General features: G+C 37.9%; 2 protein-coding genes and 1 pseudogene across 3 annotated transcripts; all 3 read right to left on the reverse strand.

The window, feature by feature from the left end:
• Window positions 1–16,892: 16,892 nt before the first annotated feature.
• LOC143599115 (14-3-3-like protein A pseudogene) lies at window positions 16,893–17,180 on the reverse strand (annotated as a pseudogene).
• A 2,004-nt stretch (window positions 17,181–19,184) lies between these two features.
• Window positions 19,185–20,433, reverse strand: LOC143599126 (DNA N(6)-methyladenine demethylase ALKBH1C-like). Its single transcript, XM_077077162.1, has 3 exons — window positions 20,242–20,433; window positions 19,883–20,128; window positions 19,185–19,436 (listed from the first exon to the last, which is right to left on the reverse strand). Exons 1-3 carry the CDS (start codon window positions 20,431–20,433, stop codon window positions 19,185–19,187), a joined length of 690 nt encoding a protein of 229 aa, XP_076933277.1.
• Window positions 20,434–22,244: 1,811 nt separating this feature from the next.
• LOC143599832 (uncharacterized) lies at window positions 22,245–39,888 on the reverse strand. Of its 2 annotated transcripts, XM_077077694.1 has the most exons (43): window positions 39,674–39,888; window positions 39,369–39,554; window positions 38,545–38,634; window positions 37,508–37,581; window positions 37,040–37,195; window positions 36,851–36,971; window positions 36,322–36,377; window positions 35,975–36,029; window positions 35,807–35,863; window positions 35,627–35,728; window positions 35,462–35,542; window positions 35,307–35,359; window positions 34,802–34,871; window positions 34,465–34,528; window positions 34,231–34,379; window positions 34,026–34,153; window positions 33,789–33,944; window positions 33,523–33,610; window positions 33,364–33,429; window positions 33,200–33,259; window positions 33,023–33,109; window positions 32,698–32,884; window positions 32,495–32,538; window positions 32,288–32,407; window positions 32,068–32,190; window positions 31,411–31,463; window positions 31,286–31,334; window positions 30,847–30,905; window positions 30,465–30,604; window positions 30,217–30,377; window positions 29,989–30,117; window positions 29,616–29,701; window positions 29,245–29,360; window positions 29,056–29,168; window positions 28,843–28,966; window positions 28,639–28,760; window positions 28,303–28,486; window positions 27,873–28,077; window positions 26,822–27,146; window positions 26,493–26,632; window positions 25,274–25,398; window positions 24,985–25,189; window positions 22,245–22,574 (listed from the first exon to the last, which is right to left on the reverse strand). In XM_077077694.1, the coding sequence occupies exons 1-43, from the start codon at window positions 39,779–39,781 to the stop codon at window positions 22,487–22,489; spliced, it is 4,905 nt and encodes a 1,634-aa protein (XP_076933809.1). In that variant the 5' UTR covers window positions 39,782–39,888; the 3' UTR covers window positions 22,245–22,486. The 2 variants fall into 2 exon arrangements, with proteins under 2 accessions (XP_076933809.1, XP_076933811.1); XM_077077696.1 differs by lacking the exons at window positions 37,040–37,195; window positions 37,508–37,581; window positions 38,545–38,634; window positions 39,369–39,554; window positions 39,674–39,888 and having other exon boundaries at window positions 22,248–22,574; window positions 36,859–37,024.
• Between the last annotated feature and the right edge of the window lie 32,201 nt (window positions 39,889–72,089).

Genomic DNA, 72,089 nt, shown 5'->3' on the forward strand with positions numbered 1-72,089 from the left:
GGCCGGGGCCCCCGGTTTTTTTGCGCGGTAGTGTAAATTGACCATTTTTTCGCCCGAAAATTTGTATACGTAGTATAAATTTACCCGTTTTGGTCGAAAATTTGAGCTCCCCCCCCCCCCGAATTTATGATTTTTACAATACATTTTGAGTCCGCCCCCCCCCCCCCCCCCGACGAACTTGTCCAAGCTTCGCCACTGATAATGAGCTACTCGCGATGTTCTCAACGTGAAATTGTGGTGAGGCACGACTCACTTCATCAACTAATATAAAAAACAAATTGTTAGAATATGAACTAATAAAACTAAATTAAAAAATATATGTATTGAAGTAGATGGATCGACTTTTTGTGAACATAAATTTGAAGTGTTTGTGGTGTCATCGTCATGTAGTTGTGGCGAGGCGCGCGACACGAGTCTACTCTCGAGGCGTTTGGTGCCTTCACTCGTTTTAGTTACATTGTAGACTTTAAGATCTTTACATCAACGATACCATTCATGGAAACCTTAACACAACCTAATCCAACAAAGTACACGAGCAATAATTGGAACAACCTACAATTTTTTTTAATTTCATACCCAAATATATAAATAATGAAATTAAGAAACAAAAGATTACTGTGGTTTAACAATTAACAAAAAGAATTGAAGATTTGACTTACCGTGTCTGTTGACTTCACGAGCAGTACGATTTCAGTTAACGGTTCATCGTGGGTGGTCCGATTAGGGGCTGATTTAAGTGTTAGGGTTTGCAATTAGCGGCTGGTCCATTGTGGATTGATATCGCTGGAGATGGAAAGGTGATATCCAGTTATTGAGTTAGGGTTTGCAATTAGGGGCTGGTTTGTGGAGGGTGAAATCCATGGAGATGGAATAAAGTGGTGTACTGAGAGTTGAGTAGTTGAGTTAGAGTTTTCAATTAATCTGGCGGTGAATAGATGGAGATGGAGGGAATGTAAAATATTTTGGATTTTTGAGAATAAAGTCACGTTTGCGGTGATTGTGTTTACAATAAAATTGAATAGAGTTGAGTTAGAACCGCATCTTATGCTAATTATTTTAAAAAGTAATAATAAAATTACAAAAGACCGCACCTTAATGTAAACATCTGATTTAAAATTTAAAACTTTCCAAAAGGTGCGGTTATATTCATCAACCGCACCTCTTGGTTTTTTCCCTCGCATCTTCTGCCCACATTTGTACTAGTGTATTTTTTATTTTTAAGTTTTTTATTGTAATGTTATTTTCTTTTGAGACAATGTTTGTGCTTTGCATACTTAGCATATGAAATAAATAATTTAGATATTGACACGTGTAATAATTTAGTGTCTTTTGAGCTATGAGACAATATTGCCGCGCCCCGACATGTTCTGATATGGAAAATCCGATTGCTTTCTTTTGGAGAATCTATGGCAACGTTATTAACTTACAATTACCAAAGGTCATGAAAATTGCACCATCTCGTCAATTGATCTGAGCATTCGATGTTGCTAAAAATAGTCTCCCCAATGTCACCCGGGGTACTTCTTAGTTGGTGCATAATCAAGAATAAGAAAGTCTTCATTATAGTAAAAATCACCAACTTTTACCACAATACCAACCAACTTCCATCGGTCGTCTTCGTGTAAAATTAGTGAGCACCAAGGTGGTGTCAACTTCTTTTGAAGGCCCAACATCAAACTGGCCTTATACACTCCTGGTAGAACACTCACACTCTCACCATAATCAAGTGCCTTGGCGGTCTTAAACTTGCCAATCTGAATTGAAAAAAGTGGTGCCCCTGTTACAAATTCTTCAATCGTGTCGTTCACCCCATTATCATCCACTGTGATGGCACTAATGTGTGCATTTCTAGAATTTGATGAGCTGCTATTTTACTGATTTGGGTTCTTCACGGTGCCACTCAGCGGTTTTTTCGGATCTCTCTTCAAACTTGACACCTCTTCGGCGAGCTGGCTCACCTGTTTATCCCTGGAAGCACTGGCCTTCTCTTGGAGCTCTAATCTTTGATTAACACTTTTCATCTGAGCTTCTTGATCTACCTTCATTTGTTTTACGAAATCCATGACATCTTTAATTGATTCTTATTTCTTTACCTCAGAATTCCCTTGATTATATCCATACTGCCTCTGATTTGATAGATAACTTGTCCTCTGTGAACTGACCTGGAAATTCGGGTTGGATTGAGAACTTGCATTCACATAGCTGAAATTGGGGTGGTTTCTAAGGCCAGGGTGGTAGGTGTTCCATTTCAGGTTATTGTTATAATTCTTCTCACCCTGGATATAAGATACCTCCTATTCATCCCTTTCATCATATATTGCACCACAACTCAACACATCATGCCCTAACTCCCCACACTGTTTGCAAACCGGGTATGTCTTTCCTGACTAATTCTTCTCTTTCGTACTCGTGACCATTAAATGTTCCAAATTCTTTTCAACTATGGCCATTATGTCCTTAGATACAGTACTCTCCACTGTTTTCACAATTGATCTTTCTACCATCCAACGGGAACCTTATCATTTTTAACTTTCTTCATCAACACGTGTTGATGTAACACCTGGAATTGTCTAAAAGTTTAACTTGACAGATTTACAACCAGGTTAAACAACCTTTTAGGGTAAAATAAATCAACAACTTTCAGGTTTTTATCAACCTTGTGTTGTGTAGGTTGTCTTTTCAAAGTAATTTTAACCGAATGGATGTTGTCCTTGGTTAAAGGTTTTTCAAATTTTCTTACCCTAGATTCACCCTTTCACTCCAAGAGAAATAAGTTCTCCTTTCCACAAAAGTTTGTCTTGAACTAGTTCTATCATGTAAACCATTAGGTTGAAAACTCACAACCTTCACTATAGACTTAACCAACTTTTCTTCCTGTTTTTGTAAAAATCTAGTTTAGAGCACTCAGAGAAACTCTGAAGCATATTTGTCCCAGATTATTTAACAAAAATGAATTTGGTTGAATAAAGTTGGTTGAGATGTAATTTGGGGCTTAGGCTTATTTTTCTTTATATCCCAATAGAAAGCCTCGTATCGTTGGACAAAGGTTTCCCACAATTAAAAAAAAAATTCCACACATTCAGGTTTCACAAAATCCAAAGGGAATACATCATCAGCAATAAGCTGATCAACTCCCTTCAGTTTGTAAACCTTCCCGTTTCTCTTACTATTAACTAGATTCACAAATGCTCTCAACATTTCATCTAAGATAACTTGCTTCTCATGTGACTTTGGGTCAACAGAAGATGATATGTTACCGGATTTATATTTTACAATTGTTTGTGATTCACAAACAATATGACTTTCAAGAGGAATGTTTCCATCTTTGTGAATCACATTGGGTTTCCACACATCTTTAATGATAACACCGTCATCAGTTTGAGTAAATACCATATTACTCTTGCATTGCATTTTTTAAGCTATATTTTTCTCATTTTTCTCAACATGTTTTGTTTTGTTAACTTTCTCCTCATTCACATATTTTACTTTACTAACTTGTAACGGAGGATCTACTGTTAGTGGAGATATAATATCCACCTCCTTTATACTTTCGGTAGTAGGTAGTTTAGTATAATCATGTCGGAAAGGACGAGGAATTTCAACAAAACTTAAAATGTTTTTAGTACCTTGAGAATGATTACCATTAACTTCAATTATTTGGTCTAGTAAAGAGTAAAAATGAAGAGTTTTTGAATTTACTTAATTTCTTTTTTAACTCCAAAACCTCAATCTCAAGCTCATGAATCTTGGATCTACCTATAAGTATTTCCTCAAACTGAGTATTTAACAAATCATGCTTGATAGAGATACCATTTTTTAATTCATTGTTGCTAAGAAGTAAAACATCAATTTTATCTTTATATTTTTGTTCAATTTCAAGCAAAACGCGATAATTATCTCTTATCATAGCAAGATCAACAACTAAGATTTCATTGTGAGCACGAATCTTCAAAAGTTTAGTTAAAGATTCTTCACAATGAACACACATAGTCACATGAGAATCGTCAGAAGCATCACTATCGTATGAACTAGTACAAAAGCATTCGGAGGAAGTTGAAGATTTAGAATTACCTCTTAGATTTTGGCCATGCAAGCAAAAATATCCTTTTGATCATCACTTGAAATTCAGAATCTGAATCAGATACTTCAACCATCACGTTATTATTCTTCGAATCTCCAATATCATCTTGATCAGCTTCAATAAAAACAACAATGCTGACTTGTTGTTTATTAGAGGATGATTCACCCAATAGTCTTCTTGACCACTCCACACCCTCTTGAAGAACCATATCCTTTGTTTCATTCTACTTCAATTGTTCCAAGGATTTCTTAGTCACCTCTTTTAACTAATTGGTATTATACTTCTTGGTTGAGTTTCTATCTTGAGTCTTATTGTTTGGTTAATACTCTCGCCTTGGTTTATCATACTCCCTTACAAAATGACCAAACTCATCACAATTATAGCATTTGACCTTAAGTTTGTCAAAACCAATTCTTTTGCTCATTGTCGGGATATCTGATATAATGCTAAATATACATGTTTTCCCATGTATAGTTTATTTATTATTTTATTAGTTTTCGTTCGTTTTTTGTTTAGAATGTGTATAGTTACTAACTTAATAATGTTTTATAGGTCTCGGGTATTAAACACAGTTGAAAAGAGCAAGAAACGAGGTTAAAATGAGCTAACACTGAGAACTGGGACGAACCAGAAGTGAACTGAGCTGAACAGCATGAAGTTCAAGACAACCAAGCCAGGCCGCACCACGAGACCTAGCTAGCCATAATCTCCGCGTGACGCCCTAGATGGGGTGGCTGGTTGTGTTTGTCGCAAGCCACGTAACGCGATCTGGCCTTATTTGCTCTGCGCGCGACGCGGAGAGGCTTAAATTCCAAAAAGATATGACCGCCTGAAGGGTTTTGAGCCTCTAATAACTATATAAACAGCATTAACCTTAACCCTAAGGGAGATACAAATTAGCAGCCATCAAAGACGAGTTTTAGTGCAACGATTGCATATTCTGAAGGCTTTGAAGGCTAGGAATCATACGGTGAAGAAGCTTATTGAGGAAGGCCAAAGATTCACGGGTTTTGTCATTCTAATTACTTTGTTCTTCATTATAATTGAATGCTCACCATGAATTATTTCTTTGTTTTATTTGATTTAATAATGTTAGGCTAAACGTTCTAGACCGCCTAGGCTTTATGATGAACTATGGTCTACGTTTGATCTGGGTTTGGATTTTTCTTTGTTTATGGATTTATGATCAAGTAAACGGTTTGTTATTATTCATTCGATGCATATGTGTGATTACGATTGTTTGAGAATTACTCTATAGGAGAATAAACCTCTAGCCCCTAAATATATCTAAAAATATCTTAACCAGCAATAAATGCATAATACACCATATGTTTATTACCGAATCATATTATGATATTTTATCAATAAACCATTAATTAAGCCCGAAGACATTAAAACTGATGAAAGCGAAGCTTTGGTAGTAAACACCGTTCTTCAGCATTATTGTGTGGTGAAAGAGAGTCGGTGTGCTCTAAACTCGGTTCTTAAAATAATCCATGAATTTTCCCCAAAAGTTCTAGTCCTTGTTGAGCAAGATTCAAGCCATAATAGGCCTTTTTCTTGGGAGTCTGGGAGGTGTATGGAAGCGTTGCATTATTACTCAGCGATATTTGATGCCCTTTATCATGCAATGTAGAAGAAATCAAGAATTATGGGTTTGGTAAATATGCATTTAACAAGTTAGGGAGGTGATGTGCAATTGTCCCTTCGTATTTACCCATTCTAAAAAAATTAATTAATTGCAAAATGCAAAATGTTCCCACAAACATATAAAAATGACAGACTGATAGGAAAACATGCATGTTTTTTACTGTACAATAATAACATTGTAGGGTTGTCCAGCATCATATGCCCGGTTACAATGAAGTTTTTTTCACAGTGACTTCAAACAACCCAATATTCTGAACTTTAGAACCACCATAGTATCAAAACCTTTATGTCCAACCAGGCATCTAAATCCGTTTGGTGCATCTATGCAAATAGTTTATTGGATATATGGCAATAGCTGTTTCTAAATCCGGTTGGTGCATCTAAGCAAACATATTTTAAGACAGGTACCGAAAGACCTAGTCTTCTGTTCATGTTTTTATAAGTTCTTGGGTTTCGGGTCAGGACTCTGCCTGATTGGGTTTCAATATTTGTCTCGCCCCTAGGTATATACGATACTTTATAAGATTTTAAGGGAATATACAAAATCCTTCCTGAATTAATATTACAAAATTACCGATGGGGATATCTGTTTCTTCTTGCCATATTTTTCCCTAATCATGGCACAACGTTCTTTATAAAATGCAAGCGTTTCAGATTCCATTTGGCTTGTATCCTTATAAAGGATTTCCATTTCATTCATTTAGGGATGGCAATGGGTCGGGTTAGGTACGGGTTTAGGGATTCCCAAACCCATACCCGATTATTATAGCCCCTACCAAACTCGTCCCAAACCCGTCGGGTTTTTATCGGGCGGTTTCGGGTTTTCCCATCAGGTTTCGGGTTTGCTATCAGGGTTTGACGAAAAAAACCCGTCGGGTATACCCGGCCAAATCTCTCCGGGTTTCTATCGGGTTTTGGAAAAAAAAAAAAACTAATTTATTACAAAAATGATTGTCACAAAAATAACATGTCACAAACAATGACCACCTCGTCATCATCATCATAGTCATACTCAACAGTTTGACAATATGCTTTGTTTCTTTTGAACAAGTTGCTATGTATATGAAAAAATACAAATTAATTAATACAAAAAAGTTTAAGTTAGCAACCAATTTCAATATAGTATATAACGTACATATTTATATACAAATATAAATATGTATATTTAAAATACATATATAAAAAATTATGTCGGGTATATAATCGGGTAAACGGGTAAATGTTATCGGGTATTTTGAAAATCCCAAACCTGTCCCAAACCCGTGAAAAATTTTAAAACTAATCCCAACCCCCAATGGGTCGGGTATTACCCGTCCCAATTATGTTGGGTTTCAGGTTTACCCATCGGGTTCGGGTTTCACTGTCATCCCTTGATTCATTGCAGTCTGATGCATCTACAACGCAAGCTTTTTCTCTCTTAGCGCAAGCATTTGCGCCATTTCGACATTAAAACTCTCTACCATATCCACTTTTTTATGAACATGATTCACAATCGGAGTTGTAGTAACCACTTCCACACCTTTACCTTGTGATGATCTTTTAGCCTTAGCCTTGTTCGTGCCCAGGGGACGAGGCAATTCCTCAACCTCACATTCTTCAACTCACAGAGGAATACTGATATTATCTACACCGTCCGGCAGGCAATTCCTCGATCTCACAATCTTCAACTTATGGAGGAATACAAATAATATCTACATTGGCATTGGTGTTAACATCAAAAGAAGCGGTGTACTCAACTACAGTGGTTAGGATCCCCTTCGATTCTTGCATTTCAGATTGCTTTTTTCCAATTGGGATCGTCTTTGACTAAGTTCCACACATGGCATGTTCATGTATGAAATTTGTGTTAAGTTGTTCATGATATAGTTTATGAGCGTGTGTTTTCAAGTGGTCCTCAGACCAACCGCTTTTTTTCTGTGCTCTTCTTAGTTGTGTCATGAAGTTGTTGAACGTTTCAGTTATTGTAATTCTCATCAAGTGATCATATAACATTGTTTGATGCAGATTTGATTATATCATCTCATGATACAAATTTGTGAATTTTTCAATATGCATATATATAGTGAAACCAAAATTAACCGAAACATGAGCAGCATTATAAGCGGTAAGCGTGTTCTTGATAGCTTCCTGCTTCTCGGATTCGGCAGCCAAATACCTGTAATAGTCCGCCTTCATCTTGAAATAAAAGACCTTTGAATCAGGGGTGGATGAGGAACCAACGAGTTTGGAATCCACAATAGAGGCGTGTCCGTGGTTACCTTGTGAAGAAACACTAATGGACCCCGGGCAGATTACGGATAATCTGGGGGTTAAATAGATGTTTCCCACGAGGGGTTATACCCGGCAAAGATGGTTCTTCTGATAACCTGCAAAACAGAAACCGTGAGCTCGTCACTAAGAAGGGGGGTACCTCCTTGTGACCACCCTCCGGCGTGAGAATCAGACTAGATTGCTCTTGAATATAAGTGTATATTAAGAGATTGCTAGAGCAGATATCAGGTATAAGATGTAAGATACAAGATAAGATGAGATGATCATACCATTTGGGGTATTTATAGCCGAAGGTAGGTTTCCAAGAAGGTATAGCCGGCTGAATAGTATTCCTGTTCTACCAACTGTGGCCTACGCACGTGCCATGCTGGTAGTTGGTGGGTAGGCAGCGGCTGACAGTGACCAGGCCTGCTGTGTACTATTCCTTTTCCACCAACTGCCGGCTATGCACGTGGTATGACAGGAGTTGGTGAGTAGGCAGCGGCTAATAGTGACATACAGTACAAGAGCATGCTGCTCGCCATACTGTTGTCAATGAGCTGTCGTATCTCTGGTCAGATCTTTTGCCCATACCTCGTCAGGTACAGTACAAAAGATCCTCCAGTATCGTACGGACTGGCTTATTTGGGTGTGAGTATTCCCCCTCCCGCCTTTGTGCGGGATTGTTCCCGGCTTTGCTCATTCCTTCAGGTGACTACTGAATTATTGAGAGCTAAGTGCCTTGTGCGTGTAGCCTTGCTGCGCGGGTGGCCTTCCCTGATGGCTTGTATCCGCAGCTGCGGGAACAGGCGGAGTACTTCACCATTGGGAGGCATTTCCTGCGGGAACAGCTTGCGTACTGCGCGTAAGGACGTCACGTCTCTGAGCATGGTGGGTCCTGCGGATCCAGTTGGTTTCTGCGCAGACGTCTCTCTTCAAGGTGAGTCCTGCGGGTCCAACTGGGCTCTGCTGGGACCTACCTCTTCAAGTCCCCCCAGTCCAATGTTCTTCTCATGAATGTTTAATAAAGTGAGGTGAACTTTTGGACTTAAGCAAAGGGTTTTGAAAAGGGTTTAGTTTTAAGGTTTTCCATGGGGATTCTTCCCGCGGAAGTCCTAATGTCACTTGCAGAAATTCCCGACTTTCCTGCTTGATCTTTGGGTATGATGCGGGTAGGTCTGTAACCTCCTCGCAAGTCAGGAGCGTTGAGTCCCACTTGTGTGGATTCTCCATGAGGTTTTGGTAGTTTTGAACATAGTGATCAATTATGTTAAAACCACCAATTCCATCTTGAAGCTTCAAACAATGTAGTTCTCGACGTTTCCGCTATGCGGGGATGTTATTCCCGTTTCCGCAAGCATTGCCCAGAAGATCCTTCTTGGTTTCAATTCCCTGCGGAGCGCTAGGTATGTGAAGGGTTTTGCCTTAACACTGTACCCGCACTCGTCTTACGGTTACTTTACTTCCAAGGTATTCCTGGCGTCAATTCCCTGCGGGTGCTAAGTATGTGAAGGGTTTTGCCTTGACACTGTACCCGCACCCGTCTTATAGTTACTTGGTCGCCAAGGTATTCCTGGCGTCAATTCCCTGCGGGTGCTAAGTATGTGAAGGGTTTTGCCTTGACACTGTACCCGCACCCGTCTTATAGTTACTTGGTCGCCGAGGTATTCTTGGCTTCAATTCCCTGCAGGTGCTAAGTATGTGAAGGGTTTTGCCTTAACACTGTACTCGCACCTGTCTTACAGTTACTTGGTTGCCAAGGTAAGGGGTATTTTCCCGCTTACTTTTGAATCTTTTTGAAATTTTGAAATTCGAAGAGTTGGTGAAAGGATAAGAACAGTCCAAACTGTTGAAACGTCGTCCGACGGTTTCTTCTGACTGTGTCAGGACGTGCAGGAAGTTATGGTGACGTGACAGTACATGGTCATTCCAGACGCTTTTTCAGGCGCGTGGGCGCGATTTTTCGGGCGCGTGGCCGCGAAATTAATGGCACGCGTCCTTTCAACAGCTGTTGCCAGCTTGCTTTTTGCCACGTGTCATAGTTTCATTGCACCTGCGATTTCTCTCTCTTCCGCATTAAATTCATCGCATTGATTGCGATTAGTATATAAAGGGGGAGAGGGTCCTTTGTAATCCACACTTTCACTTTTCTCTTCATCTTCAAAACGATTTCCGGCGAATACTCACCTTTTCAGTCGAGCATTCTCTTGAAATCGTTCTCTTCTTTCATACCTGCAAGATGTCTTCTGCTCACGATCTTGAGGCTACAGCCCAGGAGGCTGGGGTGTACGCCGAGAACCCGTCATCCACGTCCGACAAGGATGACAAGAGTACTGCTGGCGAGTGCCAGTGTGCTCTGCCTGTCGATCTATATCAGTACATCGTCAGGAAGTTCATGCTCGAGTCTTTCGAGCCTGAGTTTCCTGAACCTCATCAGACGGTGTATGATGCCCCCAGAGGCAAGATCGGGGTATATGCCGCATTCTTTGTCTATGGGAATCTTAGGTTCCCCTTGACGAAGTTTGTGTACCGTGTTCTGGAGAGGCACGGTGTACACCTGACCGAGGTACACCCGATGGCGATCGCAAAGATTCGCCACTTCGAGTGGGTGTGTCGGATTCTGGACGTTGAGCCCTTCGTCGACCGCCTGATGACCTTCTACTCTTGGAGGTGCATCCAGGGGTGGTATACTCTGATAACCCGGATCAAGGGTTTGAAGATTTGCACAACCGAGCGCAGTCTTCGTTCATGGAAGCGGGAGTTCTTTTATATCTCCGCTCGCGCCATTCCCCTTGCCATGAAGTTTAAGAATGGGCAAGCACTCCCCAGCCTTCACGCCTCCAACTACCAGGATGCGGAATGGTTCTCAAAGATTTCCCGAGTCCAATCTCCGGTTTACCGCTTTGTGGAGTCCGGGATGGTGATGCTCGGGATGAGCCGGGTGTGGAAGGATGCGGAGGTGCAAAAGATCCCGATCGTCCTTGAATACGGTTTGAACTCTGTCCCTTATGGTATGCTATGTCTTCTTTGTTTATATAGGTTTGTCTTCTAACTGTTTTTCTTTTATTTCAGAGGGGAACGACTTGCAGTCGCTCCTGCATCCGCGGGAGGCTGATAGTCCCGCTCGGATGGGTACTCGTGCTCTAGATGAGAACGAGTTGCCCATCCTTGAACAGACGGCGGATCGGTTCGTGGAGGTCTACCCGCCAGGCCACGAGATCCTGAGCGCCAGGCGGCCAGGTAAGGCGTTATTCAACCCTCGACCCCTCAATGCTGAAACCTCTGCTGGAATTCCTCTAATCTTGTGTTCTGATGAGGAATCCGCAGATGGTCCTCCGTTGGTGCGGAAGAAGAAGGCTGCCGGCGGGAAGGGGAAGGCGAAGGTGGCCTCCACTGCCGATCCGGTGCCTCGGTCTGATTCAGAGACCGAGAGCGAGGAGGTGGAGGGGAACCCTGGTGGTGATAAGACCACTGCTCCGGAGGCTGCGACGACTGTCACCTCCGGAGAGCCCAGGATGACGACGGTGAGCGGCGTAAAGAGGCCGGCTCCATCGGGTTCGTCCCCGCCTGTCCGCACTTTTAGGCTTAAGAAAACCCGTAAGTACAAACTTCCTTTATTTTTGACTTCATAGCTTTCCATCATTAGTACTTATCTTCCTTGTGCAGGCGTGGATGCTACCGCATTCCAGGGTGGAGCGGGGAGGAGTACCTCCGGACCCATGACGGTAGGCTTGGTCAGCCTACCTGAGGCGACGACCCAGGCGGCTGCGCCTGCTTCAGTTGGTTCAGTTGCTCACCCAGTTGAGCCAACTGTGATGACATCACCGCCGGCTGTCAGTGCCATATTTACTGAATCTTTCACTGAGCCGGCGGTTGCTTTTTCTGCGGACTCCGCAGCGGCGACCACGGTTGTGAGTTCACCTCCGGTGAGTTCACCTCCATTGGTTTCTACCGCGGCGGCCTCCATGCCTCCGACGTCGGCAGCTACAGCCGATCCTTCAGGTATGCTTGGGGCTTCTCGCCAACCTCTGCCTCCTTCCCATCTGCCTGACCTCTTGGATGGATTTCCCTTGGGTTCAGGTGATGGGTTTGGCGGCTATCGGCCTGTTGTCGACCCTACAGGTGCGTAGGGTTCTTTTGGCCTTTTTTTTTTTTTTATATATATCAACTTTTCCTAACTGCTTTTTTTTTTTTGCAGTGTCGGATTCCAATGAAGTGTATGTTCCACGATGGAACATCCGCCGAGGAACAACCCTTCGCACGCCTGTGGAGTGCGTGGAGTGGGCTCGTCACGCAGCTCCCAGTGGTGCGTTGGGGGAAGCAATGGCTAGCTACCAGGAGGGTAGGCTAACCAATGAGCTGCGGATTCTCCTGGCCCGGATGCAGCCGCGCGTCGAGCTGCTTTGTCGTGAAAACGACAAGTTAAAAGCAGCTCGCATTCAAGAAGTAGCTCAGGCGCGGGCTGTCCGGGAGGAGAACAAGAGGCTTACCGCAGTGGCTGCGGAAAAGGAGAAGGCCTTCAAGGCCCTCGAGGTTGAAGTTCAGGCCCGTCTCGAGGCCCGTTCCAAGGCTGCCCAAGCTGTTAACGAACAGCTTCGGCTGGCTAAGGAAACTGCACGGAACGCAACCGAGAGGGCCACCAAGACTGAAGCTGTTGCTGAGCCTTTACGCCTCGAGAATGAGGAACTTAAAGCCAAACTAGAGGCGCTCCAACAGGCTCATGATGCCTTGGCGATGGAAGACGCCAAGAAGCTCCAAGAGATCTTGGACCAGAGGGGGGTGCTTGATCATACTGAGCGGAAGCTAAAGGGCGTTGAAGAGGCTGCGGCTAAAGAAGTGTTGCTTGCCAACCTCAACAAAAGTGAAGCCGAACGCGCCCGTAACCAAGCTCAAGCTGCCCTCCAGAAGGCTCTGGTTGCCAAGGAATGGCTTCTTCGAGAAGCGTTGTCTCAGGTATGTTTAGCTTCATAATGTCTTCACGCTTTTCTTTGTAAATAGAAGAGGTTTTGATACTTGTATATTTTTTTTTGTAGGTTGTGCATCGAGTCTTCACGGACACATCATACGACGATGCCATGAGCGCAGCCCTCAACGCTTCTCATGAGGATGGGGAAAAGGCCGGCTTCCTGCTTGGTCTAGGGTTCGTTGAGAAAGGCATCCCGCCTTCCAACTTCCCTATGTTTGATGTGGATACTGAAGCTGTTTATGACCAAGCAGTGAATCAGTATGCCGCCTTCCCGCATCCGGTAGTGGAGAAGGTGAACGAAGTTGCTGCTGCTGATGATGGGCTAGCTATCCTTAAAGCTTTCCTTGAACCGCCACGCTCTACTGATGGTGCTGGTCCAAGTGGAAGTGGTCCTAAAGCTTGATCCTGAAGATCCCTTCCCACTGTTAGGATAGGTTTAGCTTGTATAGATTTATATTCTTGTAGGCGGGTAGTTACCCGGCCCTTGTAATGAATATTATGAAATATAAATCTTTGTGCGGGTAAGACCGCTACTTTCACTGGATGACTTGCTTTATAAACGTTATATGACTTGCTCATGCATACTTTAGTTTAAATTAGCAATTTTCCAAGTGTTTAGAATAAGTTAACCTTTGAACGTGGTAGATAATAGGTTGAAGTTTTGCTTCCTCCTTCGTGATTGTGCGGGTAGGACCGTCACTTGCACTTAGTAGGATGGCTAAACTTTACCTATATCTGACCTGCGTGGAGGTTTTCCTCATCTTTTTAGAAATTTTCTAAGTTAGAATAAGTTAACCTTTGAACGTGGTAGATAATAGGTTGAAGTTTTGCTTCCTCTTTCGTGATTGTGCGGGTAGGACCGTCACTTGCACTTAGTAGGATGGCTAAACTTTACCTACATCTAACCTGCGTGGAGGTTTTCCTCATCCTTTTGTTAGAAATTTTCTAAAGTATTTTGAATAAGTTAACCGTTCGACGCGCGGTTGTCAATAGGTTCGGTTTCCTCTCATGATTTGTGCGGTTAGGACCGGCACTTTCATTTAGTTGGATGACCAAAGTTTACCTATGACTGACCTGCGTGAAGGTTTGCCGTTTTTTGGGTTTATGCGGGTTTTGCCGCCTTCCCCACGCAACGACTTTCCACGTAATTATGCGGTGAAAACCGGCATCAGTGTTGAATAAATTAACCGTTCGACGCGCGGTTGTTAATAGGTTAGTGTTCAGTTTCCTCTATCATGATTCGTGCGGATAGACCGGCACTTTCATTTAGTGGGATGACTGAACTTTACCTTTAACTGACCTGCGTGAAGGTTTGCCGTTTTTTGGGTTTATGCGGGTTTTGCCGCCTTCCCCACGCAACGACTTTCCACGTAATTATGCGGTGAAAACCGGCATCAGTGTTGAATAAATTAACCGTTCGACGCGCGGTTGTTAATAGGTTAGTGTTCAGTTTCCTCTTATCATGATTCGTGCGGATAGACCGGCACTTTCATTTAGTGGGATGACTGAACTTTACCTTTAACTGACCTGCGTGAAGGTTTGCCGTTTTTTGGGTTTATGCGGGTTTTGCCGCCTTCCCCAAGCAACGACTTTCCACGTAATTATGCGGTGAAAACCGGCATCAGTGTTGAATAAATTAACCGTTCGACGGGCGGTTGTTAATAGGTTAGTGTTCAGTTTCCTCTTATCATGATTCGTGCGGATAGACCGGCACTTTCATTTAGTGGGATGACTGAACTTTACCTTTAACTGACCTGCGTGAAGGTTTGCCGTTTTTTGGGTTTATACGGGTTTTTCCGCCTTCCCCACGCAACGACTTTCCACGTAATTATGCGGTGAAAACCGGCATCAGTGTTGAATAAATTAACCGTTCGACGCGCGGTTGTTAATAGGTTAGTGTTCAGTTTCCTCTTATCATGATTCGTGCGGATAGACCGGCACTTTCATTTAGTGGGATGACTGAACTTTACCTTTAACTGACATGCGTGAAGGTTTGCCGTTTTTTGGGTTTATGCGGGTTTTGCCGCCTTCCCCACGCAACGACTTTCACACTTATGTATGCGGTGAAGACCGGCATATCCGTGTGGAAAGTTCATAAGTATAAATGTAAAATCATCAGCGTCGATGTTCTAAGGAGAATCATTTCCATTAGAAGTGGCTCTGGGCCTTTTCTTTACAAATTTGGAATTGATCTACATGCAAACTGTGTAATTGAGCTCCCTTCCATGTTGTTGGGATGGGGTGCCATCGAGCCGATATGCACCTGGTTCGGGATCTCGTTGTTTACGCAGTATGTAGTCTCCAACATTGAAGCTGCAATTTTATTCGTGTTTTCCCCAACTGGGGTTCTACACGCATCAGCCTGCTCAGCGTTCATTGCGCCACGAGGTGCGCGAGCGTCCCATCTCTGACAAATGCTTCGACCATGTCCTTTACGTCTGTGCATTCTTCAGTGTTGTGGCCTTTTGTCCTGTGAAAGTCACAGTATTTGCTCCGATCAGCATTGTGACGATGTCGGATTATTGGAGCCTTTGGCCATGGGAGCTCCTCAGTGGTGAATATCTCGGTGACGCTTTTGGTGAGTGGCGTCCATCTGGAGTTCTGGTTTGACTGTACGTTATCCCTTCCGCCTAACCGATGTTGCAAGCCGGATGAGGTGTCAAAGTTTACCCTTGACTGCCAAATGCCTAGCTTCCGCTTTTTGTTTAGTCGGGCGGTAAGGACGTTGTCTTCTCTTGTTTTCTGGGTGTAGAGGTTTGTGCTCTGAGGGAGATCTCTACCCAGTTGCTTCTCCGTTTCCGCAAAGCGTTTAGCTGCTGTCATGATGGCATCCCATGTGGATGGCATGCCATCTTTACCCGTTAAGGTGCGGATGAGCTCTGGGTCGTTCGCGCCCTGGATAAAAGCAGCGCGAACCAGATCTTCGCTAATATTACCCAGACTTAGCTTCTTTGAGTTGAAGCGAGTGATGAAGTCTGGTAAAGATTTATCTTCCTCTCGAATGCATTTGAGGATTGTCCATTGCTCTTCGGTATACTTTCTTTGTTGGCTGAAGTGTTGGCTAAACTTCTGTTGGAAGTCTAAACTTCTGTTGGAAGTCTGCCCAGTCGTAGATGTGGTTGACTGGTAGACGATCGAACCACGCTCTAGCTGGCCCAACAAGCGTCATTTGGAACATGTAACACCACGTAGGTTCCGTCCAACTACTGACGGTTGCCCCCGCTATGAACCTGTTCAAATGATCGTCTGGATCAGATATACCATCGTAAGTGCCGATGTTGGACATCTGTTTGGCACTTTTCGGGACGATTGCTTCCGCAATGTCCCTTGCAAATTTGGACGTTCCCGCCTTTGCAGCAGTTGGTGTAAATGTTTTGGAGAAGTCACGTGGGTTTCCACCCGCGTTTTTTGGTTTGAAGGTTTCTCCAAAATGCCTTCTCGGTTGGGAGTCCGTTTCCTTACGCTTCCCTTTCGCCCTATGACGAGGGTTTGCGTCACTATCGGATTCCTCCGAATCATCGTCAAAGTACTCTACGAATTCATCAGCCTGTTGGAGTAAACGTAAGCGTTCATCCAACTCAGCTTGGAATTCTTTTTGACGTGCTTCCGCCCACGCTTTAACTTCATCGAGTGTTTGGCGGGGGAGCCTCGTTCGTTGTCTCTCTAACTGGGTATCGGTGAATCCCAGTGAGCGATTATTTACTGCACTTGCCCCAGCTTGGGTAACTGGGGTAGTGTTCGTAACACTTGCCCCGGCTTGGGTAACCGGGGTAGTGTTCGTAAAAACTGTGTAGTCGCCGGTATTCCCCCCAGTAGCTGGGGTTGTGGTTACCGGAGTTTCTTTAACCATCTTTCCAGAAGTTTGAAAAAACTGAAAAGAAATGAAGTTCTAGCTTTTATGCACGGATGGCGCCAATGAAGAAACAATAATGGACCCCGGGCAGATTACAGATTATAAGCGGTAAGCGTGTTCTTGATAGCTTCCTGCTTCTCGGATTCGGCAGCCAAATACCTGTAATAGTTCGCCTTCATCTTGAAATAAAAGACCTTTGAATCAGGGGTGGATGAGGAACCAACAAGTTTGGAATCCACAATAGAGGCGTGTCCGTGGTTACCTTGGGTGTTCTTGTAGGCGCCCGAGAGGAGGTTTCGCTCTTCCACTGTTAGTTGTTCATATGTTGCAGCTGATGTTGTTTTCATGAATTGTTCAGCTTGTTTGGCCAGTTTTGCCATGTACAGATTGTGCTCGCGTGAGGCTACTATTGCCTTGCATGGGTTTCAGATTCGGACAGCTAGAGGAACCCTAAATTGTTTGGAAAGTCGAAAGATGATAAGACTAACTAACACTGGCACTTGGTGTGTGTTGGCACTTCATTACAATGGTTGACTTTAGTCTTTGACTTATTTATGTTTTTTTTAAGGTAAGTAAAACCAATGTTTTAAAAACCGGTACGTACCAGCTATTTAAACCGGTTATACTGAATTTCGGCTGTATTTTTGAGCAGTTTGCTAGAACATTGTATTACCAATTTTTTATAAATGCCGATTTTAAACCCAAGAGATTTTTTATATTATTTGCGGCCCATATTTTTTAAAGATGACTTTTAACCTAGTGGATAAAATTAAAATGAGTAAACACGGTAAACAACTCGTTAATCAACCAGTTTTGTATCATGCAAATCCAATGTTGGTTTCTTTACATATTTTGTAATTGATTAATTTTGTTTACAAAGTGCAAACTTCCTATTTAACTTGATGGTTGTTCATATGTAATGTTTGGTTCATGTAAAATGTTTAATAATGTACTTTTAGCTTGTTTTGTTAAGTTGAAGTTGTATTTATATGGAATTACATGATAAATTGTGCAACCCGGTCGAACCTCCTGATTCAACCGGTTGTACCATTTTTTAATCAAATCCGATATAAGTTAAAAGCTAGTTTTTAGAACATTGGGTAAAACTAGTTTTTTATTTATCTGATTTTGACCGAAGACATCAAGTTACAAAACCATAACCAAAGGATTCTAGTCTTACTTGAGACATAGAATTAAATAGTAGCATGATAAAGATAATCGTTGTTCAAAATAAAGTGACAAACTGTACTGAGATGTTTGATTCACATAATAATTTGAAAGGAATTGGAATTAATTTCATTTAAAATTATAAACATGGATCGGTAAATTTATAAAAAGGAATTAAGTTACTAAAACTCAAAATGACAAAATTACCCATAAATAACCTTTTTTATTTATTTATTTTACAGTGGAACAACTAACATCAAAATGATCAAGTTGATGCTACTCAGGTTCCTATTCTTCCTGTCACAATTTTAATTAAGCAAAAAAAAAATTTGTTGGGTTGTGACTTGAGAGGAAAGGAAAACTTCAACTTCATTCATTAACTCGTATATGTTCGAAACACTTATTGAGAGACGAGTTGACGAAAATTAAATATTTTACAATTTCACGTGTTTTTAATGATAGACCACATGTCATACCGTAATCGATTTACCCCAATATTTGAGGACCGGGAATTGAACGTAAATTTTACTACATGGGTTTGTAATGGGCTGCTTCCACGAATAACGTGTAAAATTATACCACATAAGATAAGCCAACGTTGGACAGCTATACCTCTTGGTCAACAAACAAAAGAAAAGGAAAAAAAAAACTCGTGTATTTTTGGCTTATTATGAAGACCTAACAAACGGTGACGGTTGCGTGGACCCGGTGGCGAAGCTTGGACGAGAACACAGAGAGGGCCGAATTCAATACGCATAAAAATTTTCATAAACCGGAAGGGGGCCAGATCAAAATTTCCATCGAACATGGGTAAATTTTAAGGATTTTATTCAGTCATTGACACCACTAGGCAAATTTTAAATCACATCTGTTTTTCAACGCTTTTGATATAATGGTTCGTTAATTTTTATCAGGATTCCGGGTCGGGTTAACCATTAAAAAATATATGTATGCAAATGCAGCCAATACCTGGTATCGAAATACATTTGGGTTTGGTTGGGTCGGGTATTTATTGATATACCCGAATTCCGTGCAATCTCTGTTGGGATTGGCAACACTTTCCTCGCATCAGCTAGCTACGATAATTTATACAAATAACAAGCCATACAGTTAAGAAAAACAGATACTGATAAAACTAGATGAGTTTTAATAAGCCAATGAGTCAAATTTCTCAGTTTTCACTACATTCGGTGGGTTTGGAATATGAAGGGCCAAAATCACATTAAATTAAGGTTTAGACAGCCTGATTTAAGCCCGGTTTCTAGAAATAACGGTAAAGGTATGGGTTGACGGATTTGTGTCACACCGTGATAAATAGATCTAGACTTGCCACCGTATATCAATACGTCACCTGACTTCAACAAAACACTTTTTAACTTGGTAGCTCCACTTTGGCGATACACAAATTCTGCAGCCTCGCCAATGAAGATGGAAACCACAGGAGATCCTCTTCCACTGTCATCGGGAATCTACGTTCAAACAGTAACACTCTAATATTTCAGAACATTTGTTATAATGTCAAATAGAATAAGTTAAAAGGACAGTTTCATATCATCATTTCCAGAATAATATGGTTCGTGTCATATTAAATTGTACCACACGCTTTTTTATAGTCGAAATGATGAGTAAACAAAACATGTTAATGTGAAAAATAGTCTAAAATTTTACAAGTTAACGTGACGTAAACTGTCATGTTACAACATCACAACCTTGAAACTCCTAGTAAATTAACAAAACAATTTGGGCAAATCAAAACTACCCTTTAGTTGAAACAAAAAAAAAGGAAATCACGAAAAAGAGTTATATATATTAAAATCATGTTACACAAAAATGCACCTCTTTATATATATTAGCGTGGATAAGTTATGCAACTAAGTGACAACTCAAAGGTGTGCGTGTGCAAGTTAAAACTAACCTGGTGAAGGCCAATTCGACCACAGGATGATGGATAGAAACAAACTAAACAAGTGGCTGGGGTCACTGAAGGAAGTTTAGTGAGATGGGGTTGAGCATCTTGAACTGCTGTTGCTGCCAATGAAACAAGTTGTTGTGGAACCGGTGGTATTTTATGATCATATTCTCGGCCAAACCACATATGTATTCTACCCTTTCTGAAATAAGGCTCGTAAAAGCCCTCATAACTCTTACTACCCACGCCCCACTTGTCACACAAATATACTATATCAACCTAAATGATTAGATTCGGCCGGTCAGAAGAATTCAACTATTACAAACAACATTGTTTGCCTTAAACCAATATAACTTGAGACTGACGTAGCTGTTCAAGAGAATCATGTCGGGTCCAAGTATTTTAAAAGTTGAAATTTTGCTTGGGGTCCTTTCACACGCCACCTCTGTCGGAAACCGCAAGTTCCTTAAACTAAATGCTTCTTCTTTACACCAACCTTTAGAAAATTTGGTGTTGTGATGCTGCTGCAGCCGACCATGGAATGTATCCTGCTGCATGCATGCATGCATGGATTTATTATGCCAAAACTAGCTAGTGGGTTATCAATTACTTTTTGTTAAATTTATCTTTATTTATACATGATTAAAACAGTTGACTTAATTGCTTTCTTTTTCTTTTAATGATCATTTGGATCATTGGCGTGCAACTTACCCACCCGATGATACCTGGAACCTCCTATTTGTTTTTCCATCACACGTGAATACCTCCCCTTCTTAAAATGTTCCTGTTTAAATTAAGATTTTGTCTTCCTATTATATGACTCGTCATAGTTTATAGTTATAAACCCAATAATCGAAATGTCACTAAGGTAAAAAAAGTAATAGAAATTTTACCTTAAATCTGAATGATCGAGACTAGAAAACAATGGAATGGGGCGTGTGATTTTGAACCCTATGTTGGGGTTTAGGTTTACCTGGGGACGAGTTTTATAGTTAAAAAAAATGGTGCATTAATCTTAAAATGAAACAAACATTTTGGAGTAAAACTTGAACAAAACAAAAAACATTATGATATAGTACGTACAAAAAAATAAAATGAAGAGAATAGGTTACCCCAAAAGATGTATTCATCGCCGTTAAAAAATGTTTCAAGATTTGGGGAGAAAGGACATGGTTAAAATTTTTGATCTTCTTTATATATGCTGACCTAACGGGCCAATCTCAAACACAGCTATGTTTTTTGGTTTTGGGTAATAAAGTTGATGGGCTTTTTTGTTTTGATTCTTGAACAAACAAAACTTCATATTTATATATTGCAGTTATAAGGATATTTGAACCAAAATCTTACATAGGTATTTCAAATTTAACTTTTTAGTTTTGATTCTTGAAGCAGTTGAGCCCAACCCTCTAATGCTGTTAAATTTTTCCGTAAAAAATGACAGGGCCAGGAGCAAATTGTCATTTCACATACAAGCAAGAGACGCGTGATCGAGACAATTCTAATGAGTTCGTGGTGGATGCTTTGAAGTCTTGAAACGAAACGACCTTTGGCAGGAACTTACAAAAAATATAGATTGCATTTGCAATCATATTGTTCAGTTTCCGTTTTATTGGTATGGAAGAATAGAAAGTCAGATTTGAATCGGATGGAATGGCTTAAAACCATTTTATTGGTGATCTAATTTTGTTTGTTTCCGTCTAGCTTCTTGCTAGTCGACTGTTATACTTTATATAATTCATTTTCAGCTTGTCTAAAAAATATCTAGTTCACGACAGAGGTGCACAAAAAACCCTGTTCCGGACCCGACCAAGCGGTTACTACCCACCCGGAACCGGACCCAACCCTACCCGCGGGTACAAACCAGGCTTTGGGTTTCTCCCCATAGCCATACCCGGTCAAAAACCGACCCAACCTTACCCGAAACCCGGTCAAATACCCAACTATACCCGAAACCGGTTCCTACCCGACCTAGTTTTGACTTTTGTTGACCATACCCGAAACCGGTTCCGATTTCTGAAAATACCCGGTTTGTACACCTCTAGTTCACGAGCAAGCGTGATATCAGAAAAGGTAATACAAATATGAAGCATAGTACCAAGAATATTAGCATCCGTCTGCACGAATGTGTAGATGGTACTAGTCACCAAGGTAGATATCCTAACTCATTCGACGAAGGATAGGCTAACTCGAAATTTATAAATTTGAAACTTTGGGGCATTATGAAATACATAAATGGTATAGTAAATGTAAGAAAAAGAGAGATTTATGTATTTGAAACTTTGAAGCATTATTGGACATACAAACTCAAATTCCTATCCATAGAACAATTGTTGCCATAAACCTAACAGATTCATGGGGAGAGTAAAAAACCTAAAATTTGATTGTTTGAATCATAATATCATATCAAACCTACATTCCTTATCCACAAATTACAAATACACTCTGAAAACTGAGTTAAATTACAAATATATAAGATCAAAACAAGATCAAAAAATTCACCAACACTTGTACAAACACCATCATAACCTATATGTGTTTTCCTCATTAGAAATCAGAAGGCAACAAAGAACATTCCCAATATGATTGTATGGCAAATATTACTGAACATGTTCAACTTGTCAAGCAAATTTTATGTACTCCGAGCTCGGTACTGACAAGTCTAAGTAAAGCATGCACCAGATCTCTAACTCGAGAATTCCTATCAATCAGTTGAAAATATGTAAACCAGCTATTACATATAACAATGTATCTGCAACTATAGATTTCTACAACATCAGTTGAGATAACATTCTTTGTAGAGGTGGCAATTTCAATCCATTTCCTTATTAATGGGTCAGTTTTAGCTTTGACGGGTCAAATAAACAATAGCAAAATCAAAACGGGTCAAATGAAGCGAAAATGACACAAATTGCAATTTTTAGCACGTAAAGCCTCCTATATCATTTTATTCTAAAGTAGGTGATCACTAAACTAGCGGTCATTATATACAGTAGTATGTGTTGCTTTTAACATGATACATAAACATAAGGCGATTACATAACCACCTAGTGATTTTAGGGTTTTTACTAAGGGGTATTTAACCAATTGTGTTTGATCCGAAATATATATAAGGCCATGTGTAGTGGAGGGGCTACAATTGGGGGCGAATTGTGACACGTGACGCCTAGTCAGCATGGAGTGGAAATTTGTTTTTAGGGTGTAATGGTGTAGGGGCTACAAGTTGGGCCCACAGTGTCTTTTTTTATTATTTTCTTTTTATAATTAAACTAATTAAATAAAAACCAATTTATTCAAATAATTAAATAAAAATGCATTAAAATAAAAAAGAAATACAAAAAAAATACATAACTAAAAATATAAAAAAACATATAGCTCGGTTGTCGTACATGTTTAGGTTCGGGTCGGGAAATTGAAACAGATAGCTCGGTTGGTTTAGGTTCATCGGGTTCCATTGTAAGTTCACGTTCGGTTGGTTTTGCGAATCATGGTGTTGACCGAAAGGAGAGAATGGGTGGTTCGGTTGGTTCAGGTTGTTTCTAGGATTCATTTTGCATATACATATATATACACACACAACATATATACATATACATATATATATATATATTTATCACACACACAACATATATACATATACATATACATACATATACATATACATATATATACACACGCACACAACATATATACATATACATATACATATATATACACAATAGAAATATAATAATAATATATAATATAATAATAATAATCTTCATCTCTTCCAGGCGACAACAGAACCCCGCCCCCGCCCCAATTCGCCCACATATCGCCAGGGGGGGCGGTGCTCTCGCCCCTTCGCGCCCACAATTCGCCCGAGCCCACGCCCACTACACATAGCCTAATATGAGAGAATTACAATTTTTGTCCTTTCAAATTAGCCTTTTCAAATTAGCTTAATTATAGAATGGGTTCTTTCCGAAAATGACTCACTCTGTGTCCTTTATTTGCATGTTTAGCTTGGTTTTAGTCCTTTACACTAACGAACGTTAAACTTTTCAGTCAAGTAATCACATGCGCACGTGAGAGCGTTTTCGTACTTTCACACCCAGTTAATCAGAAAAATCATTAAACTAAACAAAAATCTTATTATTAATAGATAAATAAATAATATTAATAATATATATTATTAGAACACTATTAGTATATATTATTAAAATAAAAACCCTAAATCTAAACTAAGTCTATCTGATATCTCTTGCAACCCACAACCACCACCACCACCACTACAAGCAACCCATCACGATCTGCATCAATTCCCTACCTGCTCTCCAATCAATCAAGCCCAACAAGAAAGAATGCAATTCCCTAAAACAAGTAAAACGAAAGAATGCAATTCCTTGAACAAGAAGAAGTAAAAGCAAACTCCTACCTCTTAAACTTTATTCTCCAAATCGGGCTCAGAAACAACTTGTGGGCTCCATTGTTGATCTTTCTCAATTAAGGAGACAAAATCGCACCTTAAGGAACGCCATGATTTCTCGATGGCGCTGGCGGCGACGAGGGATACCACAACGATGGTTTGATTTGGTTTGGTGGGTTTCAGATCCAATCGGAAATTGAACAGAGAGGAGAATTAAACTGGTGGTGAACAAGTAAACAACGGAGGCGATGAGAATACCACGGCGGCGGCGAGCTCCGACGATGACTGATGATGACGAGTGGTATCTCAAATTGGAGAGCAGGTAGTGATTATGGCTTTAATCGGAGAAGACGGTGACGAAAATGGTGATCAGAAGAGGATGGTGAAGATGGCTTCTGTTGTTGACGGAGACGGTACACGTGATTGGTGGGGAGGTTTGGTGGTTGCTAGGGTTTGGGCAAAAAGAGGGAAGAAAGTACACAGTGATAGAGATGCTTAGGATAGAGATAAGATTTTTGTTTCTATTTGATGGCCTTTTTATTTAAATAGGTGTAAAAGGATGAAAATGCCCTCATGTGCGGTGCGCATGGGGTTACTTAAATGATAAACTAAGCATCTGTTAGTGTAACGAGTGTGCGCACGCACACACACACATACATATGAAAGCAAAACTATAAAAACTCGTGTGCAAAGAATTTATTACCTGGACTTGACCAGCTCACATAAGGGCGAAAAAAGGACAAACAAATGTGCACGGTGTCCGGTATTCTCCTCTAATTGACCACCACCCTTCAGAAAAGGATGTATAGGAAGAACTGAAGCTGTTTCTGGATGCAAGACAACGCGCGCCATCTCTTGAAGTACAAAGGCAATCTCACTGATCCTTGCAGATGGGAACGAGCGTTCACCTTCAGTAATAATAATTTTATTTTTAGAAAAATGTTCAGATAAAAAACTTTTTGACATAAAAGTTCTATTAAGGATTAAACTACCTAATTCTTTTTCGTCAGTTAAGAACTTGTTTAGGATGTACTCGCATCTTGTCATAAGTATCATGACGGATATTTTGCTTACTTGGCTTCGAATTGGACTCCAGTTGTTCGTTTCATTGTTGTGACTGAGCAAAAGCAAGATTATTATGCATCTAATTAGAATATAAATATATATGGAGAGCGTTGTTCCATACAAAATCAGTCAAAAATAGGGCACCAGGAAATTACACGAGTAAATTATTGCCAAAACAAACCTAAATCGTTTTGACTTTTTCTATCAACGGTTCGGATTTTGTAAACACTTATACTTTCTAGATATAAAGGTATATGTACATAAGAAACCATTAAACTAATTTGTTCACATGTTCTTTTTCATTTTTAAATGTTTACCTACACATGTGTGTTACGTGTAGGAAATACACCTACCTACACATGATTTACAGTCATATGCAGGTTCTATAAATATTTATTTTAATATTAGAAGAGAGAAAATAAACATATTTTAACCCTTTTCTTGTATCTTAAAATTTTTTTAAATTGGAAAAATGCATTGTTAATTTTGTATTTCTGTTCTCACAAAAAACTGTCTTCTGCATAGAACCTTCCCATGTATGTATATGTTATAAGGATTAATTTCATATATACCCTTACAAAAATTACAAATATCATATATACCCAAGCAAAACTTAAAATATCATATATACCCTTAAAAAGTAACTAAAATATCATATATGCCCTTACAAAGTAATTAAAGTATCATATATACTCCTATTAACGAATAATAATTTAATAAATGACCATTTTACCGTTATTTTTCAAAAAATTAACTTTTATATATGCACATTTTAACGAATAGACCATTCTACCCCTTTCTATTACATAATGTGTTTATACCCTATGTTATTTTAATTTTAATTGACGTTTCTCACCTTTAACGACAACCAAATCGTCTCTTGTCACTTCTTCAAAATTGCAAAACATTTGAAGATTTATCACGTCGAATGGTCTACACTGTAAAACCTTATATCGCATCTAATTAAACTAGAGTAATATGGTCATTTTTTAATTTTTTTAATGAATTGGGTATATATGATATATTAATAACTTTGTAAGGGCATATACGATATTTTTAGTTTTGCATGGGTATATATGATATTTTCAATATTTGTAAGGGTATATATGAAATTGCCCCATATATAAATACAAGATGAAGAAATACCAGCTCAAAGAAAACAACTTGTGCAAGCAAGTGAGAGAGAATCTGCTACAGTGAGGAGGCACAAGTTCAACTGTTTCAACAGGTAAAGAACATGTACGGGAAGCACATCGGTCAAGGGTTATTATCAACCGTTCCAAAATCTGTAGATATCATTACTAAACCATTAAATATAGTTATATAAACAAAATATCACATGTAAACCATATGAAAAAAGAAGACCACATATCTAAGCAAGTGAGGATAAATATTTCAAACTACTTTCAGGTCAACTGACACATTTTGATCAACTAGCGACACTAAAAATAATAGATTGGAGATGGAAAGATTACATCAGGAGAAGCATCAATGTCTGAGAGGAGAATTTTGTCCCCGAGAACATCTAAAAGTTCCATTTCAAGGGACTCATCATCCTCCTTTGATATTGCAAGTGAACTGGAAGGAAGGGCGCGCCCACAATACCCTACCAGGAATATTTCATATACATCAGCAACTTCTTTCCATAAACGAATTCTTGCCGGCTTGTTGCTGTTGCTTACATCATCCCTTGTACCATTTGCTAGTTTGCTGATGTCATCAACTAGCAATTGGTTGAAGCTTTTAACAGCTAGCCCCCATAGTCCACCATCAGGATTTTCTCTTCTTGTTATCATGCACCTATAAAGATGACAACTCTCTCTCAATTTTGTACTAAAATAAAAGTTTAAATAAATAAAAATTTTATTGATACAAAACTCAACATAAGAACCTTTGTATACAAGTTTTTGAAACCTTGACAACAATTGAAATCATTAAAAGAATTTGATATATACAAAGGGAGATCTTATGATTCCACGTGATGAATAGTGTAAAGAAAAATATATCGAGAATTATCAAACTGCCACCTTGTTTTTTAGAGAAATTAAAAACTTCAAATGGTCATTTCGACCCATTTACTTATGACTGGGTCAATTTGAAGCGTAATACATTTCAAAACAAACCAAATAAAAAAATAATGTTTTTAATTGTATCATATGTATGACCGATTTTTTTAATGTGTCTAATTAACATGCAAAAGCATAAAAGAATGGATTTTGTTATTTATGAGTTGTTAGTGAAATGTGTAAATCTTATACTACGAAAAAAATACTGTTAAGACTGGTTAATTTGAAAATTTAAGATTACAAAACGTAGATACAAAATTTAAGAGTTCTAAGAAAATTTAGGGTAGAAGAGTCATTTTTTAAATTGTTTTTAATAAAACTAGTAAATAAAATATTTAAGTTAGTTTTAAGGGCGCACATGAAACTTTTAAGTTTGGTATTTCACTAGTTTGTGTGTGTGTGTGTGGGGGGGGGGGGTGTTATATGAAATTTTCCCATATATATATAGCAGTTGTGTTACCTTCCAAGACCTTGAATAACGTAAGGAAAGATGATATGTTTCTCAGTTACTGGAGCCTGTAAGAACATATCTACCAACACAGGAACAAGCTTTTCTGCAAACAAATCACTTGTGACTGCCATTGCTGAATCTTTTCTCGAATCAGAGCTTGAAGACAAAGATTCTACTTCTGGATCAGAAGTAGTAGTAGTAGTCCCATTAGAATCTGTACAAATAACACTTTTGTTTAGATGTGGCGCGATGTGCGAATTCGTTAACAGGTTGACTGAACACCTTTTTCTACATATTTTAATAAGCAACTAATCCATTATGTATAATTCAAATATTGATTTAAATCATTGAATATACATTTCTGAAGACTATTAACCAGTTTGAGATTATAAATAATTCAAATTGAAGTGTAAAGTACAGAAAATGGTCAAGTCAATACCAGAAATATAGCCTTTTGATTCCACAGGCTTTGCATCATCTCCACTTTGTTCAGAAGAATTAGAATTGGGAAGATAACGCAAAAGCTTCTGGAAGAAGACGGCCCACAATAAAGGAAGATGACGAGGTGGACGTAATTGGGGAAAGACTTCCAGTACTACACGCTGAACTGGCGGAACATGTCCCTGTAGAAGTATATTATTAGACATCATACGGATCTGCATGTCTGCCTAAATTTTAAGTTTCAGTTTCAAATAATAACTAATTATAAGATAGAAACATGAAGATGATGAAAAGCTAGAGCAATAATTACTTATGCAAAGATTAGCACACTCACAAATTCAGCTTCAAAATTATTCTGACTGGTCTTTGCTTCTCTGATTGCAGAATCAATGATAGAAAGCAACTGTGAATACATGCTACTTTCAAACATTCCTTGTGCATGCACATATACTTCTCCTGCCAAAACAAATCAAAAACAAAAAGTTGGTAATATAAATGCAAAAAGGCTGTCCATGTCCATGTTCATAGAAAGTATTACCTAGCCCATGGATTATCTCCTGCTTCACCTTGTTTGTTGCCACATCACCACTTGCAGTTGGGTTGCGGAGAACAATATCATAAACATCAAGAACAGATTTTAGATATGGCATGGGCAGATTTCCCTGATACAAAATTAAATTGATTTTTTTTAACTATTTTAATTCAAATGTTTGCAACGTTTACCAAAAAAGATCTATAGATATAGGATTACCTTGGGTGAATGAGAGAGCACTGTTGACTGCAAACAACCTACTGCAGCAAGTGCAACTTCTTTACTACCATTTGCAATGCTGTTCTTAACAGACCGAAGCAAAGATTCCCATCCTGCAAATAAGAGTTTGATGTAACCATTATTCTGGTTTGTTGAAATATAATCAAGCAATCTAAAAAATAGACGTACCAGACCAAAAATTGGTTATACTTCTTAATAGTGGAAAGAAAGTACGCAAAATACGAGCTATCCCTCCAAAAACAAGAACAAGTGTTTCGTCCCATTGTTTCTGAGCGGTGTTGCGACTGCGTGTTATAAAAGATATATATGAAAATCTAATGTATGGACTGAAAGTGATATCTGGATTACTGTTAACATATGGATCAAACAAAGTATATATTGAACTTTGGTTAGTGAGAATGTAGAGAGATTTCATTATGAACTTTGTTAGTTACAAAAGATAGCCTGCCTAACCACTCTAATCTAGATACAATAGCTTAACTAAGACTTGGTTAGTTATGAAACAGAACTGAGTCAGCTAAGTCAACTCTAGCTAATACCTATGATGTATGAGCATATGAACAGCTTTTCCACCACGAACGCCAAGTTCTTTCCCATGCCATTCGTCTGTGGAAGATGTTGCAGCCTATAACATATAACCGTGTTCAATAGAGATCACAAAATGAAAGAGTTGGTAACAAGTTATTTTTAAAACAGGTCAAATGTAGCAGTCTGGGTTTGCGATTGCTTCCCTTCTCCATTAAACTTTATAAATAAAAGAAACACTTTACTATTTAAAACTAATATAAATATCTAGATAAAGCAATTAATAATATTTGGGTCACACCAACCCATTTGACCCGTTAAGAGGTAAAGTATGGCCCTCAATAAACCGTTTCAAGGTATTCTATTTTAATATGTATTGCACCTTACCATGTGAGACGCACGATCTAAAGTTGCAAAAACATAATTCCACAGACAATCCTCCCACATGCTCTTTGAAAGCTTTTGCCCATGGCTTCCTAGGGTTTGGAAAAGTGTCCGCACAGCTGAATTCCTTACCTAAAAACAAATAAGGCAATTTGACAAAGAATCATGTTTCACTAGATAAATAAATAAATTTCAGGCTAAAATAGTTTTCTGTGTTCAAAATAAGATTACCTCAGGTCTTTCATCAGCTCCCAGATTTTGGAGCAACGAAAAAACAGAAAACAGCAACTTGTCATGTTCAGCTCCAGTAACCAAGGAATCTTGCTGGCTAATCTTTTTAACACTAATCCCTGTCTGTTCTTTCTTTTCACCATTCTTGTGTTCTGATGTTTCTGCTTATTAGAGTATTTTTTGAGATAATTAGTTCATGAGCTTATTATAATGAAAGCTGATAAAATGAAGACAAATAAGAGTTAAACCTTTTCCACCATCCTCTGTAGGGCCCTCCAACAGACCTTTGGCAATAAAGTCAGTTGAAGTCCAAAGCAGACCAATTGCGGTTAAGCTGATATTCAATTCAGTCTTCTGAGAACTATATGCACCCGTAACATCTATACATCTGGTTATGCATAACAAATGATCAAATTAACAGTTGCAAACCCTTAAATAAACAGAAGTAAGACGAATGAAAGAAAAAACTCAAGTGTTATATAAAGATAAAACTTAAACATAATAAAAGATCAAAACTTTAAAAATACCCTTAGAAGAACCAAAAATGCAATTTCAAAAAAGTTCTATAAAAAGAAAAAATCCATAAACTATAACATATACATATATATATATAAAGTTGAGAAAACTCACACATGGAGAAATTCTGAAGGTACGGTTGATAGCCCATCGTTCATAATGACTCGTAGGCTCTACAAAAAAAATAATAAAAAAAAATATAATAATAATAATAATAATAATAATAAGTTGGATAGAGTAAAATAAGCATATAAATATTCTAGTATTCTACAAGTATACTATTTATCAACTAATCAATGATTTCCCAGATTACCACTTTTTATTTACTTTGATTGGATATTCTGTACTTTTTTGCAATCTTTTGACTAGGCTAATTAACTTTAATGATCCCAAAATGTATACAGCATTAGTCATAAGACTACACTTTATATAAGATAGGAACAGAATATATACCACAAGGTCTATAAACCTTAGATCTGATATATAATATTGTCTGGTTGTAGCAGTGTTTAAAACTCATAAACATGTGGTTATAAGTTATAACTTTACTAACCTGGAATCCAAGGGTGACTATATCCTTTTCAGATGATCCAGCAACTGATCTAAAGAAAAATGGAATGAGAGATTTAACCAACATCACAACCATAATAAGAAAACATAGATGTAGCCAATAGTTACCTAAGCATATCAAGAATATTTGGCCAGCTATAACACAGCTTGTCTCCATGCCTCTGGAAAAAGTATCCCATAAAAAAGATAAGAAAAAAATAAAGCATAAACTCCATCCATCCCACAAAAATTGCAATTTTTTGTTATACATTTTGTCTGATAGACTGATAATAAGAATTTTCAGTATCGTCATATATCCATAAACATCGAACGCATAAAGAATCTTGTGAAAAAAAAAATTAATAACTTTCAAAAGTTTACAACTAAAGGTGGCAAGATGGATGTGTCACGCAGGTTGGGTAGGACCCACAATACATATTATACTTTACACAACTGAAGTGATCACAATAACAATCCATATTCCATGCCATTGGATAAAACAATTTTCAAGGTTCTATGCATTAAAAATACATTTAGAACTTTAAGCCCGTTCGGCACAGTTGACCCATTCCCTTTCTGGATAATTCTTTATGTTAGATGTTTTGAGACTAAACATAAACCAAACCAACCCTGTAAGTAAATGAGTCAAAACTGACACGACTAGTTGTAATATAGAAATATACTGTAAAGATAAATCTACGGTACATGTCAAGAGAAACCGGGACAATTTAAATGAGAGAAGTATCAAATATACTATAAAAACTTTGGGATTGCAAAAAAGTTTACCTCTAAAACATGCAGAAGAATTTTTAAAGATCCAGCATGAACATCACTACTCGGGCAAGAATCATAAAGGACATATAGTGGAGATATGACAGAAATTTCAAGTGCCTTCATTTCTGCATTGATCTAGAAAAAACAGAGTTCACAAAAGAAATTGTAATCATCCTATGAAAGATTAGACATATCGAGATAAGAAGTGAATGTATGTAATATTGTTACATACACCATGGCGTCTTGATAGTGCATTCTCCTCAAACCGATCTGAACCTAAAACGGCAGATATTGATTGATCCAAAGCTTTGAGTGCCATTGCTCGCAAGTGGTGATTAGGGCTATTAGCAAGCTGTATATAAATCCTAATTTATCAGTAAGTGGTTGCAATGATGATATCAGCATTATTCATAATGTATAAAGTTGTAATGTAATAAACCTCAATAAAATGGCTAACAACTTCATCCCACAATGGCTGAATCCCTGCATGAAAATAAAACAAATAACAAAATCTAAAACAATTCCTCTTGATTTAAATATTAGTTTTCCTTTCTCCTTTTAGCAGATTTAAATAAATTGGCATTTGAATGAAAATGAAAATGCAAAATACGACGGCTGTTGAATAACTATTTTTGGACTTACTGTGAAGATTGTTGACTAAAATGGATATCATTCTTTCTACCGCAAAACTAATGCTTCCTGTCTTCTGACTTGATGTTTGTGAAACACCGCTTAATGTTCCAGCCATTGATTGATATGACAGCTGGCGAAGCGCAGAAAGAAGTGACTTTACAGCTGATATATTCATAAGTCCCGAGCTCTCAAACAGCTAAACAGGTAAAAAAGGAATAGAATATGTTAGAACTTCTAGACTCTACTGTTTAATTTACAGAGGGAAAGAACATGTAAATTAGTAAAAAAATTTACTAATAACATCTATTAGTCAAGAGCACAACAAAGATATCACCTGAGAATTTAATGATGAGAGAATGCTAAAGTCACTGTACTTTTCAGATGGTTCTCTAGTAAGCTTTGAGACAGCTACAGATACCTCCTGCATTAAAAGCATTCATAGAAAGAAACATCATGAATACTGAAAAAGTACGAGTGTGGAACCCGATACAAGAGTTCATGGGAGTTTTACCTGGGTTGTTGCATGTGGAGAATTAATTGCTCTATCAAGTGCTGCTAGAGTCTCCAAAACCTCCAATGTAGAACACAAATCATCATTACTTTCTAACTCATATATATAGACACACGTCTCTGTGTGTGTGTATTGTGTGTGTGAAGAAAGTAAAAAAGTCATACCAACACCCAAGAAGGTCCCAGAACATTGTATAACCGATGGGTTATGTTGAAGAGAGTCCTGAGGGCCTAACTTATAAAAAAGACAAATAAAAGCATCATACCAGTTAGACGCTTGAAGCAAATTATTTTACAACAATGAAACTTGCACAAACCATATACCTGAAAATTCTTAAGCGTTAAAATAACAACATCCCTTTGCTCCACCACTAGTTCTGTCCGCTTGGATCCCGTAGATTGTAAATTACGACTAATATGATAAGATAATCAGTAAACAGATCATAAAACTATTAATCTTATAACATATTTCCATGATGGCATTTGACAATAATAGTAGTAGTAATAATAATAATAATAATAATAATAATAATAACAATAATAATAATCAATATAATATACATACTGTATGACCAAAAGAGCTTGAGTACCTTCTCCTGTCAGATTCATTTGATGAACTTATGGTGAATTTGCAAAGTGATGCAAGAAATGAATTCAAAGGTTCTACAGCCCGAAGAACGCCACATGCCTGTGTGAATGCTTGATAACCTTTCAATATCTCCAACACTATAGCTTCACTTTGTGATCTGTTAAATAAAGCTATAATTAGAAATATATTTGGTTATACAAACAATATAAACACAAAGATTTGTTGGAAAACACAGTACTTGGTCAAAATCAAGGATAGTGCATCAAGAATGGTCAACCACACTGAATCAACCATTGTTGTGCATAGAACTGCAGTTTTTCCGATAACCTTTGCAGGTGGATCTGAATCACATCTTGGGGATTCAAGCTATGAGAGAAATAAACATGGCATATGTTACAGAAGAATAAGAATATGAATTTGTAAATAAATAAATGCAAAGTTACCTCACCAACATCCACTGCTTCATCTGTCAAGGTTGCCACAGTGAAAACAACTCCAAGCAGGCCTTCAATAGCTAAAGTTACTGCATGGGCTTCACTTGCAACCAAAACAGTAGCATTTGATGCATCATTATCTAAACTCCATTCAATTCCTGAAAAACATGAAATGATTTAGCTGATAATGTTTGCATAAAACTGTTACAAATATAAGATTTCCTCATTATTGATTATCAATACCTTTCGCTTTACTGGCAAACATTCCTGCAACAGCTGCCAAGCTCTCCTCACTCGTGTCCTGAAACTGAAAAAGGAAAACATGTTAAAAATAATTCTATTCATGTCCATATTAAACTAAATAAAACTACATTATACCTTTATTATAGTTAAGAGATTATAATTGCAAACAGAATAAGTGCATATTCAAGTGTAACAACTTGGCAATGAGATTATATGTCACTAGGGGTGACACTTTTGACCCAGTTAATTGTGATTTATGAGTGTGTTGATTTGGGTTCTGTTTGTTTTATATCAAACGATCCAAACAGGGGCTTCATAGATTATAAGTAAAAAATACCTGCACACTTGAAACCACCCGAGCAAGAGCTTTTATCATACCCTCAACTACATTTGTGTTCTTTGGGTTCCTGCAACAGAACGGCATGTCATTATCTACTTAGTAAAAATAGAGTTAATAAAGAAAAAACATACAATCTAACTCCATGCCTAAATATTTATATGGCTACTGCATTCTCCTGTATTCAATAATCCATTCTTATTTGATCCATTAATGTAAACTAAGATCGAGTTAACAAAGAAAAAACATATAATATAACTTTGTGCCTATTTATTTATATGGCTACTGCATTCTCCTATATTCAATAATCAATTCCTATTCGATCTATTAATGTAAATTAAGATCAAGTTCCATTTGTTGCAAGAAAATACTACAACAAACACATATGGGCTTGATTGGTTACAGCAAGTCTTTGATGTATAAATGCAATATAAACAGATTCATATTTTCCACCACTTGAAAAATTAACTGTTTGTGTGTGAAAAAAGATGTAAGATGAACTTACATGTCAAAATTCTGAAACAAAATTCTCAGAGTATGTGCTTCCACACAGAAACCCTGACACATGCATAAATATTAGTATTAGAGAAAGGTATTGGGAGTAATATTTACTTAAAGAAATATGCAAAAGGTTATCTTTATTTGATAAGTCAGCATTACCCTCAAGATTTCAAGTACAAGAATGCGATGCCACAATGGCAAATCAAGCGACGTAGCCCTCACTAACATGCTGAGAAATACCTATGAACAAATTAAGGCCCAAAAATCAAATCAAACAGCAAAAAAATAAAAGAGTGGGCCCACCAAGAAAAGGGAAAGCCATACCTCAGATTCAGTGATGAGGGATGAACTATAATGCCTGATTATATGGGCAACAGACCGCAAAACAAGACGACGAAAATAAGGTTCTCCAGTTTCTCCTTCAGTCTGTTAAGAAAAATAGAGTTTAATAACTAATAAATTATATATGATTTAAATTTAAAGAATGCTGACAAGACCAGTCACCTCAGAATTGGTACGAAGTGAAGTCATTAAAAGTGAACAAATCTGGTGACGTAAAACCTGTACATATTTAAAGCTTCCAGCAATCAAAATAACTTTAAAAGTATTTTGATACATGAAGAGAAAACTAATTGTGTAAATATAAAAAAGGAAAAATGAATTGGTAAGAACCTGTTCGTAAGGTAGCAGAGTTCTAAATACAGCTACATAATTAGACAAAATGAACCTGAGGATTCAAAAAACAAAGCACAAACATAATAGGTGAGTTGCATTTCTGAATGATGATTACAAGTTTACAACAAAACTCATTATAAAAAGATTTACATTTGATATGGTTTTCTTTTACTTAAACATTCTTTTTGCAATGTTGCATGTCAATACTCATTGTATATTTATTTGTTTCCTTATTCTTGAGGCCAACTCGATTGGGAAGAACCATGCGATTTACATGAATTGGGTGGCCTTTTAGTTCTTAATGTTACAATAACAGAAAATCATAACCAATGAAGAGCCCTTACTCAAGTATATCAAGCGCAAAGGTCCGTTGTATGGATCCAACACGTAACCAGATGGCCTGAAAAAAAAGAGGCATGTACAATTAACTTTTACATATCTTAAAGCATTTAAACTTAAAGAAAATGTCACTAAAACGCTTTAATTGTAGCCTGTAATACTGAATACGTAAGCTGACAAAGTGTGCCAATTGTGTAAAATAACTAAAGCAGCAGACCAATTGTGTAAAATTGATGATGCGACATAAAAGGTCAATCATACTGACACACGAGTTCAACTTTACACAAACGGCATATGACATCAGCATATATAAATAGTAATACAGGCTCCATATCAGTTTTTTTAAAAGTCCCAACAGTGAAATAGAACTGAAATTCAAAAAAAGTAGCCCTGGTGGAACAACTTCTATTTACTGGCATACTGGCATTTACCCTAAACATAATGATCTAGCAAATCTACAAACCTCTCAGATACAAAAATTCTTTTTTAAGTAGAAACTTCTACAAAATAGTTTAAACAGATAATAGCACATACAGATCCACCTGCAGCAAGAGCTGTCAGGTCATCAAGCAACCGTAGCCCAAGTTTTCCAGCTTTTGTGGGGGTCTCCCTCATCTTTAATTTTCCTAAAGAGGCAAAGTTTTCTTCCAGTGACCTACACATCATGAATCATTTCATAAAGAAACAGAAATAGTAAAATTTGTTACAATAGATTATACGTACTTTGAGTTGTTGATACTATGATTAACATCAGAAGTAACTGAAGCACTTCGTGATATATATCCTCCATGTCCAAATTTGCCAGCTGGAAGTGACTCGGAAGACAGTACATGGTCAAATATTAATGCCACTGCTTGTCTAAAAGTCGCTGCAGCAGTACTGGAAATGCTCGTTAAAAAGGTGAATATTAGTTAAATAGAAGTCAAAGAGCTTAAATAAGAAAATTAATTCATAGGAACTGTTTATGGATCTCCTAACAATCATACCATTGTATCCTAGTGGATATACAAATACATTTGTTTCGAAATAAAAAATGCATAATTTCCAATAACACATTTCTTTTAATTTTCATTTAAGCCTGTTTGTCTGATTACTAAATAAGTTGACAAAAGAAGCAACATATACATATTAATAATGTAAGACAGTAGCATAGATGTAAAAATGTATCGTATTTAATCGGTTGAATCTTACTTTCGTACGCTGTCAGAGGATCTATTGTTCTCAAGAAGACGAAGACATATACCAAGAGCTTGGGCAGTATGCTCCTGAAATTCACAAAAAAAAAATTAAAAGGGAGTATATTGTACTAGCTAGCAAGACGCTCAAAATTCATTTAGAGATCTTGCTTTCATGTTTCCCTAACATGATAAATGAAAAGATGAATGGATAACATGTACGAAGTTGCTTTTTATAAAAAGACAAAAGATAATAGACAAGAGGCATGTATTAGGCAGTGATGATGCAACTTGTGTAATAGCATTACCCATTGGGTATGAATTTAATTATTATCTGTGTTTTTCCTCCTAGCTAAGTTACCTCGCCACTCAAAATGATAAACAGATCCGTTTTGCAAGTTCGTTATTACGTAGTTCCTACGAAGGATCAGAGTCATCGGACTAATGACGTATACAATACTTGAATTCTCGGTGTAGATGCTCCATAGTTGGTTCTCATCCTTCAGAGACTATGAGGGTAATAGGAGCATCCGTGGACAAAAGGATCACCCTAATATGATCATCTCATGGCTATTGAGAACGAATCAAATCAGATAGTTCTACTTTCTAACTTGCTCCTACGGAACCAAGATCAAAAAGATTGCAAAAATCAGTCACAACTAGTGATGAAGGATTCCTCGAAAAGTTAGGATTAACGGATAGAAGGCAGTAACAGGCTTGGCACTTGTAAGTTGTAAAGAGTGTAATACGGCTTCACATTTTTGCCATCTTGATTATCAGCTTTTAGTTTAAGAGTTTTCCTAATATAAGATAGAAAGGACATCTATTCGTCTAGAAAATAATGGCGAAAAAGTATAAACTACAGAAGCACGTGTATACAGAAAAACAAAGTGCTCAAAACCAAGCTTGTTGAAGTTGGAAAACACACAGATATGTGAACGTCTTCAATAAATGATGCATGAAGACTCATATACAGATATCCTTAACTAAAAAAATAGTTAAAAGCGGGGAAACCAGCAAATACAGAGTTCAAAAGGATATTGCGATGTTCACCTCGCCATCAGGTTGTAAGCGGGATTGAAAGATTATGAGTACTGTTTGAAGAGTCTTAAGTTGAACGCCTTCATCTGCCATCTCCCCATGCTGAAAAAACAACAAATTTATAAAGGTACAGCTACAAATTAGTATTTCTAGAAACCACAATACAATAATATGTTTCAAAAAAAAGATACCATAAAAGACTATCTTTAAGAAACCAACTAATGTAAAAACTAAAGAAGTATGCAAAAATAAATTAAACTCGGTTTATACAGCATACTGAAAGAATATTATGTGACTCTAGTCAAAACGAGTATTACCCTACAACATAAAGTCATATGCTACACATAGAAGTGGGTTTTTGAGAGGTTCCAAATGACAAACCAGATAATAGCTTTTACGTATTAACCCCTCTGTAGTACAAAGCATGCATTAATAATGAAGAAAAACGTCTAAACCCCTCAGCACCAATTTGAATTTGACAGCACTAAATTACTTCTACAAAGCATGTCATCAAGAATAGATTGTCATAAGTGGCATACCTTAGAATCTATGGCAATGGCATTGTCATTTACCCTTATTCAGATATTAGTCTTCTAATTACAAATCAAGTTAGTGATTTATATCAATGAATATATGCTGCAAGGATTGACATTAGCCCTACTAGCCTTCATGAACTTGCACTTAAAGTCATAAACTAATATCATTAGGCTTTTAGCATTGAACAGGGGTAAAATAACTACAAAAAGAAAAACAAGCTAAATCCAATATACCAAATTATTAATTACTTTATTACACAACAAGTAAGAAAGAAAGAAAGATCCAAGCAATAGACTTACATCTTTTAGCGTGACAAGGATCTCGTTCAAAGCCGGCGCAGCAACTGCATCATGTGCTATGAGCTTTTGCAAACAGGATAAGCCAATGACACTGAGTTTAACCGTCTTAACTTCACATGCCATCAAAAAAATCCTCAGTATATCATCATGTTGTGCAATTTCACTAGAACTCGATAACGACCGGAGCTGCAATTTATATATAGATAAATCTCAAGCCCTAACAGCAAGTCATTAACACTTCCAAAGTAATATTGCATAAAAATAGCTTAACTAACAAATACAGATGAAATGTGAGAAATGAAGACCTTGAGAATAGCGTGCTCAGCTCCGTCTTTAATGGCGGGAAACCTACGGCGAGCTTCGGCGGAGAGAGCGCGTAGATCTGACTCCAAAACCGCCATAAACGCCGCCATCTTCTTTCTTATTCTTCCTCTCCGATTGATTGATTGGTTCACATACACCGATCGAACGATTTGAAATCTGGAGATCAGATATTTCGGTTGTCGATCTTATTATTATTATTATTATCAGTTAGCTTCTTGTTTACTTGCTCTGCACACAGAACAACGAGGAGAAAAGGCGTAACTAGGGGAGGTGCGGTTAACCAGTACCGGTTGTTATTCAATTTGTTCGGTTATCAGATTTGTTTACCCGTATTTGAAAACCGAGCCTAACTGAATTATAAGTATGTGACTATTGACAAACATAAAATAAGATTCACAAAATGTTTGCGGTCTGCGAGTCATATTTGTGTAGACATCAGTAGCAGAAGAGGTGGACCAAGCCTATGCAGTATGCAAAAAAAATTGTTTGTTTTTTAACGTCTGCAAACTTCTAAAATCAAACAGAATTTTTAAATAAGCTGAAATTTAAATAAAAAAATTCTTCAACATAGAAATTTAAATAATAGTCAAACAACATTGAAATAATATTTATAACACAATAAATAATTTTTTTAAAATCACTTGTTCCGTACTTTGCATAAACAATGTATTTGATAGATGTTATGTTTAAAACTATGTTAAAGGTGAAATGTGAAAGTTGTATACAATTCATCTTCTGTATAAATTCTTTCTTTTGCTTATATATAAAAATATACATAAAGATGAAAATATAAAGAAACTTGTTTTAGGGTAAAATATTATGTTCAAAAATATTGTTAGATGTCAACAAAACCCAAGCCCAATTCATCATATTTTAAAGCCTAAATGTCCAATCTTATAATTATAGGTTCATTCTCGTTAAATCTCATAACATTATTTCTTTAGCAGAAACATACATGACCATTTGTAATATGTAGAGAACACATTTGTAGATTGCTAAAATAAATATGAACATATGTAGATTGTTAAAATAAACTGGTGGTGTATGAACTGTGGTAGTGGGTGGTGGTGGTGGTGGATGGTGATAGTGGTAGTGGAGGGTGGGTGGTGATGGACGGTGGGTGGTGGTGGTGGTGGAAGATGGCGGTGGTGGTAAAAGGTAGTGGTGGGTGGTGGTAAACTGTGGCGGACGGTGGTGGTGGCGAACAGTGGGTGGCGGCGATGGTAGCGGACGGTGGGTGGGTGGTGGTGGTGAACGATGGGTGTTGGTAGGTGTGGTGTTTTAACCTTCTTCAGACCTTATATGATCTTAGAAGTTGATGAGCCAAGTCTGCACCAAGAAGAGCTTGCACAGACGTTTTTTATTGAAACGTCTTCGAGAAAACAAACAGTCTGCAGATAGCAATGTCTGCGCGTGATCTGCACGACGCAGACAACAGAGGCTGCATTAACCTTTTTCAAAAAAGCAACCAACACCTTAGAGTTGTTGGTAATTAACTTATTTTAAGAAATGAAGTTAACATAATTATTAATTATAGAGTTAAAGTTTAATCAAATTAAAAAAACTCTGTTTGTACTGAAGTAACAAAATTTTGAATTCGGATTTGTAACAATCAATGGCAAGATAATCACACTCGGGTTCAAGCTAGGTAATCAATCAGAGATTTTCACGTTAAGTTGAATTTTCATGTAAGGTCATGGCTCCTCACACCCTACTTTCATCGGATTTAATCATGAAGACAATCAAAAAATCATAGTTAATTAAAACTTTTTCATTGCAGCGAAAATTAAACTTTAAAGCATTCAAGTCATACAGATGTAAATATAAATAGTTTGTCTTGATCATTCAAGAACATAAACATAACATTCTTTTTGTGGACGCCGATTTTCAGATAGCCTCGTGTGTAGTTCAAGCAGCCGCATGTACATGTTTGTCTGTGTGCATATTAAAAGTCAGCTACACTAAGTGAATTTTAATTTAACAAACAAAAGCCAACATGTAATACTTACACATTCATACATTCACGTTCATATCATAAGATATACATACATACTTAACATGCTTTCATTCTATTTAACATGCTTACATTCTTTCTTCCTATTCTTTCACGATATGTATTGGCCTGCCAGCCTGTCACACCCCAACCTAAGGCGGAAATGTCGGGGCGTGAGCTGATTGCTCACAGCTCACAAGGTACTATCATGCAATAATTAAAAATGACATTATCTATTTATTTAATTAATTTTCAAATAGATCAAATTCAAATAGATCAAATACAAAGTACATAATTCATATAAACAAGATAATTCAAAATATAAGTTATACTAAGTCTTGATTTAGTCTTGAATACGTTTCTTCTAACATAAGCAATCCTAAATTCTTCACCAAATCTTGCAACTAGTTCAAATGATAACCTCATATGCGTATAAAATAGACATAATTTTGTCAACACAAGGTTGAGTGAGTAAAACACAAGTTAATTGAGATACAATATAATATTTAAAGTAAAACGCAAACTATTCCTGTGAGATAACAATTAAGCCATAGCATGTACACAATTCAAACAAATAATAAAGAAAGGGGTAAATCGTTGTCATGCGAATTGGGCATTGGTTACCAAAAATGAGTTGTCAGTGAAACCATTGTCATGCGATTGGAAGTCCGCCACTACGACGGTCGTATGATCATACTAAAATATGTTGGACCTCTTCGAATGCGTTAAAATAAAGCAAGTGAGCAAATAGGAAGCTAGGCATAAACTGATATACACACAAGTATAACAGTTCCTGTCACACCCCAATCAAAGGCGACGGAACATGCCGGGGTGCAACAGATTGCTTAAGAACACTATGACACTATTAAATTGACAATATTTACTCAACTCGTTTTTTTCATTCAATAATCACAAATACAACTTGTTCAAGATAATTTACAAACAATTAGATCAATACTAAAATTCATTAAAGTATCCTAAATGATGAGTCTTCAATCTTCATAAGCAACCTAAAAGTAAACCTGTAGCATGCATAAAAATAGATTTGATCAACACGAATGTTGGTGAACAATACATTAGTTTTTGATATATGTATGTAATGAGGCAAAAATCACAATTCACATGTGCATATAGAATAATGCAACAACCACTATAAATGTAAAGTAAGTAACTATGGCTCCTTTCTATTTGGTAACAACCAAAATACTCGGAGAATGATGCCCTATTCTACTAGCACAAGGCTAAAGTAGTTAGGGTGCGTATGATCATACTTATTGAGGCTCAACAACAACATAAAAATAACCACTCGTGCACATAATCAATTCGAGGCATAAACAAAGATCGAGCAAATATTCGTAATAACACGTAATATTGAATTGTGGATTTGATAATGAGATCATAAAACAAGTAAGTTTGAATATGGTACGCATGCCACCCCCAAAAGTATAAAACCGTAAAAAGGGGAGTGTGATTACTCACGTGAAATAAGTAACTTGAAGGATTAGTTTGTGGTAAAACGGAAAGGTAAGTTCAATGAGCAAGACCTAGATTGAGAGGGTCTTGAGTTAGTAGATGGTCTTAAAAACTTTAAAGTAAAATAACATGACAAGTAAGATAAATAAATAAAGTTTGAGGGTTAAAATGTAAGTACATAGGAAATTAAAGTAATGGTTTTTGAAAAGTAAGTTTGCTCGAAATCGGGTCTCGGTATTTTATTCATTAGTTTTACTTAACCTTTGTTAAGTAAATATGTGGGGATTGGTTTAATTCAATAGTGCGCGACCCCTTGTTAGATATACCAAAACGGGATTTTAACGAGTGTTCGGTTAGTCGGTTCGGGTCTTAATAAATTGTCAAGTCCGAACCCGACATTCCAAAATGATAAATATCATGAGATAAATTATTTAAAATAGAAACTTAACTAATGTTAGAAGTTCTATTAATGAGAAACTCCAAACATTGACGTTAAGCGAGTGTTCGGTTATCGGTCCAAGCTTGTTATAAGATCAAGTTGGATCCGACATACCAAGTAATTTAAGAAAACATAATTAGTTTGTAAAAGATCTTAAAATAAAAATGTGAGATTCAGTGGCCCGAAACACAACTTGTTTGTTTTAAGCGAGTGAACTCGGTTTAGTTCGGTTTGTTTGGTTTGGTTGGTTCAAGACTTGGTATGTGACCAAGCTTGGGTCCAACAAATCCATATTATAATAACAAATACAAAAATATAAATAAAAGAACTTAAACACTTAAAACTTACATACAAATCATTTTAAAACAATTAAATAAAGAGTTAAATGATAGTTCGGTTTCGGTTCGGTCCTTGACTCAGAATGAAACCGACATGGTTACTGTAAGGCCCCGATCCCGGTGCCCTACTTTAGCGTCGGATTAACTCATAAACACAGTTCTTACAAATCAGAGTTAATTTAAACTTTTCGCGGAAACGTTAACTTCAATTATTCGTTACAAAACATTCAATCTTTTCTTTAAAACAATAACATAAAACATCATACTTAAAACATCATTTCTTCCATCTTCAGATGCCATGCGTTCAATCCATGCCATCTGCCATCATCGTGGTAGCTCTTTAGCTTGTTCACCTGCGTGCATACTAAAATTCAGCTACATTGAGTAAGTTCTAGTTTATGAAGCAACCTACCATACAACCATTACATGCAATTATATACGTGTCCGAAGACACATAGTCCGCTGTTTGACCTATTCACCTTACCGGCTTAACCATTTGACTATCCCCTGCATCTTTGCCACTTGTTTTACGGGAGCACATAGAGGCTTGCCCTCCCACGCACTCACGTTATGCCACTTAATAACGAAGGCACGTATAGGCTTACCCTACCACGCACTTATGTTATGCCAATTTAATAACGAATGCACATATAGGCTTACCCTACCACGTACTAACGTCATGCCACTAACACCCTTACTAGACCCTTGCCACTTCTATCACACTCTACCTCTACTTGTCTACAACACACTTTCTATCATTACATCATTTAGATAATAACCAAGTTACATCATAACATTTACACACACTAGTAACCACTTGGAGATCATTCCCGTTGGTGGTACGCACAATATCCGAATATCGTTCACGCACCGACAAACATTCATTCATAACATTCATACTTACTATCACATCAATCATTATATCATACACTTACCACTTAAGGTAAGTGTATTCACACTTCACATTGAGTATGCACACAACCCCAAAACATAACAAGGAAATGGGGCTAGAAACTCACTTGAACTCGGTTACGTTCACCGTTAATGGTTATTCCTTTCTTTACTGTGCGCGACTATGTAGGTTCCCAGCCGAATCTACACAAGATATCGCGTACTACGTAGGTGCGGAATCCCTACGTAAGACGTTACGAGTATAGAAAACAATACGAGCTAACACACAATACGATAACCAAACACACGTTGTATTCCAACCGTAAACACGTGATACAATGACCACTGAATACAAAACTCTCTAACTCGAATACACGAATAATACCTTAATCTATTAACTTCTAATGAATAAGCCGTAACAAACAGCTTATATAGACACGACAACTTCGCCTGGCATGTTCAGGCGAAGTTGTCCCTAACTTCGCTTGTCTAACAAGTTCGCCCATATAAGCGAACTTGTTAGTAACTTCGCTTACATACTAAACTCAAATCTAACTAACACGATTACAGACACTCGACACTGAACTACTGACATCATGCACCAACAGACTCCCCCTTGGCAGTAGCTTCATCTCTTTAGCTTCAAATACGTGTCTTGTAATCTTCAATCTTCTATCTTCAAGCATGCACTCCTTCTCGAACACAAACCGAGACAACTCTTTGATATTTCCTCGCTTCGTCTTTCCAAGCAGGAATATAAAATATCTTCTTGTCATTCAACACCTGCAAATCAGCTTGCGATAAGTTTACCAAGTGCATCGGATCGTACACTCTAAGCAGCTCTTGTTCATCTTCGTCTTCCATCACTGCCTCAGCTGTCTCACAATCTACAAACCACCACTTCAGGTCTTTAAGCACATCCTTGGGCATTAGCTTCATCGGTACTTCTTTCAAACACCGGATCGGTTTATACTTCATAATCATCCAAGGCTTTCCATCAGCTCTCAAACCTCTATCCTTGTCTTCAACAAGTTTTCCCTTTTGTGGCTTCAACAGCTCAAATTTCTTCTCTTTTATACTTTCTTTCCACACAATTTTCCCAATGACTCTAGCCATATTATCGTCACTTCTGTTTATCAATCCCAATCTGGCTAAGTCTTTCACTTCACATTCTGGCAGTGTATTCAACGATCTTAACATCCTTCTAAAGTACTGAACACCGTCATACCTTTTAATCACGAAGAGCCTCAACTGCTCATCATATATCCAGCAAATAATCCCTTTCTTCGCTTCAGCATAGCCTTTAATGTTGTAACTCTTCTTAAACATTGTAGGGACCGCCGGTTTCTTCGTTTTGACGAACCACTGAGCATAGCCTTCCTTCCATCTAGGCTGCTCTTCCCATTCAGACTCATCATTCCCAATCTGTTGACTCATATCTACGTTCTCGACTTGCGGTATCTCATGCTCCACATTCTCCTCTGCTATCTCTCCCTCTTCTATCTCTGTATCAATCACAATCTCTTCACCAATTTTCTCTATCACATCACTCGGTAGTACATCATCGTCACCAACCAAAACATCATCCATCTCCTCTACATCCACCACCACCACATCATCACCACCAGCTGCAGATGTCGACTCCCCCTGAGTTGTGGAAGTTCCAAGAGCTTGATCAGTTCTTGGCAACTCACCACCTGCATCTTTCGATGCATTGGGATCATCGTCTCTATCATTTCGTCTCTTGGTCCTCAACTCGTCGCCTTTACAGCTCGTCTCCCCCTGAGATGCCAAGAACTCCTTGAAAGCATCTATGATTTTTCCATGTTGTACCAGCAGGGACGACTGCATCTGATTCTCTGTAACTAGGCGCTGAATAGCCTGGGTCTGGATAAGATTAATCCTTGACTGCTCTGCCACGACCCGTTCCAGTGCTGCTATTCGTTCTGAGTCTAATAGGGTTGCATCGAAATCGAACCTCATATGCGATAAATCTTGAGTGTACTGAGGAGGGATTTCCAATGTCACCGGGACCTCAGAAGTAGAGATAGACGTAACCGCAGGTGGTATCGTCACCGATAGCCCTGCAGTGGCCACAACAGTCGACTCTATAAATTGTGCCACGACCTCCGATGGAGTAACGGTCGGAGGCGGCAATGAAACGATCTCAGGAGTCGAAAGTTGGAAAGTAGTGGGTGGGAGGCCAAATGTAGACGAGGTAGCCACCACGGGAACACCCGTAGCGCTTGGCCTTGTAACCTGTAGTGATGAGGGAACCATTGTCATACCGGATAGTGCTGGTGGAGTGAAACGTACCACCCTAGAGCTCTCACCGGCTCCCGATCCTGCACCTATCCGTTCCCTTCTTGACCTCCGGATCAACTGTTGTACCTCTTCCTCATAATCAGACTCGCTATCATCAACAGTTCTCTTTCTCTTCCCATGTAGTCTTTCTCGAGTCACCATAATCCTTCTGGCCTCTGCCACTTCATCATCAGAATCAGAGCCAGCCACCATTGTAGCTGCCCTAGTAACATGCACAGTCGAAGTACGTTCAACCGGAACCTGTACGATTTCCTCTGGATCCACCCGATCCATATCAAAGAAGCCTTGACCACCAAATTCTGCATCAAGGTCCACGTTCTCCTCCGGTGACACACAGGAGCAGCAGGTATAGCTTGAGGTGCTCCTGCCTGTTGTGGTGCCGGGTCCCTAAACTCGTCCCCTCGTGCAGGCACATACCCCGGGTTGATCAAGTACCCAAAGAGTGGAGTATGTCGAGGACGGAGCTCGGGTTTGCTCCTCGCACTGGAGGATCTACATTGGGCGAAGATCCGTTTGTTCACACTCTCAACGTATCGGATCGGAAGGCACTGAGGAAGCGTTGGAGCAACATGATTCAAGATCATTTGTAGGAATCTTGGATACATGATGAATCGCTCACGCGCCATCGCTCTTCTTTGACGATCAATCTCATAAAAGACCATCTGACTAAAGCTGAATCGCTTGTTGTAAGTCAGAGCAGTCATCGCTGACTGCATGGTCGTGCCCATGCCATCAGTGCCCGCCTTTCTCCCTGACATGCATACAATCATGACATGCATGAGAAAGCGCCACTGGTCAAGTAAAAAGCCTTTCCTCCTCTGCGTATCCCCCAAGGGACCAGAGTATCCCATTCTCAAAAACGCTCCATCACGGAAAGGAGCTACAAACTCTGTTGGGTCATCCCTTGTCTCGTTCCCAAATCGTAAAGTCGCCCGGATTTGTTCAGAAGAAAACTGAACAATCTGATTGTTGACTGTTGCGCGCATCACCGGGGGCTCAACTCTACAGTCGTATTCCACTGTCTGCCAGAAATCCTCAATATTGGGCAAGGATATTGGCAGAGTTGTTGTAATTGCGTGGAATATCCTCGAGCGTAAAAGGAAAGTGATGATTTCGCGGAAATCATCAACTCCGCTCGCCTCCGGGTCTAATGTTATGTACATGTTGTGACCCGGGAAGAACTGTCTCTGGTGATCACCTCCGTCATCACCACCTGCACCACCTGCTCCATCAACAGCAGCTATATCTGCAACAAACAGGTTAAGTTAGATAAACGTCAAAGCGAATCACAAGTTCGCTTGTTACCATGAGCGAAGTTGTGATCAATTCTGTATAGGCGAAGTTAAAGGTGGGGCGAAGTTGGGAAATAACTTCGCTTCAACTTGAACTTCGTCTGATAATAGTTAAGTAAAATGGTCCAGGCGAAGTTACGGATAACTTCGCCTAATCACAACATCGCCTCATAAACTGTTTCAAAATCAATAATCAGGCGAAGTTAAACCTCAGGCGAAGTTACGGATAACTTCGCATAAACTGTAACTTCGCCGAATTTGAATCGGCAACAGTTAGGGATTTTGAACGACGTGTAGATGATGATTTCGGAGATCGAGGACTCCGAAATACATGATTTTATGAAGTTTTAGACGTCCAAGTAGTTTACTATCACGTAAAAACAAGTTTGAAATCGGGTGTTTAAGGTTTCGAAAGACGAGGTCGAGAATCGAGTCGAAATGACCGATGATTAACCTCAAACATTGATAATATGATAATCGAACCCTACACACCTTTAATTTGATTTGAATCGAAGTAGGTTAAACACAGAAGATCGATAAAAACTGATCGATAACTTCGCTTAGGTTGACAGAGAGTAAGTTCGCTGGTATTTTGGAAAATAATAAATCGTTTGACCTTAAAACTTCTTTATATAGGGTCAAAGTTAGTACATGCGAAGTTATCGATAACTTTGCCTATGTCAGGCGAAGTTATCAACAAGTTCGCCTGTATTTACAAAACAAACCCCTATACTTTTAACAATTTTCAATAAAGTTTCAAAAACATCCTTTAAAGCGTTAAATGATACGATCAAGACCAAGTAACCAGGTATAAAATCAACCAATTACAAAAGTAACAAAAATTTGAAAAATTAAAGTACATGGGATCAAATTTCAGTCTCGACAGGGACTACCATGTTTTAGAAAAGATCCGAACAGGAATCATACTAATTACGTGACTGTCACACAGATCCGTGTTCAGCTGTATTATGACATAAAGAAACAGGTTGTAAGCAGGTAATCTACTTAAAATGGTTTTCATCGTTTCTGTGATACGAGTTAGGTTCAATTAAGCTCAAAACTTAAGTGGGCAACAACTCAGAGATTATGATGCCTCCTATCTATTCTCAAGGCGTATTTGGCTTTCCCCAAGTCACCCCGAATTAACCTCAACCCGTAGTGTCTGATTAAGTAGTAATTACTCTTCGATCTTAGACTCTGCTTCCTGTTCACCTTCTTGAGTCTTGATTGATAATCATTATCATTATGAACTCCAAAAAATTTTTTATTTTTTTATTTTTTTATTTTATTTTTTTTTAATCTAACATGTATATACACAACTTCAAGTAGAAAATAACCGCAAGTCCCGAATCTGGATCACTGCAGCGTCTTGACACTCTATCTTCACAGGAATCAGAACACTCACGGGCTCGTGTATGACTGGGTAATCGCTTTTCTGCCTATCATTCGGAAAGATATGTATGAAGACATGCACAACTCTTAAGGAGTTTCCACATAAAATCGAGTAGATTTAGTTAGTATCACTTCTACTTTTACGCACCATAAAAAGCTACCATGACATACAATGACTGTTCTAAAGTCTTTTAGGCCTTATAACTTCACTAGTTAAGCACACAGAATCAGTATATCTATCATTTTTCAAGGTTAGATCAATTTTCTGTTAAACATAGTAAAGGTACTTCTTACGAAGTAGTAGACTTGAAAAGTAATTTCATCTCCCGAAAAGAAAAAATTTTAACATCAATCGCCCCGACCAATTCAAAGTCTTCAGGTGAACGGCTATCCCGAAGATCCAATGGATCAGCTGGACCGACCACATACTAGTATGTGTCCTTCTAACTAAGTATGATCGACTAATTTTCAGCGAAAGAATGAAAACTCATCATAAACCGCCCCGGTCACTTTCAGTCATCTGGTTAATGGCTATCCTCATATTCTACAAGTAGAAATGAGGACCAAACATATCCGAAGACATGTCCTTCAAACTGAGGCAACCGACATAATTCTAAGCGATAGTGACGTATTTTTTTTTATTCAAACACAAACAAATGACATGGTTACTCGGGATTGATCATCCCATTTAGCTCAACAAGGTTTTGAAATCTAGTTTTGTCAAACGCTTTCGTGAACAAGTCAGCGAAATTATCCTGAAGTCAAACGATCTGATACCAATTGTAGGTTCCCAGCCGGATCTACACGAGATATCGCGTACTACGTAGGTGCGCTGTATTGGTGTTCTATCCCCTTCTGTAAGCAGAAGATCTCCATCTCGTAGTTCTTGAACTCAGTTCCATTGTCACTCCTGATGAATTTAACCCGTTTCCCAATGATATTCTCAACCTTGGTAATCAAATTCTTTACCATCTGCACTGTTTCATCCTTTGACTTCAGGAAATATACACGAGATTCTCGAGAGAAATCATCAGTGATCACCAAGCAATACGATGTTCCTCCTAGACTTCTGACATTCACGGGACCGAAGAGATCCATGTGAAGTAATTCTAGGGTACTGACAATTGAATTGACCTTCTTGGTGTGATGGGATTTCTTGTGCTGCTTTCCCTTTTTACATGATAAACATTTGTCTTCAAAGTTGAAATTCTTCAAGGGAACACCCAGCACAAGCCCATTTTTGACAAGGTAGTTCATTTTCCGAAGATGAATGTGCCCCATTCTCCTATGCCACAACTCGGACTCCGATTCAGTCGCTTTTGACAAAAGACACGATTCTTCTGTGGCCATCTCAGTCGATCTCATATCCATGATATACGTATTCTTCACTCTTGGAGCCTTCATAACAATCCAATCCTCTGGTATCTTAAAACCAGGATGCAACACAATCGCTTCATTCTTTGTAAAATGTACGGTGTAGTCTTTGTCACAAATCTGCGAAACACTCAGCAGATTGTGCTTCAGTTCTTCAACAAAGTTTACTTTCTCCAAAGTCATCTTTCCATTCGACACCGTCCCTATTCCTGTAATTCTTCCACCGCTCTCTCCTGCGAAACTCACTCTTCCTCCTTGAACAGGTTTCAAGTCGTGTAACAAATTCTTGTTACCCGTCATGTGCCGGGAACAGCCGCTATCCACAACCCATTGATTGTTGGCAGCCCTGTTCAACTGTTCCTGTACGATTAAAGCAGATGATTAAAATCTGGGGACCCAAGACCAATTGGTCTTGGGTCGATACATTCCGTACCTTGGCTGTCCAAAGTTAGTATCATAATAATTTCTGTGAGTCCTAACAGGATACCTTCTTGTGGATTGACTATGAGGCCATCCAAACCTTCGTGAATTAAAAGAATTATTACTTAAGGTTTGGTTGTTAGCAGTGTAAAACTGAGATCTATTTTTTTGAAAACCTGAATTAGTCCATTTTCTGAAATGTGATGGGTTTTCATTTTTACCATTATATTGATTACCGTTAGTTCTTTTCTCAGATTTTGAAGTCCTCACACCTCTGAATTTCTGCTTCAGAGGGCAATCAGCAACAAGGTGTCCTATTTGATTACATCTAAAACAACTCCTGTGTCCAACTTTCTTATCAAAAGTTGTCTTAGATGTTGACGCTGTATTACTGCCCGTTTGTCTCACATATGGTGGGACATACGGGTTTAGTGGAGACTTCTTTTCAGGTGTTTTATTTTTCTCTCCACTTTTCGGTAACACTTCCTCTTGTTTTGTCTCATACGACTCGGAGGACTTGTCTGAGTTAGATGAGACAGGACTCGGAGCAGAAATCTTAATACTTGCAACAGGCTTACTCACTTCTGGTTCTTTAGTAGTAACTTGAACTGGAACTGTCTGACCATAGTCAACATCAACAGATTTCTGATTACTAGGGTCATAAGTGTAATTATGATTGAAAGGTGGTGGAACTTCATGATAACCAATTCCTCCCCTTTTTGGGGAACCTTGATCACTAACGAGGTGATCAAGTATAGCGGAGGAATTTCTGAATTGCTCCAGTTTCCTGTTAAGTTCCACCACTTTTACCTGGTGATCAGCTATCTGTTTTTCCCTTTCAGCTATTAGTTTGGTTTTCTCTTCTAGAACCTCATAGCTAAGATCAATCACTTGAATTTTTTCAGCAAGCTTTGCTTTAAGACTTTTAATATCGTTCTCACTAGCTTTAATTTTTACTTTGTAACTATTTTCTCTAGCTTTAGTAAAATGATGATCTTCTTTTAAAGTTTTAAATTGCGCATCCAAACTAACAAACTGATCAGTTATAGTTGTCAGTTGTTCAGACAGATGTTCACACTTAGTACAAGGGAGTTCGGTACTTACCTCGGAGAGCTGGTCTGCTACATCTGCCATGTATGCTTCATTTTCGCCAGTTCCCTTCTTCTCACTATCTGCAGTTTCGATGTTTGCCAAATTGGCCTGTTCAAATACTTCTTCAACATGCAGATTCCAGTTGTACTCCTCGTTCTGCCTGGAAATCATGGCTCTATAGTCATTACCACTACCACTTTGCTGTGTAGATCTGTTTTGACTGCGTTCTACACGTTCATTTTTGCACTCTTTTGCAAAGTGGCCATTCTGCTGACAGTTGTAACAGCGTACCTTCGACTTATCAAACCCTGGCCTCTCTCCGACAAACTTCCTGCCAGTCTTCTTCATGAACCTCTTCACCCTTCTGACAATCATAGCTATCTGCCACTGCAGATCCATCTCCTCCAGATCATCAGCATCGATCTGATCATAGTCTTCATCCAAAATTGCAGGATCAACAATCTTACCCTGAATGTAGTTCTCATACGAAGCAATAAAAGATGCATAGAGAGCAAACTGCTGTTCAGCAGATTTAACACTCATGGGCATCTTCGAGTAGTTGTTGTTTGACACACTTGGGGAAAAACTACTCTTGGTCGCTTGAGGTTAAGAAGCATTTGATCCTCCAGCTACAAAGCACACATCACCGTTCATGTTGAGAGATACATGTCCTTCATGTGTTGAGCTCGCGCCTGACTCTCCCTTAGAGTAATAAGCAGATGATTCAGTTTTCGAACTTGATCTAGAGTTAACCTTTGCACCATACATACCCGGATCTTGAACCTGATCGGTAGGTGTCTCCTTTCGTACCATGTTCAGTTCAAACGTTCTTAGCTTGTTAACTGCTGTCTCCAGGTCATAGTCAGCAAAGTCTTTATCTTCTCTCATCAACACAGTATACATCTCCCATTTTGGTGGGAGAGCATCAAGAAGCTTTTCAACTATCTCATCTTCTTTGTACGCAATTGAATAGTTGCTGAGTTCAGTCATCAGATGATAATATCTAGTGATGATATCATCAAGTGATTCATTTTTCAGATACTTGAAGACCGAGAATTGGGTTTTTAGAAGTTTAATTTTCGAGGCACGAATTCCCACATTGCCCTCAAACCGGTTCTCAAGTGCTTCCCAAAGCTCTCTAGCAGTTTTATACTTTCGGAAGGTGTGAAGTATCTCTTGTGGAAGAGCCATGGTAATTGCTGCATGAGCTTTGCTTTCGGCCTCATACATTTTCTTCTCCTCTTCTTCCATCTCTTTGTATTTCTTGATCTGATCACGACCCTCATACTCAGCAGTAGGTGGAATGTAACCATCTTGTATGCACACCCACATCTTGGCATCTTGATACTTGACATATTGTTCAAAACGATCTTTCCACGCTACATAATCAGTTTTCTTAAGCATCTTAGGTGCCTTTGTAGTCGAACCTGCTTCTACTTCCATCTTTACTAGTTCGGTAATGTTTATCGAAGACATCTTTTTCTAAACTCAAAGAAATCCGAAAATAAAAAATTTTATTTTCAAACAGCACAGTAGGCGAAGTTGTGGATAACTTCGCTTAAAGCTTAACTTCGCGTGAATTTGTAACTTCGCTCACTTTCTTAAATTCGCCGGATTGGCGAACTTGAGAATAACTTCGCTTAAGTTGAGCGAACTTGGGAGGTAGGTGAAGTTGTGGGTAACTTCGCTTGAGGTAAGCGAACTTGAAGAGGTAGGCGAAGTTGTGGATAACTTCGCTTAACCTTATATCTTCGCCGAAACCCTACTAACAGTGACGGCAACTTCGCCTGATGAACACGAAGTTTCTACAGATTAGATTTCTGGGTTTTTCGAGGTTTGTGAAGGTGTTATGGGTTGTTTAAGATTGTAGGAGGAGAGTATAGCACAAAAGCTCAGAAAACTCGTCCCGCGAATAGTCGAACGGAACGATTTCTATACCCGCGTGATAATCCCGAACCACACAATCGAGCAAAAGCTTTGATACCAATTGTAGGTTCCCAGCCGGATCTACACGAGATATCGCGTACTACGTAGGTGTGGAATCCCTACGTAAGACGTTACGAGTATAGAAAACAATACGAGCTAACACACAATACGATAACCAAACACACGTTGTATTCCAACCGTAAACACGTGATACAATGACCACTGAATACAAAACTCTCTAACTCGAATACATGAATAATACCTTAATCTATTAACTTCTAATGAATAAGCCGTAGCAAACAGCTTATATAGACACGACAACTTCGCCTGGCATGTTCAGGCGAAGTTGTCCCTAACTTCGCTTGTCTAACAAGTTCGCCCATATAAGCGAACTTGTTAGTAACTTCGCTTACGTACTAAACTCAAATCTAACTAACACGATTACAGACACTCGACACTGAACTACTGACATCATGCACCAACAGACTAACTGTATAACAATTACACGTATCAATTAACTATCACTACCCATATCGTGTTTCTAGTCTCTTTATAACCCTCAAAGAATGGGGTTCCGAGGGCAACGCCCTTAGCAGCGGGGTTCTAGGGGCGGCAACCTGTATATTAGAAGTGTCCAACGGGCGGAACCCCTGGCTGGGGTTGAGCTGCCAGGTCAGCTTGGAAAAATTTTATTTCCATTAACCGCCTTAACACATTTTTCATTAGAATTCTTAATTATTATTTTATTTGCTAACTCATAAAGTTCGAGGGTGTCTTTGTAATTTTATCATTCTTTTCTAAGTCCATGGACCTTTTGGTCATTCTTTCAAAGTCTATTTCGTTATCCGGCTTTTCTAATTCATTATTCAGTTCTTTAACGAATGGGGGCCCATAACGAATTGACCTTTTATAACGATTTGGTCTTTATAACGAACTGGACCCTTTATAACGAACCTTCTAACAAATGAGGGTCCATTCGTTATCTCTCCGTAACGAATTGCTTAGCTAATTCGTTGTCTTTCCTTAATGAATTGGCATAACGAATTAAGGCATATTTGATATCTTCCCTTAACAAATTGGCATAATGAATTAAGGCTTATTCGTTATCCTTCCATTAACGAATTACTGTTAATCGTTAGTTTTCCATATCGAATTAGCGTTAGGGTTCTGACACTCTTTTCAACCTCGTACATGTTTTTCTGGTGCCGTCATCGCCGGAAAACCGAGATCTCGCCGAAAAAGCGAGATCTCAGTCGTTTTCCACCGTTTTTCGTCCCGTTCGATCCAGATCTGAGCTAGGGCGACCCCTAAGCTCATCTTTTGATCAGTTTATATCCGATTCCATCCGGATCTCGTGACTTTAACTGTTTAAGGTGTTGGCTCGTCGTTTTGCGACTAGATCTAGCTGTTTTGGGTCCATACAATATCATACTATCATTACCTCGGGTTGGAATCAATTCTTCTTCTTGGTTTCGGCTAGAGAAAGAGAGAATAAGATAGAGAGAGAGAGAGAGAGCTTAAGTGTGTGTTTTGGGTGGTGTATGGAATATGTTAAATGAATGGATTATGGAGTAATTAAGGTTTATATATCATGAGTCATGGGCTTAAGCCCATGGTATTTCTTACTAATCCAAGTCTATAACCTACTTTTATTATTATATTATTATTATTCCACTAACTAAATTAATTCACCCGACGTAAATAATACATTATATATTATTCCAGAAATTTCGGAATGTTACAGTTACCACATATCCAATACCATGGAACTCATTAGAATAAACTTAGAAAATGATAATACTCAAGTTTTACACACAACATGCTAATAATAAAGTATTTAAACAAAAGTTCGATTTTGGTTCGGTTCTTAATTCGGAATGAAGCCGAGGATGGTAATGTAACACCTTTGGCAAAAACAACATCGTCATACTCTTAGGCTATCTCACATCGGCCGTGGACAAGAGAGATCTCTGGTTCATAAGTAATGTCCTGCCTCTTAACATTACCAACGCGTGTTGGGCAACCAAAAACAAATCCGTGAGCTCTTCGTGGGCAGAGTGGACAATATTGGTGGTGCGAGAGGCTGGGGTGTTACAGGTGGTATCAGAGCCACTCTTGTGTCGTTCGGGATGATGGGACATGCCTCATCGAGGACGATGAGTCCAAAGGGGGGTTAACGCGTTGGTAATCTTAAGATGCAGGACATTACTTATAAACCAAGGATCTCTCTTGTCCACGACCGATGTGAGATAGCCTAAGAGTGGGACGATGTTGTGTTTGCCAAGGGTGTTACAGGTAACCACATACCAAAATGCCATTGAACTATTAAAATTACTTGGAAACTAAAATAATTAGGAACTAAAAATATTAACAAGCTTAAACAAAATTGAAGCATGAATTAAAGTGTTTAACAAGGACTATAATAGTCCTCCATGTAGTCTTGCCTAACAATGCCGAAACCGACCATGGTCGGAGAAGGGAAAGCCAAAGAAACAAGGGGAATATGTTTTAATCAAACTATAATAACTAGAATTAGTTAGAAACAAAGATTAGCATTAGTTTGACCTTGAGAAGTCAAACTACCAAGAATGTGAAAAATGAATACTTAGAACTTAGATTGGGGAGAGTTTGAGGCGAATGAGTAACCAACAAAGGATTAAATGGTCTTGTTTATATATGGAAAGAGTAAGAGTTTTGCCATAATGTTGCTTTCAAGAGTTTACATGCAATTGGATAGGTTAAATTGGTCAAACAAGGCATAAAACAACAAAAAAAACGAGCTGGTACGTCTGCAGACATGTCGACGCGCCCGACCACCTCACCCTTCATGGTCGCGCGGAGCGGCGCCTATGGGGTGGTTTTGGTCTCTAGCTTTGGTTTTTGACGATTTAGGCCCCTGAAGTTCGTTTTAAGTCGTTTTAGCCATAAAAGGGTGTTTCAAGGTACCGAAAAGGACGTTTCACAATCCAACAAGTGTAAAATAAATTTGTAACACAAAAACCACTATTTTATTAATAACAAAGAATCCAAAAGATAAAATGGGTCGGGTTTACCGTATAAGAACAAATACGATTAAACTGAAAATGACGAATGCCACAGTTGCTAATGTGGATAATAATAATAAGAAAGTATTATAAATATGCATATGTCCCCAAAAGATTTAAAATGAGTAAAATAGGGGAGTGAGATACTCACCAGATTAGATGAACAAAGACAACGCAATGATGATGATAGAATATTAACCCTTCGGGTTTTACCATCAAGGAATTACTAGTTAATAATACAATATTTATGAGTTAAGTATAAATTACATAACATGCATAACGAACTAGAGTTTCGATGAGGATTTGAGTATGTTTACGATTAGAATATTATTGATTGAACGATTGCTTACTATTGTTATTATTATTGCAAACCAATATTATTGTTATAGTTTGTTTAAATTGTTTAATTATATATATATCAAGTTAATAAAACTGCAAGTAAATTTTATTAAGATAGATTTTTATAAATTTAATTAATTATTTTTATAATAAATCTTTATGTATAAAGTATATTATTTTATATTATATTATCGAGTTGTTGTAATCAATATTAATCTTTACTTAAGTGTTGTTACCCGGTATATCAATCTAATAACAATAACAGATCTCAGATCTGTATATATATATGATTAATATCTTAATAATAGATCTAGCTCATAATTACTTTAGATTAAGTGTTATATATGTATATGTATTATCAGTATGTGTATATCAATAGTTCGTATAATATTAGGGTGAAGATTGAGAGAGGATCTTGACAGGGTTTCATTAATTAACTCTCAAAACTTAAATTAAACGTGAACAGTGTTAACTATATATAGAAGATAGGTCTGGTTCGCTAATATCCCCTAGCGAACCAGACGCTACTTCGTTACATACATTAATAAGATGAAATACCCCCTGATTCGTTAACATCCCCTAACGAATCAGGAGGGAATAAGCTTAAGTCTTAGTTCGCTAACATCCCCTAGCGAACTAGACCTTAAACATAACGAACTAGACTTTAACTTAATTGTTTATTACATTAAATATAAAACAAATACGTTAACGATAATTACAAAGACTCAAGACGCAAAACCGTGCACTAACAGACACCCCCTCGTCTTGAGCTCTTTGTTTTTAAATTACTTGAAGCGCTTGGACTGCCAGTCTCTGCAACTATGAATTCCATTTTCATGACAAACGCACACAACACATTGGAATTGCATAGCCAGGTCGTAGTCTTCATTGCGCTCGATCAGAATCTGTTTCCTGTGTAGCACGTCATTGTCGGTCTCTGATAAATTAACCAACCACATCGGGTCGATTATCTTGATAAGTTCAGTCTTTAGACCTTTACCAAGTACAATGACGGCCTCGCAAGTACGATTGTCATAGAACCAGCGGTTGAATGAGAGATGCATCTGTTGGGGCATCGTCTTCACAGGAATCCGCTTCATCGCCTTTGGCGGCTTTACCTTAAGAACAAGTTTCCTCCAGCCAATCCTTGGATCAATCTCATCAATGCCTTTGCGTCTCGGGACATGGGCTTGAAGAACTTGAAGCCATGATTGACCTCGAACAGTAAGTGTTGATGAAACCACTCAGCTGTCCGGTAACCACCACGATTGATAAAAGGACGTCTCGCGAGGGTACGAACATCCCAACGCGGTAAAGTAAGTACATCCTTCATCGTTTCGTAGTACTTGATCCCCTTCTCCCACTTAATTATACATACTTTAAGCTCAGGATCATAAAGCCATGAGATAATATCACCATGTACCTTGGAAACAGTCTTGAAGGAGGTCATTTGGTTTTCTTTAACCCATGCAGCAGTAGTGTCTTTCCGTTCTTGATCAACATATCGATACACACTGATAATTTTACCCACCTTCTGGCGTTTGAACCATCTTGCAATATCATTATCAGTTATAACTTCAAGTGAATGAACTGTCCGCTTACACTTCAATACTTTTTCCAATTCGTCTTCTGCCGCTTTAACCGTCTGTTCATCAAATATCGGAGTACCTTGATCAACATTAGTGTGTTGAAACAAGTCTGGATACTCCTCAGCAGTTACATCTTCCATCTCAACATCCTCATCTTCATAATTAAAGTCCGTATTCATCTGAGTTGACAGATCATCCGATATACCTTCCTCATTCACCACCTCGACGTCAGGCTTAGTCTCTAAAGTAGTCAACTGATGGTCATTCAGCCCAAGCAGTATAGAAAACTGCTCCCGTGTTAGAGACCTATCCACAAACTCACCAACCTCTATCTCATCTCTGTTCACCACACTCCTAACCACCCCCGAACCATCCATAAATATCACAGTATTAGCCGCAATCATCTCAATTGGCTTGGTGGCAGTTGGATCTTGATATATAATAATCTGTTTCCTAGAGTCTTCACCGCCACTTGTACCAACACCGGAAGATGAACCATGCGATTGTTTAGGCTCACCTCCTGCACCAGACTCATCAGGATCTTGATCATTGTCTTTGAGTTTCTTTAGGGCATCTTCTTTGCAAGTCAACTGCAAAATTAATTCTTCTTGTTCTTTCATTTTCACCCTTGAGACTCAACAATCGCCCGCAGCGCTTTAGTCTCCTTCTGACAAAATGAGATATAACTCATCATCCGCCTTTGATTCTCCATAAGACGTTATTGATTCTGACGGTCAGCTGCCATTTGGTTTTCATAAAGATGTAGAAGATTCAGCAGCATCTCAGTCTGACGGTTTGGTAGCAAGTTGTATAGTGAGGGATGAACAGGTTGTACCGGTCCCTGAGGCCGAGTGATTCTTATAAACGAGACATCACTTGGAGGAGGTGGAGTAGGACGAGGAAGAGGAGGCCTCATCGATGGTGTTGAAGGGACAATAGATAATGTAGCATGAGGCCTTGTTATCTCAGATAACGCCATTTGAGGGATTAAGCCAAGCCTTTCATGTGACACCATCGTCGTAGTCAATGTAAGCATCGGAGTGCTAGTAGTAGGCGGCACTACCGAGCGTTGAGGTGTTGATTGAAGAGGTGGTGGTACACCAATAATTACCCTTGCCCCAGTGGAAACACGTCTTTTCTTCGATGGCTCTCCAGTTGCCACCGCTTTCCCTCCTCTTTCGTTCTTGTTGAGCTGCAATGGTGGCAGCTAACGCAGCTTCAACTGCAGCTTGTTGTTCTCTAAGAGCTGCATCACCAGCTCCACTATCACCATCATTACCGTCATCATTCCCATTATCATCTTCATCGTTTCCACCTTCTCCCCCTTCACGCTCGGAATCCGAGTCGTCATGGATCCAGCGTTCATCAGGAGGACATACATAATTAGGATTAATTATATGACCAATCATTCATTTATCCCGAGGCTTCTCTTTACGATACACTTTCATTCGACGTACCGTGTCTGCCTTCATGTGTTCCAAATGAAGCACATCATCCCTCAAAGCTTGATTAATGACCAAGTTTGGAACCAAATCTTGAATTATCAATTGTAGAAATCGGGGATACATTAGAAACCTCTTCGACTGAGTTGGCTGTTGAACTTGTTCTTTCAAATGATCAAACACCAGCTCGGAATAGTTAAATGGCTTGTTGAGTATAAGAGCAACAAAATCCGATTGTATACTGCTTCTACATTCATCAAATCCTCCACGACGACCACTCATACAATGAATTAGAACATGAAGAAGATACTTGTATGGTGAGCATAAACCATTCTTGTTCAACATAGATTTATCAATATCACCACCATAATGTAGACGAGTAAACAAACCCTTGATCAACTGCTTGTCAAACTCACTCGGGTTGTCATCATTATCACCAAATTGAAGTACGCGGCGAACCACTCCCACATTAATTGTAATAGCAGTTTGATTAATTGTGGCTCGAATATGATTTTCCGCTTCAACAACTTCAGCAGTATCCCAAAACTGCCTAATAATATTTAGAGACACTCTGGGTCGAGCAGTGATTGCATAACGTATCACTGAACGTCTTAAGAATGCTAACATGTCTCTAAATACGTCAACGTCAGCAATATCTTGATCAATATATGCACAGATGTTGTGTTTCGTGTCATATGGTAACAAAATAACATCCTCTTGAGGTGGTTGCTCCTGTGGTGGTTGTTCTTGTTGCCCTTGATCGGAAACTGGTGGGTCTTGATGTACTTGATCGGCCATTTTAACTGTATAAGTATAAAAGAATATAAGGAATGTGAAGACGTAATATGCATTTAGCACCAATATATATCTAGTTATTTATAAATGGTGTATTTAATGTCAAATGATATGTGTAATTAATATATACGTGTTTAGACGATTCACATACTTTATTTAAATTAAATTGTAAATTTAAATTTGATTAAGTAATTAAAAAGAATGTCATTCGTGTAAGTATCACTCTGATTCGTTACCATTTAGTAACGAATCGAGCGATTCGCTATCAGGTAAATAAGCTAACGAAGTAGACTTAGCGAATTACAATTCAAAATGAATCCACATCTGATTCGTGGATCTAGTTCGTTATACTTTTAACGAATCCACATCTGAATCCACTTAGCGAATTACAATTCAAAATGAATCCACATCTGAACTATGGATCTAGTTCGTTATACTTTTAACGAATCCACATCTGATTCATGAAGTAATTTATTCGCTGAGCTAGTTCGTGTATTTCTGTAATGAATTGGACACGAATTAGTTCCAATTCGCTAAAGATAACGAATGGTCAATAACATTAGACTTGATCTTTGACTCGCATAGTCAAGGTCAAAATTAATAAGAACACCGAAGGTCAACAACATAAATCCAGCTACAATTAGCGCATGATTATCATCAATCAAAATAGCAAGTCTATGTGACTCGGAATTGCAATACTAAGCTCACGATGTTAAGATTAAGGCTTAACATCATAATATAAACAAGAACAATCAGTTCAGGAAACAGAGTCTAAGCCGTCAAACATATACTCATTCAATCAATCTAGCAAACTACAATCGAACACCGATTAAAGTCTACCCAAAGTCTCTGAATCACATTCCGGTGACATTGAATCACACATAAGCAATTTTAACATGATAAATCACAAATAAATCAGTGTTTATAAACTCGGAAAACCCTTAGATCACAAAAATCCATAAATAGTCTATCAAAACACAGTTATTTTTGACAAAAATCACATCGCGGTGATCATCGATACCTTAGAAATACAATGGTATCCTTGAAATGTCGAAAATTGAAGATCGAATTTTAGAGAAAATTTTGAATAGGGTGTCTTTAGGGTGAAGGAAAAGATGAACAGTGAAGGACTGTTCATCTTTTTCTGTCTTATATAGTCTAGCACGCTACCCGAGGTACTCGTTGTACGAATTACGCAATTCGTTTGAATTATAAATAACGAATTAGATAATTCACTATTCCAGTTCGTTACCTTAGAGTAGCGAACAAGACTTGACTTATGTCTTGATTCGTTAAATATATATAACGAAGAAGGGATGATTCGTTACAGAGTGATGAAGCGAATTAGGTGAGCGAACTAGAAACCAGTTCGCTAAAGAATTACCTAGTTCGTTATCCATAATTAACGAAGTAGCTTTTTCTGAATTAAAACTTCATTTAATTTTAACATAAATAATTAGATGAATTAAATAAATTTCAATAAATAACTAAAGATTTTAACTTAAATTAATTACCGAGAACCGTTTATCCCGATAACTAAATAACTTAAACACGTTTCATTTTTACGAAACATAACTTAAAATCATTAAATAATATGTAAAATACGAAAGATAAAAATATTTTTGGTATTTTGTAAAAAATTAAAGAATGTATTTACAACCAAGAAATAGACAATCTTTTTGTGTTTTATATGATTTTCAAAAGCAGTACATATTTTTGTATTTTTGTTGAGTTTGAGCAGAAAATCATTTTGACTAAAATGCCCTTCCATCACAGTTTTATATTTCAGCGATATTATGACTGGCGTTAAGTTGGTCATTGATATTTTTGTCCACTTAAATCTTATAACAAGCTTACAAGCATTTTTGTTATATGATTAATGGTTCAATTTGCGCACAGAATATCAGAAACTATCAGCCCCTAATCTCGGTTCAAGCTTAATTTGATTTTTGCCAAATCACCCCAACTTGACTTAAACCGTTGTAGTGTTGATCAAAATTTTGAGAATTTTATAACTTTGAGCAATGCATCAAATTTCCTTTACTGTGAGTGAATATGCACGAGTCCATCTGTCGGCTTACATACATTGTATCCCCTGGGGTCCGTTTCTTATTGGTAATGAGACGCACGCAAGGGGGGAACAGTTGTATGACTAACTGCGGATTTTGATCAAGTCAGTAATTTAGATTGTACAAAGTACAGCGGTGATCAAGTTTAATGACTTTTGTTTAATCTAAAAGCGAGTGAAATATTCATGCTTATGAATACCCAGATGATTAAGCCGCATAAAGACTCACAGTGTCCAGAATCCTAACGCTTGTTATTTACTTTATTATATTTTTGGGTGATCAACAACTATAAGGCTTGAGTATGATCGGTTATTACATTTCTGCCATCTTCACCGAGACTTTTGCTAGAGACTAACACCTCTTTCAATTTGGTTTTTCTTTAAGTTTATATCACTTACTTTACCCTAACAGCTTGTTTAAGACCTATCAATGCACCAATGATTAAGCACACAGTCTTTTAAGCTTAATTCTTTCTGGATTTGGGGTCAAATAATCAATGTACTATCGTATTCTCTTTTTGCTTCAAAAAACTTAAAATTTTGAGGAGCATAAAATAAAATGATTTAAATTGCCCCAGTTATTTAAGTTCATAAATTAATGGCTATCCTATCCATCTACAAGTAGATAACAGGACCAAAACATGCAAGCACGCTTCACAAACTTAGATAACTAACTAAATTTTCAGCTAAAAATAAAATAGAAAGCTTAAAGAACGCCCCAAGTACTATCCATTCGTCAGGTAAATGGCTAACCCGAAGATTTACATGAAATTATCAGGACCAAACATATACAAGTATATGTCCTTCAAAATAGAAGCAAATGACATAATTTTCAGCGAACATAAGCAATTTTTTTTTTTGGTTTTTCTCTTTACAAACTAAAAACACAATCTTTTTGTCTTTTTGGATTTTTCTTTACAAAACAAGAAAATTCACATTCTTTTTGACTTTTTCAGAATTAATCTGTACAAACAGAAATCACAATCTTTTTGGAATTTTCTAATTTTAAAATGTTTTTGGTTTTTCAGATATTAAAATAAAACAAGAAAGAACACAACATTTTTGATTTTTCAATGTTTCCTAATGTTTTTGGGTTTATCTATACAAACTAAAAACACAATATTTTTGTATTTTCTAAGATTCACCCCCCTAAAACCTAAAAACAAAATAAAATTTAAACTAGACCAAAACTAAAATAAAAATAATTATCCTAATTTTAGGATCTCAGCAAGGGTCTTTAATCCATTTAAACCAAGCAAAAAATTATAACGTGTTTTATCAAACGCTTTGGTAAATAGATCGGCTTTTTGAAAATCAGTGTGCACTTTCTCAAGATCAATTAATTTCTTTTCATAACAATCCCGTATAAAATGATATCGAATTTCGATATGTTTCGTTTTAGAATGTTGTACGGGATTCTTGGTGATACTAATGGCAACAGAATTATCAATCAAAATGGGAGTAGTAAGAAACTTCAAACCGTAGTCGCGAAGATGTTGTTGTATCCACAAAACCTGGGAATAGCAACTCGAGGCTGCAACATACTCAGCTTCGGCGGTTGAAGTGGAGACCGTTGTCTGCTTCTTACACTGCCAGGAAACAAGCCGGCTTCCTAAGAATTGACATCCTGCTATAGTAGACTTGAAATTAATCTTACATCCTCCATAATCTGAGTCTGAGTAAGCAGTAAAATCGAACGTATCATCTTTGGGATACCATAACCCGATGTCAGGATTTCCCCGTAGATATTGCAGAATACGCTTAACCGCTGCCAGGTGAGTCACTCTGGGACTTGCTTGGTACCTAGCACATAAACAAACAGCAAACATTATGTCGGGTCGAGAAGCAGTTAAATACATCAAAGAACCAATCATTGCACGATAGAGGGTCGGATCAACGGTATCCTCCAATTCATCCGGTGATAAATTGTGACCCACGGGAAGAGGAGTAGAAGGGATTTTTCCGGCAGTAATCTTGAATCGGCTCAAGACGTCGTTCACATATTTTGTCTGATGAATGAAGATTCCCTTCGCAGACTGATGAACCTGCAACCCTAAAAAGAAATTCATCTCTCCCATCGAACTCATCTCGAACTTGGTTTGCATAGATTTCTCGAACTCCTTACACAACATGTCATTCGTAGACCCAAAGATTATGTCATCAACATAAATTTGAGCGAGCAGAAGATCATCACCAATATTCTTATAAAACAATGTGCAGTCGACAGTCCCTCGTTTGAAACCATTATCCGTCAGATGGTCGGCGAGCGTGTCATACCAAGCTCTCGGGGCTTGATGTAGACCATATAATGCCTTGTTTAAATGGTAAACACGACCAGAATAATCAGGATCTTCGAAACCTGGAGGCTGTAAAACAAACACTTCCTCGTGAAGTTCACCATTGAGAAAAGCACTCTTAACATCCATTTGATACACCTTGATATTCTTGTAAGCAGCATATGCCAGGAAGATTCGAATCGACTCTAATCTTGCAACTGGAGCATACACCTCAGTGTAATCAATACCCTCTTGCTGATGAAAACCTTGTACCACTAAACGTGCTTTGTTTCTCTCAATTACCCCACGATCATCTTTCTTACACTTATATATCCACTTAGTCGGAATTGCCTTGTTGACTATAGCAGGTTTGTCAATAAGATCCCAAACACCTAAACGTGCAAATTGCTGTAATTCTTCTTGCATGGCTTCTACCCAAGATGGATCTTGCAGAGCCACACGAGGAGTTGTAGGCTCAACTTGGGATAGAAAGCAAGTGAATTTAGAAATAGTTGCAATTTCAGATGAGTGTAAGTCAGCATAAACACATAGAGCATTATTGTCACTTGAGGAAGCAATTTGATGTCGTGTCTGAACCCCTACATCAAGGTATCCAATAATGTTTTATTGTGAATGGTAATTATGAATCCTGAGAGTAGGATTTTCAGAAACAGCAACGTTTTCAAATAAATTAGTGTAATGTTCACCCAATTCAGGAGATGGAACATCACTGTCAAGTGTAATAACTTGATCCACAACTGTATTATCATCAGATGAAGTAGACGCATTATCATCATGAGCAGAAGATTCTTCAATTGGAGCAGCAATTGGAGCTTCAATATCATTTAAACTTGCAAACCTTGGAATATCCAAATGTTCTTCAAAATAAGCACGAACTAAATCTTCATTTTGATGATCATTTGATGGAGTAAATGAATTAAATAAACCATCATAGTCAAACATCCAGTCGGGACCTTTCCCTTATGAAGGAGTAGTGTACTTTTGACAGTCATCATGGTACCACTCTTCAACACAACCAGACGTAAAATTAAAAACCCGTTTCTTAGGTGACGCATATCCCAAGAAATACCCTTCAATGGCTTTTTCATCAAATTTACCCACATCCTTTTTCAGTATAGTACAGGGACACCCAAAAGGTTATAGGTACTTTAAGTTAGGCTTACGATTATTCAATAATTCATAACTGGTCTTCTTGAGTCGTTTAACAGTTAGAACACGATTGAGTGTATAACAAGCCGTATTCACCGCCTCATTCCAAAACTGGACAGGAAGCTTAGAATCAGCAAGCATAGTTCTTGCAGCTTCAATCAAGGTTCTATTCTTTCGTTCAGCAACGCCATTTTGTTGAGGTACATATGGTGCACTATATTCACGATGAATTCCCTTTTGGATACAAAAGAAATCCAACATAGTGTTTTTGAATTCAGTTCCATTATCACTCCGAATTCTCCTCACCTTTTGTTTGTAAAGTAATTCGATTTTAGTGATAAGGTTTTGTACCAAAACAGGCGTTTGATCTTTAGAACTCATAAATAAGACCCATGAATATCTCGAATAATCATCAGTCACAACTAGGCAATACCAGTCTCCAGAAATACTCGCACGATTCACTGGACCGAAAAAATCCATATGAAGTCGTTCAAGCGGAGTATCAATGGAATTCAATACCTTAGATGGGTGCGATTTCTTCTTCTGTTTGCCCTTCTTACAAGCAACACAGTGATCGGATAACTTAAAATTCTTTAACGACACCCCCTCTACTAGATCGTTTGCCATTAAATAATTCATTTTTCGAACATGTATGTGACCCATTCGTCGATGCCAAAGCACTGAGTCTTTCTCGGTTGCTTTCGAGACAAAACACGTTTCGATTGACGTAGATACTTTAGAATTCATGTTCAAGACATAAATATCATTTGATCGTGGTGATCGCATGACAACCATGTCCTCGGGAATCACATAACCCGGTTTCAAGATCAGACACTCTTTATCTGTAAATATCGTAGTGTATTGCTTATCACAAATCTGCGATACGCTCAATAAGTTATGATCCACTTTATCACAATTGTTAACCTTTTCAAACGTAATCTTCCCATTTGAAACATCACCCTCCTGTGTAATCATACCCCCAGAATTCCCAGCAAACGCCACATAACCCCCTTGAATATTTCTCACATTTGATAAGAGGTTGAGATTTCCAGTAATATGAAGAGAACATCCACTATCCATGATCCAGTTTTCACCAGAAATTGTCTTGGATGTACCCTACACACAAAAGAAAATGATTAGTTCAAAAAGGCAGCCCATGCCTCGGTCTTGGGCACCTTTTGGTTTCCTTGAGAAAAGTTAACTTTAGTTGCATTCAATTGTTGTTCAGCAACTTGAGAATAAGTTACAGGTTTCTTCGAGTTTCATCTTAGATATGCAGCTTGAACCACATTTGAATTAACATTTTTTCATAATGGTTCAGTAAGAATAAACTTAGGTTTAACGGAACCATGAGTTTCATTCACATGAACAACTTTTCGAGGATGTACGTTCGAAAACATAATATGAGTATCATCAGCACACGACACAGGTCTTTTCAGAATCTCCTTTACAACTGGAACCGGTTTGAGATGGTCCTTGATAAAAGGATGAAGATTCTGATAGTTCTTCTGGCCACAGTTTCTTAGTACATGACCTTGTTGATCGCAAAGAAAACAACTTCGCATGTCAACATGATGATGTTGAAAATTTGTTGGAACGTGTGACACAGATGATGTCCGATGACTCACATTTTTGGTCATGCTCTTAGCAAAATCATCGGATAATTCAGATTTCTTTTTTAAGTAAAAATCTAAATTAGAACAGTTCGAAAAACTTTTCAACGTATCTGTCCCAGTTGACTTCACAATTTGAATTTTCTTAACTTGTTTTAAAACTTGCTTTGATTTAGTCAATAAATCAGATGAAACTGATGTTTTCGCTTGAGCATACTGACGTTCAAGTTCACGAACTTTGGAGGTTTTATTGTAAAACACACTCTCAATCAGTTCAGGTTTAATGATACTTATTGGAATGTCTTTCTCAGTGAACATTGTGTCCATCCCCTTTAACTTAAACAGACGAGCAGATGACGGCTTAAGTGCATTAGGATTTATAAAACGCAACAAATCCTCATCAGAAATTTTGGGTTTTTCTGGTTTCTTAGTCTTCACTGGTTTGACAAAAACATCTTGTTTCATCTTAGTTGTGTGCGAACCATACACTGCCTCCTCAAATTCATGAGGTTCACATAGTATGTGATTAGAACCTGGAATGTTCTTGTTCTTGTGTATAATTTCAGGTTCAAACACATCCTCAATGATAACTTTGTCAACATTTTCAACAAAAACTTTGTTGCTTTGAACATGAGGTTTCTGAGAAACAGATTGGGTTTTAACAGTTTCAGAATTGCTTGGTTTAGAATTTTCTGAAATCACAGGCTCTTTAAGAATAACATCTTCTTTAGTTGGAGCAAAAGGATTAATTTTATAATCATTGTGAAATGATGGTGGAATTTCAACAAAACCTATACCTTTCTTTGAATCCTTTTGTTTTCCAGAAACTTCATGATGTGTGAAAATGTATAATATAAATAAAGAACGAATCACAATTAAGCTTTAAATTTATAAAAACGAAAATCCTATAGAAACCACACAAAACCGGCAAGTGTACCGATCATAAATAGTATAGCATCAAGGAAGTCCGGATGTCGAACTCAAAGACACGTGAAAACGTTTATGATTAAGAAACTCTAACCAAGACTTACCAAAATAATATTTATTTAATTTTTAAGATTTTATTTAACTACTTAAATTTATTTAACTAAACGAAAACGTTTGACAAAACACTTTTAGAAAACTTTGATTTAAATTTAATATGTAAAAATGTCTACCTAGGAATGAATCATGTTTACAGAAATAACAAGACAACGGATAGAAAATATTCAAGACACCGGTTATAAAAGATGACACAACCAAAACTTGTTTAAGAAAGTCAAATTACCTCTCAGTCTCTCTAACAAACTTTAACTTATTTTAGTTGATTTTTAAAGAACAAACCGGAAAAACAATTATTAACGTGTTCAAATATCGACTCACCTCTCGGTCTCACCGACACACTATCCTAATGGAGACGAATACTACGCAACCAAGGATAGAGGAATAATTTAACTTAACCCAAATTAAACCAACTAATTGCACATAAACACTCAAACTCGACAAGACAAAAACCCGCTCTCGCGCGGTCTTAATTCTAACAAGTAAAAGTAATGAGACAATGTTACTTCTTATCACCTCTCGGTCTCAAAGAAGGTGTATTTTAACTGATTTTAGATGATTATATTACCCACTTATCCCTACGGTTGTACTTCCCGCAAATAAACCCAAAACACCAAGTAAAGAGCTTAACAAGCAATCAATTAATCAAAACCGATTCAATTAACTAATGCAAGAGGATTATAAGTAATAACAAATAAAACACAGCCATCACACACAATCTAATTTATGGTTTAGTTAAACTTTACATCAATAATTTAAGTCTTGAACATTAACAATCCATTAAACAAGTCAAAATCACTCAACAATCATCTATCCTAGGTAGAACAAGAAAGATTAGCTACTCATCACTTTTGGACAGCCACAAACAATCAAAGTAAACATCATAAACTTCAATATAAACATGATAAAACTCATTCAAGATCCAAACTCAATCAATAACAAGTCAATCTATCAAACAATTGCAAAACAATGTAAAACAAAAGACCAAATCAATCAAAGTTAAGGTTCTTGAACATAAAATAAAGTTTAAAGATGTATACTCAAGGTTTATGGCTGAGATTTGTGATGTATTGAAGCCCCTAGCTGCTGCCCCTAGTCTCCTTCTTCTTCCTCAGCCGTCAAGCCCCTCAGCCGCCAAGCTTTCTTCTTTTTTTTCTTCTTTTTCCGGCGGCTGCCTTAGTTCCGATCAGAACTAGGGTTTCTAAGGTTTTGGTTTTTGATTTTCGGGATTAAAGATGAATAATTGGCTGATTACATTATTAATTAACATAATATAATATAATATAAGGCTTTTAAGATGTGGGCTTGGACCGGGCCTTGATTAAACTTTGAAACTTTGACACTTAAACCCTCCAAGTTCTCTTTTTCTTGCCTTTTTTTCCACATCTTTCCATAACCTACACAAAACATTTCAACTTTGTAAAACTTTGCACTTAACCCCCTAAACTTACATAAATTTGATAATAAATCATTAAAACATTATAAAATTGTAAGGAAATATAAGTGTGTTATTCAACACATCACTTCAATAATTTCATTCAACAGAAAAGATGAATTTCGAAATTTACCCAATTTGTTCTTTAACTCAAGAACCTCATTCTCAAGCTCGGTTATCTTTGAACGGTGTTTCAAAATTTCTTGAAACTTTTGATCATTAATTGTCATTTTCACAGATTACTCAGCTTTAAGATCATGATTACTGATAGTCAACGCCTCAATTTTCTCTCTCGAGTTTATTTGAGAAGTCAAGGATTGCCTATAAGTATCTTTTAAGGACACAATCTCTTTTAGCAAATTATCATTTTGAAGTTTTAATGAATCAATTTTAGATTTATTATAATCACAATCAACACATGATAGCTTAGAAGCAGAATTACTAACATCGCTTTGTTTGGCCATGCAAGCAGATGTGGTAGACTCACTGATCTTAGCCATACAAGCAAAATTAATTGGAACTTTTTTACTTGAATCATCAGACTCAGATCTAGAATCATTATCAGAAGATAGCTCGCTTCCACTAGCATTTTGAAAATTTTCAGTAGATCCAAACATTGCTAGATTTGCT

The sequence above is a fragment of the Bidens hawaiensis genome, unplaced genomic scaffold (assembly GCF_021521415.1).
Source record: "Bidens hawaiensis isolate Kalapana, Puna unplaced genomic scaffold, B.hawaiensis_p1.1 tig00001920_1, whole genome shotgun sequence".
In the NCBI taxonomy this organism is placed as follows: Eukaryota; Viridiplantae; Streptophyta; class Magnoliopsida; order Asterales; family Asteraceae; genus Bidens; species Bidens hawaiensis.

What these genes read in the sequence shown, in the direction of transcription:
- LOC143599832 (XM_077077694.1), bottom strand. Translation starts at nt 39,781, where the DNA reads ATGGCGGCGTTTATGGCGGTTTTGGAGTCAGATCTACGCGCTCTCTCC. An exon ending in AATGAATCTGACAGGAGAAG is followed by an intron (nt 33,611 to 33,788) that starts GTACTCAAGCTC and finishes TTATCATATTAG; the next exon opens with TCGTAATTTACAATCTACGG. An exon ending in AACTGACGAAAAAGAATTAG is followed by an intron (nt 25,190 to 25,273) that starts GTAGTTTAATCC and finishes TTATTACTGAAG; the next exon opens with GTGAACGCTCGTTCCCATCT.
- LOC143599126 (XM_077077162.1), bottom strand. Translation starts at nt 20,433, where the DNA reads ATGCAGCAGGATACATTCCATGGTCGGCTGCAGCAGCATCACAACACC. An exon ending in TGATTCTCTTGAACAGCTAC is followed by an intron (nt 20,129 to 20,241) that starts GTCAGTCTCAAG and finishes TTGTGTGACAAG; the next exon opens with TGGGGCGTGGGTAGTAAGAG. An exon ending in GTCGAATTGGCCTTCACCAG is followed by an intron (nt 19,437 to 19,882) that starts GTTAGTTTTAAC and finishes GTTTGAACGTAG; the next exon opens with ATTCCCGATGACAGTGGAAG.